Genomic DNA, 60,948 nt, shown 5'->3' with positions numbered 1-60,948 from the left:
TTTAAAAGCTATTAATATTAGCTTTTCCTTAAAGGTATTACTCTATATAGTATTAAATAACTAGTAGAAATCCCTTTTAGTAATGCTTGTAAGCCCTTAGGAGCTATCTAGAAAACTAGATAGTTAAGCTTTGTATAAAGCTACAAAGGGAGTAAATACTATAATATTAATTAGCTAAAGGGTATAAGTGCTATAAGGGGGATATATTATAAGTAGGATCTTATATTTATTATAGTACTTAATAAACTTTATTATTACGTAATGTTATAGACTAGCCTTAAGGGAGAATACAATAAGCGTTAATAATAGTATTTAGTATCTTAAAGGAGAGGTAAGCCCTCCACGCCTTTTTATAGGTGTCTAGTGTGTTCGCTTAGTAGTAGTGTTAGACTTAGTCTATCTTGTGTTAGACCTAGGCTTAGGCATAAGCCTAAGCCCTTTACATACCCCTAACCTTCCCCTATAAGCTATCGTGAAATCGTCTTTCTAGGGGTCTAGGGTTATATCTTTGTCCTCTATAATCTATATTAGGCTTTATTACTATATTTTTTAGTTTTATTATTATATCTTTATATTCCTTCCTAATTTATAACAGGCCTGTATATTAAGTAGTACACGTGCGTAGCGTCTATACGCTTATTTTAGCACCCTACTATAAAAGTTCTAATATAGCTATCCTACCCTACTATAAATTTCCTAAACTTACTTTGTTATATAGTAGATTTTCCTAGCTAATTAGTCTTATCTCTACTCTTTTTCTATTAATCTAGCCTATATAGCCTCTATTATATCTCTATCTACTACTACTAGTACTAGTAGTAGGGAACTACTATAAGGTAGTTAGACCCTACGCTAGGCCTACTAAGATAACGTGCGTACTTTTAATATTCTCCCTATATTTCCTGCACTAACTTCTACTTAGCACACATCTCCCTAAACATAGTTGCTTAGTAGCTTTATTATTTCTAGTAACTTAGATAATAAGGAGTATAATAGTAGCTTTGTAAAGCTACTTCCCTATAATTAGTATATTAACTAGCTTTATCTCTTTAGCAAGTATAACTATTAGGAAGGTAGTAGTAAGTTCCCCTTAATTTTTGTTTTCTTTATAGCAAGTTCTAACTATATCTAGGGCGCTTATACAAGTCCTACTATTATAGCCACAAGACCTATACTTAATTAGAAGCTATCCTTACTAATAATCCTAACGTTTGCTAAGCCCTCTGTAACTAGCTTTAGTTTTATTATAGTTACTAGGAGGATTACCTCTATATTGCGAAGAAAGGGACCCTTAGCACTTTTATAGGGAAACCTACTAAAGGCACCTATTACTAGTTTATACTATAGTTCTACTAGCTCTACTATTATTTTAAGGATCTTATATTAAGGGCTTAAACTAATAACACTATTACTCTACTTACCCCTACTACCTACTTGCGCGCCTATAATTAGTATTAGCTTAGTGCTATTATTCTATCTACTACTAGTGCTCTAGTGTTTCTACTTTAGTCTACTATTACGCCTTTATATAGTAGTTATAGTAATAATAATATTATATAGCTTGCTACTACTACTAGTATTACCTTCTAGCGTATTAACTAGCGTATAAACAAGACCTAGGCCTAAACTAACCTTTATATTAATTAGCTTAAGAGCACTACTAAGCGCACTACCTAAGGTATTAAGACTCTTATTATTAGTGTTAATTTTCCCTTGTTTCCTTTATATCTATTCTAACATTTATTTTCTTTAGGCCTAGGGTGCTACGCGTTAGCTAGCTATTAAAGCACCACCCTTCTCCTACTACTACTACTACTGCTATTTATACTTATTAACTAAGTCGTCCCCTACCTACACCACGCGCAAGCGCTACTACTATTACTAAGAGATATAGAGGCGTTAGAATAACATAAATAATAGTTTAGGGGGGGCTAGGGGGGGGTTAGTTATAGATAGTAACGTTATAGATACTACTACTTAATTATTAGCTACACTATAAAACTTTAGTAGTAAGGCACTTGCTTAGAGTATTATAAGGAGAAATAAAAGATATCTCTAATACCTTCCTACTTCTTAATTATAACAAAGGTCTAAGTTATTATTCTAGTTTCCTTTTACCCTTACTTCCTAGCTTTTATATATATTAGGCTATTATTATACGCAGCATCCCTATACTATTCCTTAAACCTATCTAGAGCCTTAGTATCCTGCACTACCTCTAATAGGTGCTATATTAGATTAATATACCCCCTCTATTTTACTAGGACTTAACACTTCCCTTTTCCTCTTATATTCTTTGTATAAAGGATCTCTTCTACTTCCTATTTATCTAGTGTTATATCTTTATTTTCTAGAGTAACTATTAGACCTAGTTATAAGTCCTTAAGCTTCTAGCTTAGCAGCGGGTTATTAGTCGCTCTCTCTAGCAGATCTATATGCATAGTCTTATACAAGCTCCCTAGTAAGTCTAATACTACTATAAGTAGAGTAGGAACTTATATTACTTTATACTTTACCTATAGCTAGTTAAACTTTTTACTTAGTTAGTTTATCTTTATATTATATATTATAAACTAAACTATATTACCTTTTAGGAACTTTTTAGCTAGGTATTAGGACTAGTTTATTACTTCTTATTATTATTGCTATTAGAACGTAATAGCAGCTTGCGCTAGTTCTATACCCCTCTATAGGTGCAATAAGAACGCTACCACCTCTCTATAAGGATTCTTAGGCTTTACTAGTAGTAATATTGTCTTTTAGAGCGTGTCTATAGTATACCTATTTAAAAGTAGATTTAGGCTAATACTAGTTATGCTAGAGTCCCTGTTATTAAGTGCAAGTTAGTAGGCTAGCAGGTAGTTAGGCTAGTTAGTCTGCTTAAAGCATACTATTATACGTAGCACCGCCTGTACCTCTTAGTTTACCCGCTCTATCCCCCTGTCTATCTAGGGGTGGTATGCAGTAGATAGTAACTAGTTTATCTTTATTATCTAGCACAACGTTATCTAGAAAGATCCTAACTAGTTAGAGCCTTAGTTAGTAATAATAGAGGATAGGAAGCCCTAGAACTACTACTAGTTATCCTAGAAGATCCTTATATAATAATTAGCTACTATAGAGACTGTTACTTTAAGCTAAACATATTTAGACAATCTATTAGTAATAACTAATAGGAACTAAGGTTTACTATTATCTTTTGTAGGTAGGTTAACTATAAAATCTATAGATATTTAGGACTAGTATTGTAACGTAACTAGTATAGGTTATAACAGACCCTATTAGCGCTTCTAGGAGATATAAGCACTATAACAATAGCAGTTCTAAATATACTGCGTAACGTCTCCTAATATTCTATCCTAATAATAGTTGCAGCGTAGTATTTAAAATATTATATTCTTCCCTAGATATCCTACTAAACCTAATTTATGTGCTTACTATATAATAGTAGTTATAAGGGGTTCCTATATTAGCAACTAAATAACGCCCCTCTAAAGCAAAGTGCTATGTACGCTAATTATATAGTCCCTAATCTATTGCTTTATATTAGCTAAAACTAGGAAAGACCTAGCGCCTTTCTAAACTGTATTAAGACGCACTTAGTATATCTTATCTTCTAGTACTACTTTGTCCTATAGTGTCTATATATATAGGTTAGCAAAGAGGCTAGCGCCCTTTAGTAACTTAGACGCCTCCTCTACTTCTAATACTATAACCTAAATTAATTTAGGGCGTATTACTAACTATAGTGTTACTTTAGAGGAGTTTAAATCTTATAGTTACCTACTTAAGGTATTAGGTTATCCTATAAGATAGCTAGGTCTATACTATAGGATATACTAATATTTTAAAAGTTCCTCTACCTAGTAGCACTATTACTTGCTTAAGCTTTAAAGGCTAGTAAAGTACTCTAGGTTTTTATAGTCTATAAATATTGTGAATAGCTTATAAACACTCTATAGCTCTACTAACTAACTTTTAAGATACTTAATAATAGCTAGTAGTTCCTTATTATATATAGTGTAGTTTTGTCTCTCTAGTATTAGTGCTATAGAGTAGTAAGTAACTAGGCGCTAGACGCCCCTAACTTTTTATAATAAGTAACCCCTAAGAGCGTATCCTAAATAGTCTACTTCTAATAACATTTCTTTAGCTAGGTCCTATTATATTAGTACTAGTCTAGATATAAATGCCTTTTTTAGTGTATTAAATATACTCTATTCTTCCTCTCCCTATTAGAATAGGGTGTCCTTCCTAGTTAGTTAGTTTAAAGGCGCTACTACTTTAGAAAACTTTGCGATAAAATCGCAGTAGAAGTTAGCAAAACCTAGAAAACTCCTTACCTCTCTTATATTCCTAGGGGATTCCTATTCCTATACTACCCTAAGCTTTTTAGGGTTAGGTCTAAGTAATTTGCCCGCCTTAATAATATAGCCTAGGTAGCGTACCTCCTTAATACTAAAAGCACATTTCTCTAAGTCTAGGTATAGTCCTACTCCTTTTAATAGCGTAAGTATATACTTTACTTTTTCTATATAGTTAAACTAGTCTCCTCCTAAATAAATTAGGATATTATTAAGGTAGGCTATTATATATAATCTAAGTAACTCTATAAGCGCGGTATTAATATATTATTAGAAAGTAGATAGCGCACTACTAAGACTAAATAGATATACTAACTATTTATATAACCTAAACTAGGTATAGAAAGCTATTAAGGGCTTATAACCTTCTACTATTCTAACTTTATAAAAGGTAGCGTAAATATCTACTTTTATAAACTAATTTACGCTAGATAGTATGCGCAAAGTTTCCTTAATAAGTAGTAGTAGATATTAGTCTAATATTATTATGCTATTAAGCATCTAGTAATCTATATAAAGGCGCTAACTACCTAACAGCTTCTTTACTAGTAATACTAGAGCTCTAGCTGCAGAAGAGCTTACTTAGATCTAGCCCTTGTCTATTAATCTAGTAAGTTATGTTCTTAGTTCTAGCAATTAATCACGCGATATAGGGTACAGGGGACCCTATAGGGGGTTAGGCTAGGTTCTATCTAGGAGAGTTATTAACTAAATATAGTAATCTATACTACCTTAATAAGGTAGTAAACTGCTTGCTAACTCTTTGTTAAACAGGTCCTTAAACTCTTATAGTTCTAGTAGTAACTTTATCTTTCTAGTTTTATACTTAGGTTTATAGGGAACTGTGTTATTAGTAATATAAATAGTGTGTATATTAATAGGACTTCCCTTACTAATACTTCCTAGATATTTTGTTAGGCGCAAGTTATATATTACCTATAAAATATCTAGTATATTTATTATAAAAATTTGTACCTATATATCTTCCTATTAGGATCCTTAATTTAGCAACCCTGCTATAACTAAACCTAAGATAATAGAGATATAGGTAGGATGCAGGCGTCTCCTGCTCTCTTATACTACTATATTTCCTGCCTTCCTAATTATTAATTCGCCTTATAGAATGTTAATAACAACGCCCTATCTGCACAGCTATAGTCTGCCTAGTATTAGTTAATAGGAGAGACTAGGTACTATATAAGCTAAAAGCTAAGACTACTAACTATCTAAATTATAGTCTAATACTACTAACTATAAAATTCTTGTACCCTTAGTAATTCCCTAGGTATATTATAAGGGTTGTAGGGGAATATTAATAAAGTTCCTACTAATCTATCTTGCTAACTTTTCCTTAACTATACTAAAACACTAGCACCCTAAATTAACTATCGCTTGCATATTCTCTACTCTGCCTAGGAGGAGGGGAATAAAGAAAGGAGGATTATTTAACCTAGCCTTAATATCTAGGGGATACTTAATAGCCTCTACTATTAATAATTCCTTTATTATAGTATCCTCCTTATACCCCTAACTTGGCCTAAGGTTAGGGGCGGCTAGTTTCCTAAATTAGGGCCGCTTGCTAATACTATAACTATCTTAATACCTACTAGTTACAGTAATAGGGTATTAGGGTATACACGCACAAAATAACTACCCTATCTACACTAGGTGTAGACCTTTGCTAGTTTCTATGTATTAAATAGGTCCTGTAGGATCTAGTTAGGATATAATATTAGTAGTTTAGTAGGTGCACTTAATAAGGCTACTACTTCTACTATATTTATATTGCCGTCCTAATCTAAGTTAGACTTCTACTAGGGTTCCTTAGACTTACTAGCCTAAAGAAAGCCTAGTTCTAGAGAGGCTATTTTAATATCTACTATAATTATCTTATATTCCTCTATAGCTACGTTATAGTTTATCCTAGAGACTCCCCTATTAAGGGAAACTAAGTGTATATAACTATTAAGAGATTACTAAAGTTATAAAAGCTTCTATTTATTATTCTAGTGTAAACCTCCTAACTATATAAGGAGCTATATAAAATTTACAAAGAACTCTATAAAAGGCTAATTTTAGCCTTAATATAAGTATTCTAATATAACTTAGGCGCGCTCCTACCTATAATAGTTGCTATAATAGAACGCTAGGTAGTTAAGAAACCTGCTTATATCCTAACGCTTGCGTGCCCTATCCTTAAAGTATAGTGCTATAGCGCGCTAGACTATAGGTAATAACTAGGACTAAATATATATAAACCTTGCCTCCTTATCCCTAATAAAGACCTTGTCTGCACGCAGTTTAAACTCTATAGTTATTTGCTAGGAGGAGAAGTTTGCCTTAGTGCTATTATATAGCAAGCTAACTAGGAAAGGTTTATAGTATAAGGCAGGAGAGGGTAGAGGTAGTATATTATTAAACCTAGTAGGCTTAGAGGAGGGTTAGGATAGAATCTAATTGCGTATTTCCTTGTTCTATTAACGTAGTATAGCTATTATAGCAGAGTCTTAAGCCTATTATTCTATTAATCTATAGACCTATTATATTAGCCTTTCTACTATATTAGGTTGCACCTGGTTATTCTAAACATCTAGCGCGTCTATCTCTTATTACTATTATAGTATATTTAGAAGAAGATACTAAAATATTATAGACTAGCCTTAAGGGAGAATACAATAAGCGTTAATAATAGTATTTAGTATCTTAAAGGAGAGGTAAGCCCTCTACGCCTTTTTATAGGTGTCTAGTGTGTTCGCTTAGTAGTAGTGTTAGACTTGGTCTGTCTTGTGTTAGACCTAGGCTTAGGCATAAGCCCAAGCCCTTCACACGTAAGATCTATAGCTATTAAGAATAAGGAGCTAGTATAAAGTATAAGCTTTAGCTTTTATCTTGCAATTAAACACCTCCTTAAGCTAGGATACCCCTAGGGTGTGGCTTATCTACCTACTTAGTAATCCTATAAAGAAAGCTTAGTATTATAATAGGTTAAAATCTTATAACTAGGTATCCTATAGAGCTCTAGATTAGGACTAATAAATAAGGGTAAAGGTAAGAGTAGTACTATTAGCGCATATGCAAGCTATAGTAGTAATCTACTCCCTATTACTATTCTAGAGTATAGCTCTAATCTTTCTCTACTTATAGGCGCTCTTATTAAATATATATTTAGTTTTTAATAGTACTCTAATAAGAAAACCCTTCTTATCTATATTATAGATATACTAACTCTTAATATTATATTACTCTATTTTTTAGTGTAAAAGCTTAAAATATAAGCTATACTTAAAGGTAGAATTAGCTTTAAAGTAGTTATAATTAAGCCTAGTAGCCTAATAGGAGATAAGATTAATATTATAGTAGTTAATAAAGCGCTATACCTAATTTTTACTTACTAGATTCCTTATTATTTTAGTTATAAAATTTTAAATAATAGTCTATATAAGGGGTAATCCTTACCTATAAAGCTCTTTAATATACTTTATAAGCTTACTTTCTTATATAGTGTTAAGTATTTAACTATTTAGTAGAGTAGTAGTACACGCCTGCTAAATTTTCTAGTAGCGTCTAGATAAGGTTAACTATAAGCAACTATACTTTTCTACTATTTCTAAGTATATAAAATCTTCTCTAAGAGTTAAGGATTTAATTGCTGCAAGCGTGTCGTTAATAGGTGCCATAGTTGTTGAGAAATTTGGTGTTGAAAATTTGGTGATTTTGGTGTTGGTGGGCGCTCGGTGGGGGTGGGCGCTCGGTGGTGGATCACGTTAACATGTTCCATGTGAGGCCTTGGGACAGTCGTGAGAGCATCCAGCCTCGGGACGACTCTGAACACATACTGCTCTCGGTGCGAGAGTAGCGACGACAGTAGACGTGACTGGAGTACCTTATGCGCAATCATGGTTACCATGGGGGTGGTTACCTATGTTTGCACCTCTGTCCAGAATGAAATGAACTGTGGGATCAAACAGGAGACGTAGGCGAAAGGGAGCCGTGGAACGCGCCGCGACCTTTCTTGCACCGAGGTCGGGTGAGCAAGTTTTGCCGAAGTCTCAGCGAGCACGGAACTCCGACAGGAGAAGTAGCGATGCTATGACCGTGAATGTACGTTAGCTGATCCCATATAAAAACCTCGAAGTTGCGATATGTGCTGACAATAGTTAACATACTTTCAAAGCATCAAAATGGCGTCAACAATCAACGCAGAATCCCTCTTACACCTGGCTCAAAATCCTCCTCAAGATTCTCGAGAACGATTTTCCCTGTATGAAGCAGCACGACGGCTTATGTTATCTGTGGAGGACCCAATGAGCATGGGGTCCCGAGTTCATTTCAATGCAAGACTTTCCTCGTACCAAGCTGATTTTATGGAAGCTAGGACTGACCACAATTTGTAGCTGACCGCAGCTGCAGTATCTCAAGTAGCAATCGACCTCAAGATATTCGAGCTGTTGATAAAAGAACCAAACGAGCACTGGTCAGTCGACGATTTAGAGAAGCACACAGGTGCGGAGGCCAGTCTCCTGGGTATGTTTTCAGTTTACACCCCGAGAGAAAGCTGTTTCAGTGAAGAAGTCTGATAGATTACAGATCGGCTCATGCGTAATCTTGCGGTGAACAATTTGGTGCTCGAGGTTGCCAGTTCTACGTATTCTGCTTCTCACCTCACCGCACGCTGTGCGTCTGCAGCATTCAGAGCCGGTTTGGCACACAGGTCAGTGCTTCACTTTGCGCAGTCACTCCTATCAGACTGACGGATCCTTGGCTTTCCAGCAAAAACCTGATATGGCCAGGTCTACAGGTACTACCCACGTTTCTGGCTGAGAACGGTTATCAAAATCCTCGTGATCATGTGCGATCGGCATGCATGAGAGGCGTGGACTTTGATGGCGATGCAATGGCTTATTTGAAAGAAAACCCTGAGAAGGCGGCCGCGAGCTATCTCTTCATGGCGGAGAACAAAAAGGAGGCTCCGAAGTGGGTAGATGGCAAAATTCCAACGACTGACCTCATACTCAGTGAGGAGGAACTTGCCGACAGTCGCGTCATGCTTGTAGATGTTGGTGGCGGGAGCGGACACCAGTGCGAGGCCATTCGCAAAGCTTTTCCCCATCTCAAAGGTCGCATCCTGGTAGAGGACCTCCCTTTCATGGTCAATAGGATCGATAAAGAGCATGCTCGCACAGTCGGTTTCGAAGTCGTTGCGCACGATTTCTTCAAACCTCAGCCAATACGCGGAGCCAAGGTCTATTACATGCGCAACGTCATCCACGATTGGGACGATGAGCGAGCGTCCGCTATCCTGCAACCAACTCACGAAGCCATGGCCAAGGACTCTGTCCTGTTCATTGATGAGATTATTTTACCGAAAGTTGGCGCTTCCAGTAGGCAAGTACACATGGACATGGCTGTCATGGTTTTCGCAGGAGCCATAGAGAGGACAGACAAGCAGTGGAAAGATTTGTTGGGCAACAATGGGTTCGAAATTCGAGACATATGGGTCTACGATGAGCAGCTAGGCGCTGCAATTCTTGCCGCTGTACCTAGATCGGAATAGATTGAAACTTAGCTATCTTAGCTAGAAATGCGTGGTTGGAAAGGCTGAATGCCCTACTCTCCTCAGAACCTTTTGCAATCACTCCATGGCAGATGGCATATGCGGTACGTGATACTGTAAAATCGTACGTTTGCGATGATAGTGTGACTTGACTTCGCAAATATGTCGTACATCTAGCAGAGAGATTACCAAAATAAGCCAGATGAGTGGTGTAGAGTTCGGCGTAGAGAAACCCACGTGGATCAGATGCACAGTTATCTCCAGAAGAAGTCCCAGCATGAAAGATAAAACTCCAACCAATTCAGATGTACATAATGAGTCTTCAGTGGCCTGGGCATGGTGAGAGCATACTACTCAAAATCTCGATTTGTCTGGCGCTCACCGTATGAAAGATGCAGCAGAAAGAAATTTCCCATAAAGCATGTCACAAAAGAGCATGTCACAAAAGTGCATGTCACAAGAGTGCATGTTTCAAGATTGGTATTTTCGGAGAAATTTCCAAATCTCTTGTGAGATCGTCCACACCGTAATGCCGCTCAATTGTGACCTTTCAAGCATTCTAGTCAAATATTATAAACTATGTGAGGTGCAGCTTCTGATTGACAGTACTTCATTCCCATAAGTAGACAACCTTACATACGATTCATCATGCAGTCTGTCCACAATGGGCCAGGATTGAAATTTTCATTTTTGCAAAAAGAGCTATTTTGAATGTACACTGTGTCAGGCTGCCATGATCCCATCAAAAGTTGGGACAGCGGTAACTTCTATCCTAAAATCTGCACAAGATGTAAAACGTTGATCACTTCTCCTGTCCCCCTTTCCCATAAGTTCCTCGGCATGCAGGCTCAGTTGCCCTGGTTCTAGGCTAAGTAGAGACCTGTGACACAGCTTTTGTTTCGACCTGATAGAGTGGCCTTTTTTGGGCAGATGATGGAATGGTACCGTCTCGAATAACATGATCCAGTGATGTTAGAGCAGGGCCATTTGATTGAGGCTTTATAGCATCTTCAGGACGCCCTGTGAAGAAGGCCAGCGGGATGCTCGGGCCCCAAACCTTGATCGAGTCGGGTTGAACTTGTTCGTATGTTGGAGGAGTGTCGCAGTTGACAAGATCACCATCCGTGTAGTGCTCAATAATGTTACCAGAAGCATCAAACCTGGATAGTGTTCATCAGAGGCGCGCCCAAGTTACCGCGCATGCGGAAATGCTCACCAGTAATCGAAGATATGGCTTCCATATTTGTGCCGGCCTATGCCGTAGCAACTAGTCCAACCTGTTTGCAGTAGCCAGTCGTGACCAAGCTGCTGAGTATCGAAGCTATCGGATTCGAAGCTACAGTGGTGCGGTGTTGCCTCAGGGAGTGGCTTCATCGCTCGAGATAGGAAGATAGTCTGAATTTGTTGGTCAGCAGACGTGATAAGAATGCTTGTTTGTGAATTAGTACGTACATGATGATCGACAAATTCTTTGCCTTTGTCGATGTGTAAAAACATGAAAGCGGGCTTCCCATCCGCTAGTTGGAGACAGCTCGACAGCTTAAGGTTGAAAATGTCCATGTACCAGCTCACTGCCTCATCGAACTTGGAAGAGTCAACTCGCAGTCCATAATGTCCACATTTGGCAAGCTGACAGGGGCCGCGCTCAAAGGCATGAAGTGTTTGCCGTGCCTTTACTGTGCCCGAATTGAGGATGATCGGCGCAGGCGCTTTCTCGTTGACTTCAGCGGCAGACCTCGTCTTCGCCCCATGAACCAAGGTCACTTTCATTCCCACTGGGTCTGTCAGCACAACCTGTTGCCCTCCACCGAGTGAATTAGAATCCTCGATGCTTGATGCTCCGGCAACTCGGGCGGCCCGATGAAGGTCGTCTACAGACTCCACTGCGAGAATACCTCCAACAAAGTGCTTCCTGTCATCTAGCGACTTCTCGGCAATGTAAACATAAGTCTCTGGCCCGAAGCCACGATAGTACGTCCTGGTCTCCTCGCGCTGAACAGCTACCAAGCCAAAGTCTACCAAAAACCGGTCGATCGCATTGAGATTAGGATGCTGATAGTGTACTGCGATAAGACGGTTGAGCTGCACCTTTGCGTTGGCCATATCGTCGTCAAGTCTGTGTAGTATCGTCCGTCCTCTATGACATGCAGTACGAATTGTGGCATCTTATGGCGCGCTCTTTTGCTGTCTCGACTGTTCGGTAATGTTCAGTAGGCAATCCCGAACACCGATCGGATAAGGACACCAAGCGATCGAAAGCACAACGTGCACAGGACTGACGATCAATCGTACACCGAGCTCGCGGATAGGAGCTGCCCACTGCCCAGCACGGACATGTCCGATGGTAGAATCGGGCCATACCATCGGTCTTGCTACGTCTCTGTTTGGTTGTCCTAATGTAAGTAACCCTGTAGATGGCTAGGGCGATAGGGCCAACTACGGCACTTTTATCCGGTGAGATTTGGCCTCGGTTCCACTACCATGGTACAGTGTGCACTGTATCAAGGTAATCTAGCAACCCTGGTACGGTGATATATCTCATCAGAAGCACCACCGGCGGCGGAACAACAACACTGCATGTGAAATAAAGCACTTTTCTCAACAAAAGTTCCTAGACAAGTTGTTCCTGTCCATTGTGCTTTCCGTAATGTAATACGCTTGGCAGTCTGTCATGTGCTATAGCCATGGTTGTACGGTAACGTGTTACCCCCTGATGGGCCAGTGTCTTAGCTAGGATTGTGCATTAGATAGCCAGTTACCTAGCTGCTAGACTAGACAAGTTACAATGCATACATACTACATTTAATTCTTTTTATTAACCGGATACTGCATCTTGCAGGTACGTTCCTCTCAATCGGTGAAAAGGTACACGTGATATATACGGAATAACTCTTGTACACTTCGTATAAGTAGTACTGTGCCCTGGCACAGAGTAATGACAGTAGAGGTGAACTGATTATACAATCATTGGGGTGGAGATAGGCACTAGCAGGAAGGATATGATCATACAACTATCACGAAATGAGAAAACAACAAGATTCAAAGCTTCACCTTCTTATATAACCATTTATCCTCTGAAAGCATTCCTGATTTAGACAAACCTACTATTTAACATTACCATGACCTTCAACCTAACAGACGAACGACCTGACCCACCACGATGGGGGAGTTTCAGTACTTTAACCAAATAATTGCATAAAGACATCAATTGGTACTCTCTGTTTTGCCACTGAAAGTTACTGCCCATAGCATAAGACACAGCGACATATATGCAGATGCTAGGAGTGCAAATTGGGTAGTAGTATAGCATATTCCGTAGAGTAGTAGTATAATATATTGCGTAGCGCCAATTTGTAGCATTTCTTCTATGTCAACCGTATCCATGTTGCCACAACACACCGAATCATGGCTTCTAACCCCAAGATTAAACGTTGAATCGAAAGGTCTCGGATGCTGAGTCATAGGATGCACGTGCAGACGGGTCAAGCAGAACTCTCTCAGTGTCATCTGCATCGTATGGTGCATGGTCGAGGATCTTGACAATCTTGTTCTCCATCACTGCTCGAGCATATTTCCTATCAGCGCGCTCCATGCGCAACAAAGCTCGTGCACGGTAAGCAGAATAGTCCTGCTCACTGAGCATTGCGTAGAGATACTTTGATGCAACACCAACCAACTCTCCGCTCTTCTGTCCAAATCCGAAGGACGTGAGTAGGAAAGCCTTGGGATCCGTCAGAGGTATCGATTCCTTTGGTACCACCAACATAGAAAATGTTCTCAGCGCTGGGTCTACATTATCTGCATTGCGCTGAGGGGGCAATGTGCCATCTCTCATGATCTGTAGGCAGCCATTTAGCATCCAACTGGCAGCTGGGGCTTTTGGATGGCCGGTTAAGGCCTTTTGAGCCACTGTCCAAAGAGGTCGGCGGGTGTTACGGCGTAGATGGTGCAGCTGCCTGGAAATGACTTTAAATTCATTCAAGTCACCGGACTTGGTGGACGTAGCATGTAGAGAAACAAAATCCACGTCATCTATCGTCAGCTGATGCTGAGCCAACGAAGCATGCATTGGAGACAACAGTGTTTCGACGTGACTGGTAACACTCCACGGAAAATCATCCAGGTCTTGATCTTCAAGGCTGGACATTGTGTCTACTGCTGTCAGACTCGTTTTATCAGATCCGCTTGAGTATTGCATTGGCTTCAAGCTTTCTCTGGCAAAGGTGAGAAGTCCTTGTCCGGGCGCCGGGACTGAGCGGCCAACAGTATCGGCCGCCATTGTAGAGCCTGCGATGATCCCATAAATGGGTAGTCCCATCTCGATCGCTACACTGGCGCTGCAGATTAACTGGACTCCACAGCCGTGTGCCTCCACAAACCCTCCCCGACTTTCAGTCAGTGGTCTCGACATCTCGTGTGGCAGACGACCTCTTGCCGCTTCCTCGGTCGTGTTGACTGTTGCCTTGAGCATTGAGAATCCATATGATTCGTCCTCCTGAAGATCATCGTAACCGCCAACGAGGCACATCTTTGTCTTACCGGATCGTATTGAGTCCACAGCGGAGTCAATTGACTCAATGCCAGTCGCGCAAGCACCAGAGGGCGTTTTAATGGGGCCCGAGGCTCCAAGAAGTAACATGTTCACCCACGCAGCTGGTGTATTAGCAAACGAGTCTGCGAGCGTATCACTTGCTATGGGACGATCGAGCAGCGTATCGCGGTATAAGCTTCTCCCTTTGGAGCTACCTCCCATTAACGTGCCAATGAAATTACCAAATTCAGCAACATGTATGTGGGTGAAGATCTCGCTGGGTTCGGGCAGTCCTGCGCTATAGAATGCCTCTGCCACACAGCATAGCGTGAATAAAGTACTGGGTTCCAGGGCTTGCGCAAGATCTGTCGGTACTCCATAGGTTTGGGCGTTCCATCCTTTGGGCATAAGTCCAGCTACGACACCAGCTTGAAACTCAATCTGCTTTGGGATCATAATGCTTGCGCCTCGCTTGATTCGAACGAGACAGGTTTCGCCGTTGGGGTGTGGTCTGATGAGAACTTTATCGCCGTGCTTGCTTTTGAAGGCGTCTGCCGAGGTCCGTGTAGCTTCGAACTCCGGCAAGTCCTCTGTAAGGACCGTTTCTTCTAGCACTTGTCTCTTAGCCGGGTCCCACTCAGGTATGTCATGTGTGGCCAGGCGTCGCACACCTGAGTGCTCTTTAATGTAGGCCCCGTACTTTTCTTCAATCTGTTGATCTGCTATCGGTGCACCTGTTTTGGAATCGCACCACCCCACATAGAAGCTACCGTCAGGGCGATGCCCATTGTGGTGACGAATGAGACCCATCAGCCACGCCATCTCAACGAAGCCAGAAAGACTCAGGCGACCTTGAGATTCAAGTTCCCACCTCGTACGTGCGCTGCCATGGGGTCCCAGCTCTGAGAAGCCGACGACTACAATTTGATCCGCAGGACCTGCTGCTTCGAGGCTGAACTGTGTAGAAAGGGCCTCTTGCTTGGACAAAGGTAGGCTTGGAAACCCAACTCGAAGTGTTGCTCTCCGATCGATGAAGGGTTGTTGTGCTTTGGGGGGCTTTCCATGGATTAATTCTTGCTCTCGGATTCTCTCCTTACAAATCGCTTGCCTTGTACTTGAGACGAATTGAATCTCGCGGCGAGCTCGGGATATGACTTCAGAACAGTCTGTCAAGCATTCGAGAGCACCTCCAAAATCTGCAAGTATTGGCTCCGTCTCGCAGAGCTCGACCATGGTTGGATCCATCATAGTAACGACGTTAAAGGCCATCTCTTCAGCGGAGAAAGTCAGTACGCCATGCGACTCGACTGATTCAGCGATGGTATCATTTGCACGCATAAGCCTGGTCGATCGAGTCCATCCGATTATGGCGCCACACACAGAAATATAGTCGCCTGCCCAGGATTCGGATTGGGCACGGTGTAACAGGGCCTCGAGGCCAAGTTTAGATTCAGCGTAGAGGCCGTCTCCACCGAAGGTTCCTCGGTTGGGCGAGAGAGGCACAATCACTTGAGTAGGGTGGCAATCTATACCACGCTCCTTCTGGCTTGTGATCAAGCGACCGAGAAGACGATAAATATTTACGAGCATCATCCTGTGTGCTAATTCGTTGTTGGCGCCTACTTGCTCAATCTCGGCACTATTCTCCACTGCGGCAGCGAACGGAATGACGGCGTCGAGCTCGCATTCCATTACAGTATGGATATAGTCAATCAGATGGTGACAGTCTTGAGCACTGGCTAGATTGGCTTGAATGACCCTCAGTTCGGAGCCAGCCGAGCCGTTGTCGTAATACAGCTGCTGATAGACGGCAGCTGCATCAGCCGGTGTTTGTCGCGTGGTGACAATGACCTTGGCTCCACTCTTGAGTAACAGACGCGCCACTGCCATGGCAATTGATCCGGGCCCGGCCCCTGTGATCAGCACAGCTCGTCCCACGTATGACCAGCCCGTCTCGAGGCATCGCTCCATGACTGAGAACAAGTTCGACGTCAGCTCTGCGTCCGGCGCCCATGAGGAGCCTCTTTTGGATCGCAAACTGACGAGACAGCCAAGTGCAGGGCGCGAGTTCACGTCTTCACTTCGAATCGTTTCTACATAGCCCTGGCTTCGTTCTAGCTCGACATATGTAATTTTTCCCTCCTCGTCGACTCTTGTTTGGGGCCTACATGATTTCAGCAAGTGAGCGAGGCCAACATCGTCATGAGACGAAGGGCCTTGTCGTTGGGCCTTGTCGCACGTGGCGAGACGTATACGGTCTGCATTCCACCAGTCGTTATACATCCTCACTCGCCTGGCATCAAAGACGGGAAGGGCGCCAGTCAAGTACTCGTCGGAGAATTCAGCGACCAATGCATCCAGCTTGGCCTGTAGGCCTTCGACCTGGGCGGAGGATGCGTTGATGTCAGTCACGTGACTGTCACAATTGCACATGCAATCGTGTGTTTGGCTCGCCGGCGCCGTTGCTGTTACTTGGACAGATGGCTGCTGATCTTGCTGCTGTTGCTGCCGTTGCTCGCGGATGGTTAACGAGAGCCCACACCATGCGGCATACTGCTCTGTTGCCCCGTCCATCAGCTCAACCGCTTCCTTGATGGATCCCAGCCGGACCGTCGGCTCCGACACAAGCGCCGTGATCAGCACGGAGGTCTGACGGCCCGGGCCGAGACCCCACTTGGCTGCCAAATGCGAGCGCACAAAGGCAGCGTTGCAACCAAGGGGCATTTTGTTGGACAGCAGCCTGCCGAGAAGAAGTCCAGATATCTTGCCCGGACCCGCAGTGGCCATGGAGTCGAAGCGACTGTCCAGCTCGCTCAGAGTCATGTCCTCGGCACCATCAGGCACTCGCTGCTCGCCAAACTCGGCTATCAAGTCGCCCACCATCTCGTTTTGCAGTATCGACTTGCCCCCGCTGAGCTCGCGCACCGAGGTCGAGGAGGGGATTTGGGCGAGAGATCGTTTCAAGCGCCTGGCAATCAGCATCCGAAGTACTAACGAACCGGGTAGCGGACAGTCTGGCACGGCTGCAGTTGAGTTGCCTGTTTCCGAATCAGGTGGTCGAGCAGTCTTCGTCACCATGCTGGATGTCTTGACCTGGAGGGCCCTCTTCTCTCTGGCCTCATCTGTTGCCTCTTCCTTTGCCTCCTGCTCTGCTAGTCCTCCCCCCTCATCCGCCTCCGACGTCCTGGCCTTGGACTCCTCATCCACGGCCTGTTCGTATTCATACCACAGCTTGGGATCATCACCAGCGCATGAGAGCAAGACTGGGGGCGCTGCTGCTGAACGACGACCGTCTGCAATCAATCCCATTGCTTGTTTCTGCGCCATACTGGTCAATGTGCCCGAAGGACCCAATTCGATTAGACGAGACACCGGAGAGCTGCCGGAGAGCAGGACGTTTTGACTATCCGTCCATTGTACTGGGAATGCAAACTGATGGCTGCTGCAGTGTTAGACGCTTTCCAATACAGATACTGCCATGAACTCACGCCAAGAGCTCCACCAGCAACCTGTGAGCGACGACTTGCTCATCGAGAGTGAAGGACTGGGCCATTGCGGTCTTACAACATCACTGTGGCACTGTAGAAAGAGTGGTTGGGTGGACGCCTCTACTAATGCGCCTGGCGGCATCCTCGGCCGAGTGTCGGCAATGTCCAACCTCCTGATCGTGACATAATCAATCCCGAGCTGAGTCAATCCCGAGCCTTCAGCCTCGCGGACCGAGATGGAGGTGTCAGGGCCGGAATCTGAACGCGCTCATAATCGTCCCTCAGGGTTCTAGTTGTCCAACAAAGACTATACGACAGAACGACGACATGACTCTCTCACGCTCGACGCCGGCAGAGAAGACACGAGTGGCTGCCGTGTTTGGAGGCCAAGGCGATGGCAACCTCACCCCCCTGGAGGAGATCAGGTCTCTCTACCGCCACAGTCCTACAGCAATCGACGCACTGATAGAACGAGCCACTGGGACGCTCCAAGGGCTTCTGCATCAGTCAAGCTCAGATAACTTTCACCACACAACCAACTTCGATCTTAAAGGATGGATCAACCGCAAGCAAGCGAGCCCGAAACCAGAAGTTCTTGCTGAAGCACCTGTCAGTCTGCCAATCAACACTGTTCTGTCTTTTGCACAAATCATCGTAGTGTGCAAGAGCTACGACTTAAATCCAGGAGAATTTGCGGCATCCCTATGCTCAGTGTCTGGTCGCGCCGAAGGCATGCTAACCGCCTTGGCGCTTGCCCAGACAAGCGACTGGGCATCCTTCTACTCCTTGGCAGATGCTTACCTTGAGCTTTCGTTTTGGATTGGCCTGAGTGTGCACGAGGCGACACCGCGCTCGGCTGTTACATTGGGGCAGGTCCAGGAGTGCCTGGATATGACTGGAAGCAAACCTTCTCATGCTCTGCGTGTTTGTGGACTACCGCGAGCCACGCTAGAGATGGCTATACGCCTTGAAAATAAGACGGCATTTCGCAACGAGCGCGATCGGATATATTTGGCATCCGTGGACTCTTATGATCAATTCATCATTGCTGGGCCAACCGAAGCTCTGATCAGCGTTTCCACGCGTCTTCACAAGGGGATACCATCAATGGAACAGAGCCAAGAAGGGCTTCGCCTGTATTTCTTGCCCGTTTCAGCTCCGCTCAATACGCCAATTATGGCTCCAGCCGTGAACAGTCTGCTGAGCCTGGCATTAACAATGCCGATACTCAACCAGGAGCTTCGTATACCCATAGTGTTTCCCCGGGACGGCGGTGTCATACAGAATGGTAGCATAACAGCTGCCAAAGTCTTCTACAACGTCGTTGAGTCGTTGCTGGTCAAATGTATGGATTGGCCTGCAACGTGTGAGTCCCTTAGGGCTCATCGTGTCCTGGCTTTTGGTCCTAATAAAACAGCTGCTTGGATACGGGAGGCAACTGCGGGCCTTGGCTTGGATGTGGTGAACATGGCTGATGACGCTGTGCTACGTCGTTTGAAGGATTATCCGCCCTCGCTCTACCTGATGCCATCAAATTTGTCCTGGCAGGAAGCCTATGGGCCACGCATTGTCCGTGACTCTACAGGCCGCTACTCTCTCCGCACGCGCATGACGGAGCGTTTCAACGTCCCACCTCTTATGGTTGCGGCCATGACTCCTACCACAGTCTCATGTGACGTAGTCGCTACTATAGCGAACGCCGGTTACCATGTCGAATTAGCCGGCGGCGGCTATCATCGAGCCGATGCTTTTGAGCTTGCTGTGCGAAGACTGGCTGTGGCTATACCCGCGTACCGCGGAGTCACCTGCAACCTAATCTACATCAATCCTAAAGCCCTTGGCTGGCAGATTGATGTGTTGAAAAAATTGAAACGAGAAGGCCTTCCGATTCGCGGACTTACAATAGGGGCCGGCGTCCCCTCTCCCGACGTCATTAAAGAATGGACGGCATCTTTAGAGTTGAATCATCTGTCATTCAAGCCTGGCAGCCTCTCAGCGATTGATCAAGTCATTGAGCTTGCTAAGATTTATCCAGACCTGACCATTGGTCTACAATGGACTGGTGGCAGGGCTGGAGGACATCATTCCATGGAAGAGTTTGAGCCGCCCATTCTTGAAAGTTACAGCCGAATAAGGGAGTGCGACAACATCGTTCTCATTGCAGGAAGCGGGTTTGGCGATGCAGAGAGCTCCATCGCATACCTGACTGGGCAGTGGTCTCGTTCATTTGGTCGCCCGCCGATGCCGTTTGATGGAATTCTTTTAGGCAGTCGTATCATGATTGCTAAAGAGGCACATACAGCATTGCAAGCAAAACATCTCATCAGCCAGACTCCTGGCGTTGATGCTTGCAACTGGCGCACTTCAGTCAAGAAAGGACAGGGCGGCGTCATTTCTATTCATTCCGAATTCGGGCAGCCAATACACGTCCTAGCAACCCGTGGAGCATTGCTCTGGAAGGCATTCGATGAGCGCATATTTTGCATTCGTGATGTGCACAAGAGGCTAATATATTTACGCAAGTACAGGGACTGGATCATTCAAGCCCTGAACTCTGATTACGTTCGGCCCTGGTTGGCCGTCGACGAGAGAGGCAACAATGTTCAGATGGAAGAAATGAAGTACTCAGAGATGGTAAGGCGTCTATGTCTACTCATGTCCACCACGTCGCGACGAAATTGGATCGATACGTCATATTGCCGCATCGTTATGGACTTTATTCATGAGGTTGGGTCCCGTTCATCGATATCTGTAGAATGCCTCAGTGACAACCCTGCGACTCTTCCACGAGACTTCGAGGCCTTATTCGGCTCCCTGGCTGCAACGAGTATGTATCCCGAGGACTGCATGATACTCATGGCACTTTTCCAGCGACAAGGAATCAAACCGGTACCTTTCATCCCATGTCTGGACGAGAATTTCGAGAAATGGTTCAAGAAAGACACTCTCTGGCAGTCGGAGAATATTGATTCGGTGTTCGATAGCGACATCCAGCGAGTCCTTGTTATCCACGGACCTGTCGCTGCCCGTTTCTCGACCATAGTAGACGAGCCTGTGAAAACGATTATGGATCGCATTTGTGATGACTATATCAGAATTCTCAAAAAGGACGAATATCAGCCAACTAGTGACAGCTCGACCCAGCCCTTGAAGCCCCTTCTCGATACGCAAATCTGCCAAGAGATGCATGCATTCTCAGACGGTAGAATTACAAGGCTTACCTATCTACCTGGTCACGTGGTCCCTGAGATTGATTATGTTATCGAAGCGGTTGCTAGATCAACACAGCTTGGTTTGATACTTCAATCTCAGTGGTGCATTTTCGGAGGGCATGCTCTTGAGAACCCAATCAAGACCGCAATTCAGCCTCGCAGCGGAGACATCCTAGAGGTTATCCTCAACAAAAAGAACGAGTTCCAAGCCTTCAAATTTACGCAGCATACGGCCGAGCGTGCAAATATGTGGAGTAGTCTTTCGCTGAGGCTCCAGGGTCCTTCGAGGTTTGTGATTCAGCTCCAAGTGCAAAAATGCGCGACAAATGAAATCCGTTCCACATATTTCCAGTTTGAGATGCGGGAAACAGCAGGTGCTGTAGAGATACTGGAAAATACCTTCAACCGTAAAGCATCAATCCGAAACCTGTATCGCTCTCTTTGGCTTGAGAAGTTAGAGTCACTTCGTCAGCGTGACACCGGCATCCGCGCGCGGTACTATAGCGCAGAAAAAACAATAACGAGGGCCAGCGTCGAAAGATTTGCCAGTCTAGAGCGCTCATCGCCTACCGAGCTACGCGATTGGAGCCCCCAGAGCTCGATAGTGCCACTGGACATGTGTGTGGTCATCGCATGGCAATCACTTCTGGAGCCCCTCATGCATCCGGATCTGGACTGTGACTTATTACAGCTTCTGCACCGATCCATAAGTTTCCGATATAAAGCGAAGACTTTGCCTCTTCGCGTGGGACAGACTGTCACAATTGAGTCGCAAATCACGCGTCGAAAATTGCACTCCACCGGCCAGAATATTGAGGTGACGGCAATCATCAGCAGAGCCCAGGAGCAAGTCGTTGTTATCAAGTCGGATTTCTTCATAAGAAGCTCAAACCAAAGATCTGGCGAATGCTTTGCTGTCATACATGAGCCCGATATGGTGGTCCGTGTCGATAACGAGACTCTAGAAGCGATCATCAAAGACAAGAGCTGGTTGCAACTAAAGAACCCACAACCAGAGCTCTTGCAAAAAAATCTCTTCTTTCGAATAACATCACATAGTGGGTACATGGGCAATAGTAGCTTGAAAAGCCTAAAGGTTGAAGGCCATGTATATGTCGAAGATTACTCTGCTACTCTAAAAGAGGTCGGACTGGTGTATTTCGAAGAACATCTGTGTAAGGAAAATCCAGTGACAGACTTCCTTCGTCGTTGGGGTACTCCAAAGCATACTAGAGAAGAACTCTCCCATCCAGGTTGGTCTAGTGGCGCTAGCATTGAGGTGGGCGTGCCTTTGGACAGCGCTACATACGCTCGAGTTTCTGGAGATGAGAACCCTATCCATGTAAGCGACCTCTTTGCCCGCTGGGCTGGCCTCCCAAGCAAGGTTGTTCATGGAATGCACACCTCTCTCATTGCCCGACGCTTCGTCGAATCGGCAATTGGCGACGAATTTCGCACACGATTTAGGCACTGGCAGGCGATTTTCCACGGCCTGGTTTTTCACGGGTCCCGACTGAAGATGCACATCCGGCACACGACGATGACCGATGGGGAGATGTTACTTCGCATGGAAGTATCCAGTGCGAACGATGGCACGCGCGTGATGTCTGCAGAGGCAATAGTGGCACAAGTCGGTACTGCATATACGTTTACAGGACAAGGTAGCCAGACCCCTAGTATGGGAATGAAGTTGTATACAGCCAACAGCGAAATCAAGGCTGTCTAGGACCGAGCAGAAGAGTACTTAAAACGGAAATTTGGTGAGTAACTTAGTCGTCGTCGTAAAGCCAGCTTACCTCTGATATGCGATAGGTTTCTCGTTGCTCCATATAGTGCGCCAAAATCCAAAGACCTTGACTATCCACTTTAAAGGAAAGCGAGGCAGAAGGATCAAGGAGAACTATCTTGCCATGGCTGACGAATTGAAAGATCTCAGTCTCTTGGGAAATACTTTAAGCCATAATTCAACATCATATACGTTTTACAAAGCCCAAGGACTACTCTACTCAACTCAATTCGCGCAGCCTGCCCTCGTGGTGATGGAGATGGCCCAGTTTCAGCACCTTCGAGCCCAGGAAATGGTACAACGCGATGCGCGTTATGCAGGACACTCTCTTGGAGAGTACTCCGCTCTTGGCTCTTTCACAACCCTTATGAGTTTCGAAGCACTTCTAGACCTCGTTTTTCATCGGGCGTTCACAATGCAGAACGCTTTGCCCAAGGACGCAAATGGTGACACGGGATACTCAATGATGGCGGTAGATCCGTCACGGATTAGCAAATGTAAGTAATTGAGTTTCTTATCGACCTGTCAAGTCGAAATAAGTCGCTGATGTGATGCCTGGAATATAGCTTTTGGAGAAGCCGATTTGCAGCAACTGGTTCAACTCATTCAAGAAAGAGCACAGAGTTTGGTTGAAATCGTGAATTACAACGTCAGTAACAGGCAATATGTTTGTGCAGGCCATGTAAGTATTCGCTATTTGTCAATCATTGTTTCCTCCCATGCAACCACTTACTTTCATACAGATCAAAGCACTGTCGATCTTGAGTAGCGTATCAAATGAGCTTGCATCGCTCGAAGCGCCTCAATGTCTTGATCCTGCTAGGTTAAGAGAGATCATTGCCACCCATACACGTCGCGTTGTTTGTACAGACTGCGTCATGTTAGCCAAGGCTGGGACAGCAACGATTCCTCTCCAAGGTATTGATATTCCTTTTCATTCTCGTTTGTTGCGCAGCCACATTGACGATTACCGCCGTTATTTGGAGCGGAAAATTCGGGTAGAGGATGTTATACCTGAGCAATTGGTCGGCCGCTGGCTACCCAACGTCATAGGCAAACCTTTCTCAATTGACCGCGCTTATATTGAAGAAGCACACAAGATGACTAAGAGTGCGCAGATGGCAGATCTTCTTGTATGTCACGATCAATCTTAGAGTAGAGACTTGGGGAAGAGGGCATCAATTGTATCCTAATCAAACAAGGTGCATTGCATCAATGGAGATTTATCTGGTCTCTTTTCACGTAGATTGAATAGGATACCATGGTTTGTGACCGACACGGAACGGCTTGTGTAAATGGCATAACCTGGGCTCTTGCGTCGCAGTAAACCCTGGAAATCTAGCTATAACGTTAGAGGGTGACTGCGAGATCCTAATCTTACACTAGAAATTTATGTTGTTGTATCTAAGATACACAGGAGTAATAGTACTGCTTTTAGAACACTAGATATATTCTGCCCACGGGTAATCGCAGTCTTGGGCCGTGTATGTGGGTGGTGGGTGGTGGATAAGCCAATTTCCAGGTTACACCACGATGCTCGAGTCCTGGTCCAGTATTGTATGCATGTGGTTTGGATCGAGACTTAAAACCCCTGTGCCTTGACATGGCTACAAAGCTAATATCCATGCATATGCGGATGCGTGGATTGTCTTGCATCCTGGACCCCGTTGATCTTGCGAACCCTGCCAGACTTGCACCGAATTGCCCCGGTGGGGCATCGGCTGCGTCGGCGTCGGGACGTTGGGACCGTAAGGTAATGCCCGTTCGACACTTGTTGGGGCAATGTCGGGACATTAGATGGCAATGCCTAGATACATGTTCGACACACCGAAATGGCAATGCATGTTCTACATACCGAGATGACAAATCCATGATCGACACACCGAGATGACAATCCATATCCGACACGCCAACGCTATATTCCTCCTCTGGGATGCAAAGTCAATGTTCGGTAACCGACTTGGTCCGGTAAGCCGTTGATTGAATGGACGATCATGAGACAGAGGACTCGTCGCTCATTGCCCTAAAACCACAGCAAGTTTGTTGAACGATCACATTAGCAATTGAGCCATCTGCTGTTTCGAAGTCTAACATGATGGCATCGCCAGAGAGAATGCTCATCCCCGTAGCTGCCTTTAGTTCCGCCTTTCTCGCAGGTATGAGGACATGAATACTACCAAATTCGATATTATTCTCACGACCATGACAGGCGGAATGAATCTGGTGTCTATGATAGCAGTCCCAATGATCCTGAAAACAACCCCTCCGGATTCGTCTCTCCTTCTTCGACAGTGGCATTTCATCTACAGCTCGGGGCACAAGGTTGGACCTAAGCTGGCTGTGGCCAGCGGATTACTCTACTGGACGGCTGCTTGGACAACCCAAGAACGCGGAAAAACGATCGCTCTCTACGCATACTCTGGTGCGCTCACCATGTCCATGGTTCCGTTCACCTGGTTGTTCATTGTCCGCATCAACAATGCCATTTTCGCGGAAATTGAGAAGAATCGGGCTGGAACACCGACGAATCTCGCGGACGCTCAGTATCTCGTTGGCAGGTGGCGAAAATTGAACATTGCTCGCACCGTCTTTCCCATTCTGGGAGCAGCTCTTGGCTTAATCACTCTATCTGGTTTGGTGCGGTAGACAATGCCTGAATTGAATGAGGATAGAATGTATGACTCTCGCGAATGTTTCACTTGCAATCGCAACGCGCAGCAGTGGTCTCAAGGCTTCTTAGATGATTTGTAATATGTATTTAGTGCTGAAATTGTTGATGAATATGTTTCCCTAAGCATCTTGTATTCATTTTTATACGTATTCTTATATGAAGGCCTGTCAAGCGTACATATTAAGTATTATAGGTTACCTGAATTACTCCAAAGTTCACGACGTTCCATAAAGCGGGTGTCTCTGGATAGTTTCCTTTGATGGACACCCTGTCTCCAACATCGAGTTGTGTCGATCATGAAATATCAGTAGCTGGTGTGCAATTGGTTTGTATACTGTTCATCAAGTGTGTTGTACGTGCTACATGGACAGTTTAAGATATCATGAGCCATTTGCTTCCTTTTTCGGTTGAGCATTTGCCTCGTAAGCACCGGCTCGAGATTCTAGTACCTTCACCATTGCTCGGGGTCGCATCTCTTCTTCATAAAGCTTCAACACGTCTGATAAACTCTGATTCTCTCCCCTTTCATGAATCGATCGCGCTAGACTGATAGCATCTGCCATGGCAACATTGCCTCCTTGTCCACGAACTGCGAGCCTGCGCGTTAGATAATATCATGCAAACCTTCACGCGGTTGTGTTCAAGAATACTTACAAGGCGTCATAGAGTGAGCAGCGTCTCCGACCAAGGTAATACGACCGGCTGGTAACACCGGGGGCAGCATATCACATAGGCGGAGGGGCGGTAGTACCATGCCTTCAACAGGGGTCGCTTGGAAGGGCTCCGCAATCTGTGGATGCAGCTTATGCAACCGTGAAAGCACAAATTGGTGCATTTCTTCACGAGATGCCATAGATGTCCAGAAATCGTCTTTGAGAGCATCCTCGTCTTGCCATCCGAAGAGCCAATACAACTTGGCTATGTTTCGGTCTTCCGACACACTGCTCACGAGATAAGTCACTCGCAAGTCATCTGAAAAGGCAGAGACCCATGACGTTCCCAATTGCATCCACCGCTCGTACTGCTCTTTAGGTGCTTCTATTTCCCCGCAGATGGCACCCATGGGCAGAAAGCCAGGATGGACCACGGGAAGTATTTGTGCTCGCACTCGACTGTGTATTCCATCTGCACCAACGAGTATGTCACCATGAAATTGAGACCCGTCTTTGAAATAAGCAGTGACTCCATTGGCATCTTCTTCATACCTCTCAAACTGCTTTCCCCATTGGACGGATATGTTGGTCATCAACCAGCTCCTGAGTCTACCACGGTTGGCACGGATTTGTCTGTCCCCGAGCTTGGAACCGAATCGGATGAGTTCTTTAAGGACATTCTTCGAGGCGTGGTAAACGGCACTGCTGGTCTCAATGCCTGTACCACAGAGGTGATCCACCTGGGCTAAATCCGGCATATCGCTGGGGAAGTATTGAGCGAAGCTGTCGAGCATGCTGGGAAACTATCGTCAGATCTAAACCTTGGAATCCGTAAAGAATAATTTCGCAGGTGGGGCATTCATACTCGCCATTCAGTGTTATGCACCATCCCTAAGTTCGGCCCACTTCGGAAATATCTCTCTCAAACATTTGGAAAGTGTAGTTTTGGGCTCTCAATGCCTGCGCTAGAGCGAGACCAGCTAAGCCTCCTCCGATGATGAGAACATGGGGATTGTTAGAATTCTCTGCCATGGTTGACTTTGGTGAGGAGTATCGAAGCAGAGGCTATCTTATATTCAACAGAGCCCAAGGCTTCATGCGATAGAGTTGGCTCTTCTACCTGCAAAACGATAATGCAATGTCCCGACTTGGTCGCTAGGACACATCGGGGCTGACAGATATGGTGTTGGTTCCCGAGACTAGGAAGGTCACTTAGGCGATTACTCAGACTCATCCGGCTCACTGAACACCAAGAGCACAATTAAGTTTAGAAGACAAGTTACATGTTTTTGTGGTTTTTGTAGAACGATCTGTATGTTGAAGAGTCGTCATTAACAAGTGCAATCTTCTTTCTAGAACAGAGGAGGTTAATTCGCATGAAAGTAGGCGAAATAACGAGAGGATTTAGTAAAATAGCAGCAGAAGTTATCCGCGAAATGTCCAACTCCGTTCTTAAAAAGAGATGACTGTCTTGTCTGTTACTCTGTTGCAGCCAATACTGCATCATGCACGCTAAGCCACGCGCGACATGCATGTAAACACGTAGCGAAGATGAGCTCGCAAGCTGTAATCAAGCTGCTCAAGCATTAAACGAGTAAATGGAGTTTCTAATTCGTTTCTCGATGAATCTCCTAAATCAGCAGAACCATTAAGCAGATCACTTCTTGGCTCTGTCTGTTTTAGGCGATCAGATAGACAGGCCAAGAGTCGCTGGATGCGATAAAGCTCGCCAAGAACCATGCGGGCTGACATTATCTTGGCTTTAACGTCGTTATCTTCCTCTTCTGGTTAAGTATGTTCATCCTCATTAGTGTTGAATAAGTCGCCAGGCTTTTGGGTACTCTTAAGATACTCAAGTCGCGTAGCTTCGAGATAGTACGACATGACTTTCAAGGTGCATAGGCCAACAAGGAACAACATGTGGACGTCTTGGCCGCATGTGCATTCTACCATAGCATCCATAGCCTCTGATATTCTTTTATTCCTAGCAATGATATCAACCAAAGATTGGCTTTGATGCTCTGCGCTTTGCGTCTGGTTGCGTTCGCATGTTGTGCCACAGGATACGAACAACTCTGATAATAACCAAGAAATGACTGCGGGACAGCCATCGCTACAAGTTGAGATGGACGAAGTTATTTCTCCAAAGCGGTAAGCAGCCACTAGGCTATTTTCTGCAGCTTCAGGCCTTAGGGATGGCAAGCCGAGAAACGCTAGCGTTGGATCATCGAAGATCGTCCCGTCACTTGCATTACCTAGAGCCCAAAATTAATCGTCCAAAGTAACGTGATCCACCACCGAGCGCCCACCCCCCCCACCGAGCGCCCACCAACACCAAAATCACCAAATTTTCAACACTAAATTTCTTAACAACTATAGCACCTATTAACGACGCGCTTGCAGCAATTAAATCCTTAACTCTTAGAGAAGATTTTACATACTTAGAAATAGTAGAAAAGTATAGTTACTTGTAGTTAACCTTATCTAGACGCTACTAGAAAATTTAGTAGGTATACACTACTACTCTACTAAATAGTTAAATACTTAATACTACGTAAGAAAGCAAGCTTATAAAGTATATTAAAGAGCTTTATAGGTAAGGATTACCCCCTATATAGACTATTATTTAAAATTTTGTAACTAAAATAATAAGGAATCTAGTAAGTAAAAATTAGGTGTAGCACTTTATTAACTGCTATAATATTAATCTTATCTCCTATTAGGCTACTAGGCTTAATTATAACTACTTTAAAGCTAATTCTACCTTTAAGTATAGCTTATACTTTAAGCTTTTACACTAAAAAATAGAGTAATATAATATTAAGAGTTAGTATATCTATAATATAGATAAGAAGGGTTTTCTTATTAGAGTACTATTAAAAACTAAATATATATTTAATAAGAGTACCTATAAGTAGAGAAAGATTAGAGCTATACTCTAGGATAGTAATAGGGAGTAGATTACTACTATAGCTTGCATATGCGCTAATAGTACTGCTCTTACCTCTACCCTTATTTATTAGTCCTAATCTAGAGCTCTATAGGATACCTAGTTATAAGATTTTAACCTATTATAATACTAAGCTTTCTTTATAGGATTACTAAGTAGGTAGACAAGCTACACCCTAGGGGTATCCTAGCTTAAGGAGGTGTTTAATTACAAGACAAAAGCTAAAGCTTATACTTTATACTAGCTCCTTATCCTTAATAGCTATAGATCTTATATAATAATAGAGTTTATTAAGTACTATAATAAATATAAGATCCTACTTATAATATATCCCCCTTATAGCACTTACACCCTTTAGCTACTTAATATTATAGTATTTGCTCCCTTTGCAGCTTTATATAAAGCTTAACTATCTAGTTTTCTAGATAGCTCCTAAGGGCTTATAAGCATTACTAAGAGGGATTTCTACTAGTTATTTAATACTATATAGAGTAATACCTTTAAGGAAAAGCTAATATTAATAGCTTTTAAAGTAACAGGCATCTTACTACTTAACCCTAATATTATCCTTTTAAGGTTTAAAGCACCTATAAATAATAGTAACTAGCCTTCTTTAAGTAATAGTATAACCTTAATATTAAGTGTAAGTAATTAGAGAAAGATAGAGTAGTTACTCTATAATACTATAATTAATATCTATAATAAATAGTTAAAGAAGCTTAGCTAGATAATCTATACTATATTAGTAAGAAATACTCTACTTAACTATAAAAATAAACACCTAAGGGCTACCTTAGCTAATAAGAAGAAGCATAGGAAGCGTGGTAAACCTCTATTATTACCCCCTAATAATAATTATAGTAGTAGTGCCTAATTTATTTTACTATTAAAGGTAGAGCAAGTATTTAAGCTCTAGGAGTAAAAGAACCTTAAAGAATAAGAGCTATAATACTAAAAAAGTAAGGTAATTAAGCTTTATAAGTAATAGAAGCTTACTAAAGCTTAACTTATAGAGGAGCGTTACTTAAATTAAGTAATTACTAAGAAGGAGTAGAAGGAGAAAGCTACCTAAAAAGCTACTACACGTAATAAGTAGAAAACTACTAAGTAACTAGAAAAGTAACTCTAAAATAATATTAAAATATCCTAAATAGGTAAGAGGCAAATCCTTAAGCCTCCTACTATTATACTAGCTAAGGTAGTTAATAAGGAGCTAGTAGAAGAGGATATAGTAGTAGAGGCAACTTTACAGTGTAGGCGCCTAATTAGACCCCCTAAAAAGCTGCTTACATAATCTAAAATATTTAATCTACTCTAATAGATCTAATAATCGCGACTCTAAGAAATCTTATAATAATAGCTATTGTGGGTGGCGCAATATCCTTATTTAGTGGGTGGTGGATTTTGGTGTTAGTGGGCGCTCGGTGGGGGTGGGCGCTCGGTGGTGGATCACGTTAAACGAGTCTTGTGCGATGTGTGGAACAGAACCAAGATTATCTCCACATAAGAGCGGGGCCGACTTAGTGCAAAGGGCTTTGAAGAGCTCATTGGAAGACCACTCTGTTAGGCCAGAACGATCAGGAACAGAGCCCAAGGCTGATGAGCTCTCCGAAAGTGCTTGGCTGTCAGTGGAGGCTCCTTGGGAAATGACAACAGTTAAGATGGTCTCGGATCCTGGCGAAGATCGCAGTGAACTATTATTGTCGACATTGCCCGCCCATGTGTCCGCGGGGGGGTTCTCATTGAGGGTTTCGGTAGCAGCACGACGAGTTTGTTTGGCGTGTACGTTAGACGTGACCTTTCTTCTAGCACGCCTAGATTGTTAATAGACACACGGCGTTCCTCGACGGGCACAACGTGCACAAGTAGGTTTGTTTTTACTGCATCGAACCTTAGAGTCTGCACAATTTTGACAAGACTCTCAGAAAGGTCGTTGTTGCTGTTGTAGCTGCGGAAGAGGTGACGGCTAAGGGTCAAGGAATTCTTCAACCATGGTCAACAGTGCTAGAAGGAGAATCAGCAGTTCACAAATGGGCCAGGCAAGTCGTGCTAATGATCTATCTTTTCGAAGACCTCAATAGCATCAAAGGGTGTTGCCACTCCAGACCGAGAACGAAAAGCAATACTAGTATAGGATAAAGTCAGGTCAGGTTGCATGTCAACCACTTTCCGTATTATACCGAAGTTGGCCGAGCCAATCCTATATAGTCATTCCTTTGAATCTTGAAACACGAATGGTTCGGCTTTTCTTCGATACAATACGGAAGCAGTAGGCATGCGAGCCGACGTGCCTATGTATACCCTGTACTGCCTACTTGAACTCGAAACTTCGCAGGGACGCGCACGCCACATGTAGCTCGCGGCCACACTCCATAAACCCCTGTAATCATGTATCACGCCCACTATTGTTCCTTCCTAGTCTGATATGAACAACTCTAGGTTCAACTCTACGTAGGAGATCGTTTGCACAAAAACAAAGTATTCTATGTACCGGCCCTAACTGCTACCAGTAACCGATCATGCGGAATCCGGACCGACTCCGCTTGGTAGCTGTGAAATGAATGGTACAGCAAACCAATAGGGTTGTGTCAACAACGCAATCGTATTGTTCTATTCTAGTGTTCCTAGCCTATTCTGCAAGTATCTTGAAGTGTAAAGTAATGTTCTCATCATTTTATTTTCGTTTGTCGGTGCTTGATTGGTGTCTAGAAGTTGGAATATTGTTGTGGGTTATAGTTCACACACATAGTGTCTTTTCCCATTGGTGAGTCATAGTGGTGTTGCAAGGGGTAAAGGTGACAGCCGTCGTACACTAGCGTAAGGATGGCTCTACAATATAACTGTATCTGCTCTGTATACCTACGGGGGTAACGATCAGTGGACACTACATGAGTAGTGCGTGGACGTGTACAGGTTCGGCCGAAGACTGGACCGGGTCACCTTATTATGGGCGTCTGTCAACCAACGGAAGCAACACTCGTGTTCCCGAAGAACTACCCACAGCAGTGTCTTATGAAGAGCCAACCTAACAACAAATCAGTCGTAGGCACTAGTAAGAGATACTTAGTACGGGAACCTAGTTCCTCTTCTATTAAATAGATTGCGTAAATTAACCTATGTTCTAGTTAGATAGAATTTCATCATTCTTAAGCAGAGCCCTATTTAGGAAATTAAAGTCTTTTACTCATATTTGAAACTAAAAGATAGGTCCTCTAGCAAACCCTCACATGTCCTAGTAATACGCAATAGATTAACACAGCTAGAGATACTGTATGTGCAGATTGTGGAACACTCATCCTATTACAGCCCCTAATCTGCGTACGAGCCACCTTATTCCTGTGTTAGAAGCGCTAATAGGGAATAATTTCATTTTCGAGATCAGAAACAGCATTATATAGGCCCTATTCATTTTGAACATGGGTAGCTATGCCTAAGGTTCGATTCGCCAAATGGACGGGACCTTTCTCAACAGGTGCACAACTGGGAACCCAGAAGGAGTCTGGAACGGGTCGTTGCTTATCTCTCCCGGATCACCGAACGGGCCCCGAACTGTCATGGGTTTCGAGTGCCGGCACCATGCCTACCACAGCTTTTACATACCTGGCTGCCTAGAAGTAGTCAAGAATTAGTCATTGCTTGTTTTCCCCGCATCACCGAACGGCCCGCGGTGCAGGGACCATCCCTTTACAGTTGTCCCTAAAAATCTCACCGTGGGATGGGTCGGGCCGTTCGTGGTGCTTCCCCTTGTATGATAGCGATCGACGGCATCAGCCAACATATTCTGACTCGGCATGCTTCCGCCAACTACCCGTGTCCATGCTACACGGGAGCTTCCTCATCCTGAATGAGTCCGTGAAGAGCTAGGGGGCCCACCACCGGTTAGTATATTAAAACCTGTCCAAGGGTCATTAAAAGTCTCCAAAACGTCAAGGACGTTGTAGATCATAGAACATGCTACAACATTCGACAGCAGACCTAAGAATATCTAACTAATGGCACAGGTTTAATCACATTTGTGGGGCAAAATCGAATGCTTATCCGCTTATGTACGTACTACTTACAACATTGTGTGTTTCATGGTCTCCATATGTATTGCATTGTCATCCTGCTATGAGAGTCTAGAACAAGCCATTATCTGGGTGATATCATTTCCGGTTATCGATTATGCAAGACTGTGAGAAACTATCTCATATTTGGAAAAGTCGCCATTCGCTGACATGGTCCTGCCTGCCAAAGACAATTCTGGGACACTTCGCAACGCTTCGTCTAGTACACTACACAGCTCAAGGCTGTCCAGCGGTGCGCCATGCGACAATTGAAAACGACACATGTGGGCCACATGCTTATGCCAGTCCACCTCAGCCGTGGGAGTCGTGGCTGCTATGATCACCAGCTTCGCATCGCAGTTGCAACGCAGAATGTCGGCATGCGCTTGAAGGCAGTTGATTACTTGACGCCCAACGGCAGCTTCATTTGTGTCCATGGATTGCAGAAACAAAACGTAGATGGATGCGTTACGGATAGGCTGTATTTCCGGATTGGATCGGCGGCAGCATTGGATGCGTGAAGGCACTGATTCTGGCATTTCTTTGCCGTCTGTCAACGGAAGTTCTTTGACGAATTGAGCTACGAAGGACAGTCGCGGATGCAGAGCAGCAAGAGTTTGAACGATAGTGAGGGAGGTACACTCGACCTGCATGAACGGTTAGCATGAACACAACTATAACGTATTGGGTGTGGTTGCCGCTCACGTCCACAACCAAAGCTTCTTTGCCCCCGTTTATACTCATCTGACTCAGAATATCAAGCAGCTCATCACCTGTGTCGCTTGCGATACATCTTATGAAGTGATCGAATTGGCGCGATAGTCGACTGTGTTGCAAAGCCTGATCGGTGAACGACGTTGACACACCAAATGCAGCACTGTACGGAGACTGGTACGTCTTCTGAAATGGTTTGCTAGCTTCCACCATCTTTAACGAGGCAGGTAGGATGGTTTCAGTCAAAAATGCGAGGCCGTCGGATAGTGCGAAATTGTTGACGAATGCATACGACAGGGCGGTATGGCCAACGTGAGTGGATGCAACCTCTTCTAGGAATTCTGCTGCAATGAGCATGCGGCATATTCTGCGTAGATGCCCTTCTGGCACCAGAGCAAGTTGCGATAGATCTTCGTAAGAAACAGACTGATGTTTGGGGATGCACGGAAGGATATTGAACTCGCACAACCAACGGAGACATGCTACTACTTGAACCTGCGGAGTAAAGCTTCACGGTTAGCTAGTAGAAATGAGGCTGGAGATTAGCGGGCTATACTTGCCTTTCGGACGAGGTGCCTGATCCAAATATCTGGCTCAGCGTTTCTAGGGCTAGGCTCTTCCATGTCGACAGGTAGAAGATGAAACCCAGGCGATCGTTCATAGCGCAAGCTAAGATACTTATTGAGCGATTCACAAGTTAATACCCGAGACGCGTGGCAACAACATTCGTTATCGGCTAAGCTTACATAACGCGTTGCTTGAGGAATTGCCGGTAAGGCAAAAGCCCGCTTTCCTGGTTATGGGCTGATATTTTAGGATTACCAATATAGCTACGGTGGCCCCCTACACAGTGCTACAACCCCCAGCCCCTCTACCCCTACTAGTGCAGTATAGCCATACATGCCTAGTAGGACCTAAAGGTAATAGTAGGTACCATACTACTGAAGAATAGTTAGTCTTAATTAGGCTTAAGGATAATAGTAACTTAAGCTAAATGTACATAAACTTGTTTTGATTAAAGGTTTAAGCTAGAGGCTTAATTAGGCTATTTATTTGCTAACTCTAATAAATGCTTATCTTAACCACTAAGAACGTGTAACTGTTAGATGTGTCCTAATTTATATGACTTTAGTAGACAACGTTACTTCTAACTAACAAGGTGCTATAGCTAGGGTGGTAAATAGGCATAGGTTAGGTTAGGGTTAGGTTAGCTTATATTATTCCCTAAACCTAACCTAAACCTAACAACAAATTTTTGCATAGGCTATAGGCTTAGGTTAGGTCTAGGGTCTTACGTATAATAACGCAGGTAGGTAGGGCATCTAAAACGTATCCTATACGACTTAAAGGCATATAGGAGTGCGTGTCTATATAGAAAAGGATAAGATTCCTACACCTATAGGTCTTATATAAAAGGATAAGAAGAACATGCCTATCCTAATATAGGCGAGCTGCTCTCTATATATATTAATAAGTTAGGCCTTTACTAGGGCTAACTTAGTATAGAATAATAGGCAAATGTTGCAGGAGGGATAACAACCGGATCACGGAGCATCTTGATCCAATCAATCCTAATTAATGCTAATTAATCCTAATCAATACCCCTGTATAACCCACTATCTAATCAACTGCTAGCTTACTACTAAGTGCCTAATAAAAAGCAGGAGCTCTAGTAAGGAAGGTTTACTAATTATACCCCTTCTAGTAAGGGTAGCTAAAGCTCTATATATATAAGTCTAATTATAGTAGAGACAATCTAATAATCTATCTCCTAAATTATTCCTAACCTTAGTGATCTAAATTGTTATAGACTGGCCTTAAGGGAGAATGCAATAAGCGTTAATAATAGTATTTAGTATCTTAAAGGAGAGATAAGCCCTCTACGCCTTTTTATAGGTGTCTAGTATGTTTACTTAGTAGTAGTGTTAGACTTAGTCTGTCTTATGTTAGACCTAGGCTTAGGTATAAGCCTAAGGCCTTTATATACCCCTAACCTTCCCTATAAACCCTCGTGAAATTGTCTTTCTAGGGGTCTAGGGTTATGTCTTTGTCCTCTATAATCTATATTAGGCTTTATTACTATATTTTTTAGTTTTATTATTATATCTTTATATTCCTTCCTAATTTGTAATAGGCCTATATATTAAGTAGTATACGCGCGTAGCGTCTATACGCTTATTTTAGCACCCTACTATAAAAGTTCTAATATAGCTATCCTACCCTACTATAAATTTCCTAAACTTACTTTATTATATAGCAGATTTTCCTAACTAATTAGTCTTATCTCTACTCTTTTTCTATTAATCTAGCCTATATAGCCTCTATTATATCTCTATCTACTACTACTAGTGCTAGTAGTAGGGAACTACTAAGAGATAGTTAGACCCTACGCTAGGTCTACTAAGATAAGGTGCGTACTTCCTATGTTCTCCTAATATTTCCTATACTAACTTTTGCTTAGTACACATCTCCCTAAACCTAGCTACTTAGTAGCTTTATTATTTCTAGTAACTTAGATAATAAGGAGTATAATAGTAGTTTTATAAAGCTGCTTCCCTATAATTAGTATATTAACTAACTCTATCTCTTTAGTAAGTATAACTATTAGAAGGGTAGTAGTAAGTTCTTCCTAATTTTTATATTCTTTATAGCAAGTTCTAACTATATCTAGGGCGTTTATGCAAGTCTTATTATTATAGTTATAAGACCTGCACTAGGTTAGAGGCTATCCTTGCTAATAATCCTAACGTCTGCCAAGCCCTCTATAACTAGCTTTAGTTTTATTATAGTTACTAGGAGGATTACCTCTATATTGCAAAGAAAGGGACCCTTAGGACCTTTATAGGAAAACCTACTAAAGGCACTTACTACTAGTTTGTGCTATAATTCTACTAGCTCTACTATTAGTTTAAGGATCTTATATTAAGGGCCTAAACTAATAACGCTATTACTCTACTTACCCCTTCTACCTACTTGCGCGCCTATAATTAGTACTAGCTTAGTGCTATTATTCCCTCTACTACTAGTGCTCTAGTATTTCTACTATAATCTACTATTACGCCCTTATATAGTAGTTATAGTAATAATAATATTATATAGCTTACTACTACTACTAGTATTGCCTTCTAGCGTATTAACTAGTATATAAATAAGACTTAGGCCTAAACTAACCTTTATATTAATAGGCTTAAGAGTACTACTAAGCGCACTACCTAAGGTATTAAGACTCTTATTATTAGTATTAGTTTTCCCTTATTCCCTTTATATCTATTCTAATATTTATTTTCTTTAGGCCTAGGGTGCTATACGTTAGTAAGCTATTAAAGCACTACCCTCCTCCTAATACTACTACTACTACTACTTATACTTATTAACTAAGTTATCCTTTACCTACGCCACGCGTAAGCATTACTACTATTACTAAGAGATATAGAGGCGTTAGAATAAGATAAATAATAGTTTAGGGGGGGCTAGAGAGGGGTTAGTTATAGATAGTAATAGTATAGACACTGCTACCTAATTATTAGCTATATTATAAAACTTTAGTAGTAGGGTACTTACTTAGAGTGTTATTAGGATAAATAAAAGATATCTCTAATACTTTTCTACTTCTTAATTATAATAAAGGTCTAAGTTATTATTTTAGTTTCCTTTTACCCTTGCCTCCTAGCTTTTATATATATTAGGCTATTATTATACATAGTATCCTTATACTATTCCTTAAACCTATCTAGAGCCTTAGTATCCTACACTACCTCTAGTAGGTGCTATATTAGATTAATATACCCCTTCTATTTTACTAGGACTTAATACTTTCCTTTTCCTCTTATATTCTTTATATAAAGGATCTCTTCTACTTCCTATTTATCTAGCGTTATATCTTTATTTTCTAGGGTAACTATTAGACCTAGTTATAAGTCCTAAAGCTTCTAGCTTAGTAGCAGGTTATTAGTAGCTCTCTCTAGCAGATCTATATACACGGTCTTATACAAGTTCCCTAGTAAATCTAATACTACTATAAGTAGAGTAGGGACTTTTATTACTCTATACTTTACTTATAGCTAGTTAAACTTTTTACTTAGTTAGTTTATCTTTATATTGCGTATTGCAAACTAAACTATATTACCTTTTAGGAACTTTTTAGCTAGGTATTAGGACTAGTTTATTACTTCCTATTATTATTACTATTAGAATATAATAATAGCTTGTGCTAGCTCTATACCCCTCTATAGGTGCGATAAGAACGCTATAGCCTCTCTATAAGGATTCTTAGGCTTTACTAGTAGTAATATTATCTTTTATAGCGTGTCTGCAGTATACCTATTTAAAAGTAGATTTAGGCTAATACTAGTTATACTAGAGTCCCTGTTATTAAGTGCAAGTTAGTAGGCTAGCAGGTAGTTAGGCTAGTTAGTCTGCTTAAAGCATACTATTATACGTAGCACCGCCTGTACCTCTTAGTTTACCCGCTCTATCCCCCTGTCTATCTAGGGGTGGTATGCAGTAGATAGTAACTAGTTTATCTTTATTATCTAGCACAACATTATCTAGAAAGATCCTAACTAGTTAGAGCCTTAGTTAGTAATAATAGAGGATAGGAAGCCCTAGAACTACTACTAGTTATCCTAGAAGATCCTTATATAATAATTAGCTACTATAGAGACTGTTACTTTAAGCTAAACATATTTAGACAATCTATTAGTAATAACTAATAGGAACTAAGGTTTACTATTATCTTTTATAGGTAGGTTAACTATAAAATCTATAGATATTTAGGACTAGTATTATAACGCTACTAGTATAAGTTATAATAGACCCTATTAGCGCTTCTAGGAGATATAAGCACTATAATAATAGCAGTTCTAAACATACTGCGCAATATCTCCTAATATTCTATCCTAATAATAGTTACGGCGTAGTATTTAAAATATTATATTCTTCCCTAGATATCCTACTAAACCTAATTTATATACTTGCTATATAATAGTAGTTATAAGGGGTTCCTATATTAGTAACTAAATAATACCTCTCTAAAGCAAAGTGCTATATAGGCTAATTATATAGTCCCCTATCTATTACTTTATATTAGCTAAAACTAAGAAAGACCTAGCGCCTTTCTAAACTATATTAAGACACACTTAGTATATCTTATCTTCTAATACTGCTTTGTCCTATAGTATCTATATATATAGGTTAGCAAAGAGGCTAGCGCCCTTTAGTAACTTAGACGCCTCCTCTACTTCTAATACTATAACCTAGATTAATTTAGGGCGCATTACTAACTATAGTGTTGCTTTAGAGGAGTTTAAATCTTGTAGTTACCTACTTAAGGCATTAGGTTATCCTATAAGATAGCTAGGTCTATACTATAGGATATACTAGTATTTTAAAAGTTCCTCTGCCTAGCAGCACTATTACTTGCTTAAGCTTTAGAGGCTAGTAAATTACTCTAGGTTTTTATAGTCTATAAATATTGTAAATAGCTTATAAATGCTCTATAGCTCTACTAACTAACTTTTAAGATACTTAATAATAGCTAGCAATTCCTTATTATATATAGTATAGTTTTGTCTCTCTAGCGTTAGTGCTATAGAGTAGTAAGTAACTAGGCGCTAGACGCCCCTAACCTTTTATAATAAGTAACCCCTAAGAGCGTATCCTAAATAGTCTACTTCTAATAATATTTCTTTAGCTAGGTCCTATTATATTAGTACTAGTCTAGATATAAATGCCTTTTTTAGTGTATTAAATGCACTCTATTCTTCCTCTCCCTATTAGAATAGGGTGTCCTTCCTAGTTAGTTAGTTTAGAGGTGCTACTATTTTAGAAAACTTTATAATAAAATTATAGTAGAAGTTAGTAAAACCTAGAAAACTCCTTACCTCTCTTATATTCTTAGGGGATTCCTATTCCTATACTACCCTAAGCTTTTTAGGGTTAGGTCTAAGTAATTTGCCTACCTTAATAATATAGCCTAGGTAGCGTACCTCCTTAATACTAAATACACACTTCTCTAAGTCTAGGTGTAGTCCTACTTCTTTTAATAGTATAAATACACACTTTACTTTTTCTATATAGTTAAACTAGTCTCCTCCTAAATAAATTAGGATATTATTAAGGTAGGCTATTATATATAATCTAAGTAACTCTATAAGCGTAGTATTAATATATTATTAGAAAGTAGATAGCATACTACTAAGACTAAATAGATATACTAACTATTTATATAACCTAAACTAGGTATAGAAAGCTATTAAGGACTTATAACCTTCTACTATTCTAACTTTATAAAAGGTAGCGTAAATATCTACTTTTATAAACTAATTTACACTAGATAGTGTACGCAAAGTTTCCTTAATAAGTAGTAGTAGGTATTAGTCTAATATTATTATACTATTAAGCATCTAGTAATCTATACAAAGGCGCTAACTACCTAATAGCTTCTTTACTAGTAATACTAGAGCTCTAGCTATAGAAGAGCTTACTTAGATCTAGCCCTTATCTATTAATCTAGTAAGTTATGTTCTTAGTTCTAGTAATTAATAACAAGATATAAGGTATAGGGGACCCTATAGGGGGTTAGGCTAGGTTCTATCTAGGAGAGTTATTAACTAAACATAGTAATCTATACTACCTTAATAGGGTAGTAAACTGCTTGCTAACTCTTTATTAAATAGGTCCTTAAACTCTTATAGTTCTAGTAGTAACTTTATCTTTCTAGTTTTATACTTAGGCTTATAGGGAACTATACTATTAGTAATATAGATAGTGTGTATATTAATAGGACTTCCCTTATTAATACTTCCTAGATATTTTATTAGGCGTAAGTTATATATTACCTATAAAATATCTAGTATATTTATTATAAAAATTTATACCTATATATCTTCCTATTAGGGTCCTTAATTTAGTAACCTTACTATAACTAAACCTAAGATAATAAAGATACAGGTAGGATATAGGCGTCTCCCGCTCTCTTATACTACTATATTTCCTACCTTCCTAATTATTAATTTGCCTTATAGAATATCTATAATAACGCCTTCTCTATATAGCTATAGTCTGCCTAGTATTAGTTAATAGGAGAGACTAGGTACTATATAGGCTAAAAGCTAAGACTACTAACTATCTAAATTATAGTCTAATACTACTAACTATAAAATTCTTGTACCCTTAGTAATTCCCTAGGTATATTATAAGGGTTATAGGGGAATATCTATAAAGTTCCTACTAATCTATCTTACTAACTTTTCCTTAACTATACTAAAACACTAGCACCCTAAATTAACTATTGCTTGCACGTTCTCTACTCTACCTAGAAGGAGGGGAATAAAGAAAGGAGGATTATTTAACCTAGCCTTAATATCTAGGGGATACTTAATAGCCTCTACTATTAATAATTCCTCTATTATAGTGTCCTCCTTATACCCCTAACTTAGCCTAAAGTTAGGGGTAGCTAGTTTCCTAAATTAGGGCCGCTTGCTAATACTATAACTATCTTAACACCTACTAGTTGTAGTAATAGGGTATTAGGGCATGCACGTATAAAATAACCGCCCTATCTATACTAGGTGTAGACCTTTGCTAGTTTCTATATATTAAACAGGTCCTATAAGATCTAGTTAGGACGTAATATTAGTAGTTTAGTAGGTGCACTTAATAAGGCTACTACTTCTACTATATTTATATTGCTATCCTAATCTAAGTTAGACTTCTACTAGGGTTCCTTAGACTTACTAGCCTAAAGAAAACCTAGTTCTAGAGAGGCTATTTTAATATCTACTATAATTATCTTATATTCCTCTATAGCTACGTTATAGTTTATCCTAGAGACTCCCCTATTAAGGGAAACTAAGTATATATAACTATTAAGAGATTACTAAAGTTATAAAAGCTTTTATTTATTATTCTAGTATAAACCTCCTAACTATATAAGAAGCTATATAAAATTTATAAAGAACTCTATAAAAGGCTAATTTTAGCCTTAATATAAGTATTCTAATATAACTTAGGCGCGCTCCTGCCTATAATAGTTACTATAATAGAACGCTAGGTAGTTAAGAAACATACTTATATCCTAACGCTTACGTGTACTATCCTTAAAGTATAGTGCTATAGCGCGCTAGACTATAGGTAATAACTAGGACTAAATATATATAAACCTTGCCTCCTTATCCCTAATAAAGACCTTATCTGCACATAGTTTAAACTCTATAGTTATTTACTAGAAGGAGAAGTTTGCCTTAGTGCTATTATATAGCAAGCTAACTAGGAAGGGTTTGTAATATAAGGTAGGAGAGGGCAGAGGTAGTATATTATTAAACCTAGCAGGCTTAGAGGAGGGTTAGGATAGAATCTAATTGCGTATTTCCTTATTCTATTAACGTAGTATAGCTATTATAGTAGAGTCTTAAGGCTATTATTCTATTAATCTATAGACCTATTATATTAGCCTTTCTACTATATTAGGTTGCACCTAGTTATTCTAAATATCTAGCGCGTCTATCTCTTATTACTATTATAGTATATTTAGAAGAAGATACTAAAATATTATAGACTAGCCTTAAGGGAGAATGCAATAAGCGTTAATAATAGTATTTAGTATCTTAAAGGAGAGGTAAGCCCTTAGCGCCTTTTTATAGGTGTGCAATGTGTTCGCTTAGTAGTAGTGTTAGACTTAGTCTATCTTGTGTTAGACCCAGGCTTAGGCATAAGCCTAAGCCCTTCACACTAAGACTATCTTATAAATACTATTCTAAAGCTAATATAAATTAGATATAGTAGCATAATATATAGCTATAAGGATCTTAGTAGCTTCTATACCCTTAGTCTAAGTATTAGTAATAGTAACACACTTAGCTAGGTTTTAGGTAGCTTCTTAAATAGTAGCCTTAAACTACTTAATATCCTTCTAATAAGTAACTATAGCATCCTTATCCTTATCCCCTTTAGCAGGGTTTGCTACTAGGCTATAGTACTTATCTAGAGCACCCCTAAGGGTAGAGTACTCTAGGCTAATAAAAGAAGGAATCTACTAGAATTAGTAAAGGAACCCTATTAGACTTAGATACTTACTAGATTATAATACTTATTCTAGGAGATATAGTACTAGCACTTCTTAGAATTCTTTAACTTAAAATTAAAATTATTAAACTTACCCCTAGCTAGAGCCTTAACTGCCCTTATATAGAGAGCGCGATAAGCAATAGGGAGGACTCCTAGTAGTACTAGTACTAGTATAGCTAAAGGTTCTGTGGAAATCTGGATCACTAAGGTTAGGAATGATTTGGGAGATGGATTATTAGATTGTATCTACTACGATCGGACTTATATATATAGAGCTTCAGCTACCCTTACTAGAAGGTGAATAATTAGTAAACCTTCCTTACTAGAGCTCCTGCTTTTTGTTAGGCACTTAGCAATAAGCTAGCAGTCGATTAGATAGTGGGTCATACAGGGGTATTAATCAGGATTAATTGGATCAAGATGCTCCGTGATCTGGTTGATATCCCTCCTGCAACAGGTTCTAATTTAGATTAGTAACTACTTAATTATATAGATTAAATACTTACTAGATTTTAGATAGATTAGGTTAAATAATTAAAAAATTTAGGATATAGGAATAAGAAAGTTAGTAGGTAGAGGGCTAGTTATAGGCAGGCTAAGGATAGGGGTCTGTGCCCTAAGAATAAGAAGTAAAGGTAAAGGTAGAGGTGAAGGTGGATTTATTTTGTAAGAGCTTTTCTTTAATAAGGAATCTAAACCTAAACCTAAGGATAGGGACTATCCTTTCTCTATAGGAGGGGGTAGTATAATAATAAGGTAGAATTGCCTGCCTATTATTCTATACTAAGTTAGGCCTAATAAAGGCCTAACTTACTAATATATATAGAGAACAGCTCGCCTATAGTTAGGATAGGTATATTCTTCTTATCCTTTTATACAAGACCTATAGGTGTAGGAATCTTATCCTTTTCTATATAGACGCGTACTCCTATATGCCTTTAAGTTGTATAGGATACCTTTTAGATGCCCTACCTACCTAAGTTGTTACAAGTACTAGGGCCGTGCGAAAATCTTAGGTTAGGTTATAGTAGTGCTTAGGGTCTAATATAAGCAGACCTATTCCTAACCTAACCTATACCTATTTACTACCCTATACCTAACCTAAGCACTAGATCCCTACAACCTAAACCTTACCTAATACCACAGCTATTGTACACTAACCATAATTTACTAGCCTAGGTATATTAATAGCTTACCTACTTAAATAAATAATATCCATATAAAGTTTTCTAAAGGTATAGAGATAATAGGATACCTAATAGTGTTAACATAGTAATATAATACTAAGCTTTAGGTAGCTATTAAAACTACTATCTAATATTAATTATATATTAGGAACTAGTTATAGAAGGAGGGGACCCTTACTATTAAAGAAGAAGTATAGATAACTAATCTTTAGCAGTTTAGGGATCCTAGTAATAGGGAGAAGGTATTAAAGAGGATGCGCGCTAAGGGAGGCAAGTCTACTTAATAACGCTATAAAAACTATGGTAAGGTAGTGTATAACTTGCGTATATATAAAATATAGCTTTAGTATCCTAAGTTTCTAAAAAAATCCTTTTCTATAGATTATAGTTTATAAAGGTTGCGTCTATACTATTTGATAAGCACGTTATAGTAGGGGCTTAGTATAAGTTAGCTACTTACCCCTTGAGTACGTTATACTAAGCGCAGAGACTACTCAAAATAGTTTTAGCGTAGACTAGCTGCCCTTAGGAAGTGTCTATAGTTGTGTGTCTAATCTACGTATACTAAACCTAGGATTTGCTAAACCTACAAGCAGGCAAAATGCGGCTAGGGAAGGTTTACGTGCTTAAGGCCTCTGCAATTGGTGCAGCACGGGGAGCGGCACAGAATTGCATATCGGCCCCCACTACGAAGTGCAACAATACGCCAAGCTGGAATTTAGCTTCCTGCGCAAGAACGCACTCTCATATAGCGTGGAATTAGGACGCGAGGCATACGAAGACAATGCCTAGGTACTGTGACCTTCTAAGGCCGCTTTCCTGCAGTCACTTTATACAGCCGAATTCCTCTTATGTGAAGTTATTTATAGGCACAATAATAATGCAGGCATTAGCCGCCGCGAAAGACACTAAGGTACTAGCTATTATTTCTATATCCATAGTGCTTACCTTGTATTAGCCATGGTGCTTACCCTAATAAGGTGGTGACTGCCTACCACCATTAGCGACTCCCCTGTCCCGGGTTGTCTGGGAGACACCTATTTAGGACTAGTAGGGATATCTATATCTAGCTACCTTAGCTTCTTGTCTATAGATTCTTTAATTAATACTTTTATTATATTAGGTTATAAGCCTAGCTTATCCGCTAGCATACTTAGCTTTATTTACTAGTACCTACTTGCATTAATTACTCTTTATTAGCTTCTACTACTTTAGCTACTATATTACTACAACACTACACCGCTAACGTGGCTTCTTACCTAAACCTATTTAGCTTGTTACCTACACACTCTAGCTCTTTAGGATTAGCTTTACTAGAGGTTATAGCTGCCCTATACCTAGAGCTTCCTCTAACAACCCCTCTCCCACAGTCTATACCTGTATTACCCCCTAGGCACACTATAGCTGCTAAACCTGCATTTAACTTTCGCCTAGACCCTTCCTTATTACCTAAGCTAGGTTCCTAGGGTAAGAACTACCTAGAATAGAGGTTAGCCTAGACTATAGCGTTTAGATACGCAGGTATCTAGCCTATCCTATTAGGGAAGAAGTTAAGACTACTACTTCCTTTAGAAGCTAAGGAATAGGATAAGGCTAATAATAAAGTATTAGTAATGCTCCTATCCTCTATTTATAATAATTTAATAATAAGTGTTGCTAGCTATAACACCTCTCTATAAGTATAGAAACATCTCGCAAATAGGTTTAATAGAGACACAGGTAATGCATCTATCTTACTCTTTTAGTTATTAACAAACCTTTACTACTATAATAGAGATAACCTTAGAATTTATCTTAATAAGTTTTATTAATAATAGATATGTATAGCAAAGTAATACACTATATCTACTTAACTAGTAGCTGTAGCTATACAGGCTATATTTAAATCTAATTAAGTTAAAGGTTCCTTCTTTCTTGCTACCTTACCTAAGATAATAGATAATATTATAGACAACCTCTCTACTAGGAATGTTACTATATTCTAGGATATTAAACCTAAGATCCTAGATATCTTAGAAAAGCACTCCCTAGATATTAACTCTTTAGCTATATACGCAGCTAGATAATTAGTATACAAAAGGCTATTATACTTATTAAGTAAGCTACTAGACGCTAATACTACTAAGTTAATATATACTTAGTGCTAGAAACATAACTTGCCCTATATAGGTCACCTCTACCCTATATATGCTACTCTTAAGAAGCATAAGGAGAAGGCCTAGACTAAGGATAAGATATCCTAGCCTACTAAACAACAGAAGGCACACAATGCTATTACTAATAATGCTAATAATTTAGACAATAATAGCTTAACTATAGTTGTTAGCTACACTATTTATTATGTTAATCTTATAGAATCCTAACTATTATCCCTACTATTAATAATAAACGCAAATAGCAAACGCCTAAGAAAATTAGTAAGTGCTTATACTACTATTAAAAAACTAACTATTACTAACCTACCTATATAGCTATTTAACACTAGTGCCTTAAAGTATATGTTAGGTAGTGCAGATAACTTTATATTCCTTATTCCTAGAATAGGTATAATTACTATCGCTAGCGGCATTAAATTACCTATATAAGGTAGCGGGATAGTTAGATTATAATGCAGACTCCCTAATAGATCTACTAAGGTAGCTAAACTAACAAACACGCTTTATAGCACTAAACTTTTTAGTACTTAGCTATTCTTATAGACGCATATTTGCTACCTAGATTTTAAGCTCTACGCTAAAAAGGATAACCTCTACCTATTATAATATAGCACATACACACTATAGGCTAGACACGTTAATAGTCTTATTTAAATATAGATAGAAGCTCTACTATATCTACCTATAAATGCGCTACTTACAAGCATATCCTCCTATATTAAGCCTCTAATAGTAACTTCCTATATAGCACTAAGCCCTTTGCTAACGTCTACCTCCTAATCTCTAATACACAGTCACACATTCACAACATAGATAATAGGGATAGTAGTAGCAATAAAGGTAAAGGATACACAATTTAGGTTATATTAGGAATTCTATAAGGCTATAGGACACCTAAATATACTAAACCTATTATAGGTGTTTACTAATAGTAAATTAGTGCTACCTTAACTAGAAAACTTTTTATACACTATATACTAACAATCTAAATCTATACATTAAGTGCTATCTTCTAGGGAATCCCTAATTACTAAGCTACTTAAACTTATTTATTCTAACTTGTCTAGGAAGATACCTACTAAAAGTATTAGTAGTTCCTAGTACTATATCTCTTTTGTGGACAACTACACAAGACATTTATAGATTCGCTTCCTAAAGCTTAAAGCAGACGCCCTACAAGCTATTAAGGACTTTATTGCCTATGCTAATACCTAATTCCACCCTAAAAGCTCTAATTTACAATTATTAGTGGTTAAGAGGTTTAAATTAGATAATAGAGGAGAGTATATTAGCTAGGACCTATAGAAGTTTTTTAAATATCTTAGAATTGTTTATTAGCTAGTGCTATTATATTACTATAAGATAAATAGGATCCCTAAGTAATTTAATTGCTCTATTTTCTAAATTGCTAGAACTATAATCCCTTTAGACGACCTTTTATTCCTATAGGCCAAAGCTATAGTCCTAGCAAACTTTATTAAGAATATTACGCCATATTCTATAGATAAGCTACTTTGCTCCCTATATAAACAGCTCTTTAGGAAGAGGCCCTCTATTTAATACCTACATCTATTTAGCATCTAAGCTTACGTACATATTCCTATAGAGGCCTAAAAACCTAGTATAAAGCTCCTACACCGCGCTAAGCAATATATCTTTATTAGGTATAGCTAGAGCACTTAGATAAGCTATCTCTATATACTAGAGCGCGCTATTATTATGGAGTTATAGGACGTGTTATTTGCCCTGTTTATCCTAAAGCCTTAGAACTTCTATCCTGTCCTAGAGGACAGGATTTATAGTGCTAGGGAATATTCCTCCTAGAATAAAAATATTATAGTGCTATAGCTAAAGGAATTGCTATCTATATTGCCTCCTATTAAAGTCCTTAATAAGATAATAGGGGGATAGAATAATATTTTAACTACTCCCTAAACTCTAAGTCTAAGATTAAGAGCAACTAATATATTTAATAACCTTCTTAGCACTCTAGAACGCATCTCTACACTACCGTAATATAAGACACAGATAGGCAGCCCTACTATGCCTCGCCCTAGGAAGAATGTTAACCACAAGAGTTAGAAGAACCTACAGCCTTAGGATACATTACTATAGACCCTAATAGCAATCACACGTATTAGCTACTAGACTAAAAAGCTATTACAATACTAAGGCTATAATATAATAGTAGGCGCATTCTTAACTACCCTAAATAAGGATGCTATAGCTAATATATCTATCTTCTCTATAGTATTTACTATATTATAGTATATAGTTAACACCCCACGAATATATATAGAGGTAGTTAGCCTATTATTTACTCTCCTATAGTAGCTAGCTATAGACAAGGAAATTGCTAACTATAAAGATAATAGCATATAGGAGATTGCGCCACCCTACTAGATACCTTAAGGCACAAAGCTTGTGGGCACTAGGTAGGTATTTAATACAAAGCAAAATAAGTTAGGTGAAATTATTAAGAGAAAAGCTAGACTAGTAGCACAAGGATTTTTATAAAGGCTAGGATTTAACTATAATAATATATATTCACTAGTAGTTAGATATAACAGCCTTCGCATCCTACTGCTACTCTCTATTGTCCATAGCTAGAAACTTCGCTAGGTTAATTTTAACGCCGCCTACCTTAATAGGTATCTTAAATATAAGATCTATTGCTAACCACTACTAGGACTCTAAGTCCTAGACAAAGCTACACTTTATCTCTACAAAACTCTATACGGTCTTAAGCAATCTAGCAGAGAATAGTATGCAGTACTATTAGAATAGCTAAAGAGTTAGGGCTTTGTGCAATCTAACTTCGACCCTTGTATGTTTATTTTAGAGCACCTAGTATTAGGGATCTATATAGATAATGTCCTTATAGCTAGAACAAATATATAGATTTAGTCTATGCTTACCCTTACTACTACTAGATTTTAATTTCGCAATATAGGCAAACCTAAGATGCTTATAGGTTTAGAAATAGATATTTATCTAAATAGTTAAAGTATCTAGCTCTATTAGAGGATATACATTAAAGTAGTGCTTTAGCAATATAATATAGCAGACTGCAATAGTTAACATACGCCTATTAACCTAAGTTTATTCCTACCACGAACTCTGTTAAATATCCTAGTTAATAAGGATAGGTAGAAGAAGTTCTAATCTATTATTAGTTCTATTAACTTTATAGCAGTCGTGAGTTAACTAGATCTAGTATACACTATTAGGCTTCTTAGCTCCTATAACGCAAATCCTTTAGAGTTGCACTTAAAATTAGCGTTTTAGGTATTGCAATATATCTAGGCAATATCTAACTATTGCCTTAATATTACTATCTACCTAATATACTAAAACCTAGCTATAATAATAATATATTTAGATGCCTTATATGCATCTAACCTAGATATAGGCAAATCCTTCTCTAGCTACATCCTAAAGATTAATAGCTCTGTTATCTCCTAGTCCTCTAAGAGACAGAGCTGTATAGCTAAAAGCACCTATAAGGTAGAATATATAGCCGCGTTATATACTACTTCCTACCTTATCTAGGCTTACTATGCTATTTCTAAACTCCTAGATGCCCTAATATGCTATCTATTAGTTAACAATAAGCTAGCTATATTACTTATTTAAGATTAGAAACTTACATTGCAATCTAAACACATCTACGTTTATTACTATTTTGTCTAAGAGTAATACCTAGCTAATAATTACACTATCTAACATGTTATATTAGCGGAGAACCTAGCTAATATATACACGAAAGCTCTGCCACGCCTAATATTAGAGAAACTTGATTAGCTTATCTTAGAGCTTACTATCTAATGTGGACATTTTCTTTGTATATTTATAATTACTATAGATTTAGGGGACTATTATTTCTATATCTATAGTGCTTACCTTGTATTAGCCATAGTGCTTACCCTAATAAGGTGGTGACTGCCTACCACCATTGGCGACTCCCCTGTCCCGGGTTGTCTGGGAGACACCCATTTGGGACTAGTGGGGATATCTATATCTAGCCACCTTGGCTTCTCGTCCATAGATTCTTCAATCAATACTTTCATCACATCACTAGCGAAATGGTTTCTAACCACAACCCTAAAAGCAAACCTTAAACTCTTTTCGTCACCGGCCATCCGCTCCGGACCGGGCGCTTAGAGGCGATCATCAAGCTCTTCTTGCAGCTTATTTTGCATGGAACATAGCCTCACACCGTTGGTATTATCAACTCGTTCAATAATTTTATCGTTGTTGTACGAATGGTGTTGCGCGTGATTACGATTAGGGTTACTTGGAGGTGCCTAGGCCAAGCTTAGAGGACTTCTAGAGTACCTTGGTAGAAGAACATAAACGGCATTATCATCTCCCTTCCTAGACATCAATGTCTGAAACGACATCCTCTCGTCGTGCCACTGCTTTGATCAACGAAATGTAGGGTTGGTAAATACTTCCAGCGTCACATTAGCTGTCCGCTTGCAGTGGCTATATTAAGTACTTAGGAACTATAGTTATACGATGTGAAAATGTGGAAGAAGTATTGATTAAAGCTATTTTCTAGAGGGGAGAAATGACTACAGGGACGCGTCACAGGATAAGCGCTACCTAGTCCTGATTTAGATGTAAACAAACTCTTCAGCTCTCCATCATCACCGACATGAGACAGTACCCTGCCCATCTCTGATATCGTCGTTTCCTTGCAAGAGGAACTAACAGATCTTCAGCGCCGATGACTGTGCCTCAGTCGCGCCTTGCCGCCGGTGACGAACAGTGCAGTGATCTTGGTAATGGGTGCTTTCTGGGTCACTTGTGGTCAGAAATCATGCAAGCGATAGAGCTCAATGCATAAGGCGGATGATAAATCAGCCGCGCTGGTCAAATATAAAAGAGATGTCAACGAACCTATGTTAGATCAAGGCACAGAATCGAAAGACACAACAAAGACTAGCAATTGGAATCCACATTCGTAAATCAAGACGACCTCTTCCAAGACCATCTGTCCATCTACATTACAAGTATTCTCTTCGCAATATGTCCTACAACAAAGTCATTTCTAGCAATGTGATCAGGACTGTTAACGCCGGCGGTAAAGCAATCCAAGTCAAGTATGCCACCAAGACCTCTACTTGGGAGCGTAGCTTCTTGGCGCAGGGCGTGCAAAACGAGTTTTGCGAGGCTTTAGAGAAGGACCGTGACGTCCCTGCTGGTGCCGCTATTGGGATCTTAGCGTGACAGACATTCCTCCCATCATTATGCTTGACAGGGCTAATAACGGACCTTAGCGAAAAAGAGCATCCAAGCGAAAGCGACAGCAAGTCTCACTTCACCACTGTCTTCGAAGATTCCAAGGGCAACCATTTCATGACCAAGCATGTTTATCCTTAAAGTTAAAGGATCTAGTCACAGTTTGAGCTTTTTGCTTGATGCCATGATGGAAAGCTGTTACATAGAAGCGAAACAAGGAAACACCCGGGGGTTATCATGACCAGATAAGCTTGTTAAGAAGCCACCGCAATGCTATGCTTCAATTTTGGCACGCTGAACCTTGTACGCCAACCTGCACTTAAGACTTCTCATCTTCGACCCAATAACTATCCTTGACAATCTCTGACATCGTTGCTCTCTTAGCTGGATCGAGATTAGTCATCCTTAAGATTAACCTCTTTACTTCGTCCGTGAGGTTAGGAAACACATCCTCTGTCCAATCCGCGAAATGTCCATTTACGTCATTCTCCTTCACTGTTTGCCATAAATTGGTGAGAAGCTCACCAGCCTTCGCATCATCGACATGCTTTATAAGTGCATCTGGTAGCGGGCCAAAGGTCGAAAGTAGTTTTAACAAAACTACTACCTCAGGCTCAGTGTCAAGCTCTGCGAAGTTGAAGTGCAATGACTGCACCCCCGTAATGACGTAGAGACACTATATTGGGCAGTTAATAAGCTTGTGCAGGTCTAATTAAGCACAATACTTACTAAGAGAGCAAAGGAGAAGACTTCAGAAGGCTTTCCTACGCCTCTTCCTAGTTGTCCTTCCGGACTACGCCACATGACGTTTCCAATCTTGTAGTTCAGTAGTTTCTCGCCCTTTAATTTTAACGCGCAGTCCATGTCGCCCAAGACTACCTTTTCTAGATGAAATTCGTCGTTCGAGTCCACGTACGAATTCAGGAAGATATTGTCCGGTTTCAGGTCTATAGTTAAATTAGCAAAGCTTTTGTCAAAGCCAGGGCATGCAGGTAGTATTGTACCTAGGTGGATCCAATTCTTCTCATGCATTTCAGCAAGTGTGTTTCCAATCCCCTTCAATATCTTCTTCCTCGCTGTCAACGGAAGAGGAGGGTAATTCTCTACCAATGCGAGCAAATCAGTTTTGAAGTATTCGTAAACAAGAATGCTCTCTTTTTCGATCTTGTCAACATGAATGCGAAGACGGGGATGACTTTCAAACTCGGCTCGAAACTCTTGCAGATGCTCCAAGATGGACTCTGAGACAGGCTTCACGACGTAGGGCGTCTTGTCACAGCTGGAAAAAGCGGTCAGTTTCACCCAGTTTGATAGATACGCACGGAGATTCGGAACTCACAGAGCAAGGCAGACGCTAAGTTCAGGCTTCTTAGGGTGCCGTTGGAGCACTTTTTGGAGGTTGTACTCGCGACCACTCTGCCCAACAAGCGTGGAGATCATCCTCGCAGCTTGGAGAACACGGACCGGACGAACGATCATGTGAAATTCAGCACGTATCAAGCGACCTTAGTGATTTCATGATAGGTGGGGCGTTGCGGTTAACAGACATTGCTAAGGATGAAATTAATTTACCCAAATAATCTGCGCGAAAGAAGATTGATGACTAAGCGAGCACAGACGCTTGGCACGCCTTGAGCATCTTCGATAATTGCATCGCGGGCTGTAAAGGACCTGCGCATGCTTCCAGTTAGTGATCTTTGTCTACTCTCTAAATGACTCCAGCTGCATGCGTACTTACTCCGGATCAGATGCTGTGGATGTTTTGTTCTAACCAGCCATTATTAAAGTAAATTGAACGGAAAGTATTGATGTGGAAAGTTGGATCACTAAGCTTAGGAATGATTTGGGAGATTGATTATTAGATTATATCTACTACGATAGGACTCATATAAATACAGCTTTAATTACCCTTACTAGAAGGTATATAATTAGTAAACTTCCTTACTAGAGTTCCTATTTCTATTAGGCACTTGGCAGTAAAGCAGTTAATTAGATAGTAGGTAATACAGGGGTATTGTAACGATAAGGAAGAATTGCTCGCCTATTATTCTATGCCAAGTTAGCCCTAACAAAGGCCTAACTTACTAATATATATAGAGAGCAGCTCGCCTATATTAGGATAGGCATGTTCTTCTTATCACTATAGTAAAAAATTGTTTACTGTAGAATAGTACGCTAGGGGTTTACTATATAGGTGTAAACTAACCTTATGTATACCTATAAATAGGTTTAAAGTAGTGGTTTACTTTTAATAGTAGGGGTTTAAATTAAGTATAAAAAGTAGTTTTATTTCTATTATACACTATAATACCTAACTAAGACTAAAAGGGGTAGAAAAGATTAGCTTTACGCTATACGCACATATAACATAATAATAAGTCATGATATTTTTACTAATAGGAGGTGGTGATAGAGGTGGTGGAGGTGGTGATAATAGAGGTGGTGGAGGTGGTGGAGGTGGTGGTAGAGGTGGTGGTGGTAGAAGTGGTGATAGAGGTGGTGGAGGTGGTGGTGGTGATAGAGGTGGTGATAGAGGTGGTGGAGGTGGTGGTGGTGATAGAGGTGGTGATAGAGGTGGTGGTTAAGGTGGTGATAGAGGTAGTGATAGAGGTAGTAAAGAAGATTAAAGAAAGTAGGGGTAAAATACTTAAATAGTAGGAAACTAGGTATTACTACGTAATACTAGTAGATTAATAGAAGTAGAAATAAAAGTAGTTTACTTTTGTAGAATACATAGTATAATAAACCCTATTTAGGTTTACTTCTTCTACCTAAACTACTTCTTAGTCTACTTTAGATAAATATGGCTACTATAAACTGGTTTTGTACTGTAGTGAACCCTGATTTACTAGCCTATTTTTATGTAAATAGGAGTCATAACCTGTAGGTAGTTTTACGACTTTAGATAGTTAAGCAGGTGCTTTATACTAATTCCTCTTACTTGTAGGTGCTTTAAGGTAAACCTATAGTTGTATAAAAGAGGGATCTAACTAAGTATATTTTTATGCTAATAGTTAGAAAATGTAACAGCAACAAATCACTCCTAACGCAGACCCCGCCTTATTAAGCATAATCCTCGCACCCTTAAACCTAACGACTGCCCTGGTCATTCGTGATGGCTTGTGTAGCCTTAGCAAATGCCGCGAGCAGCTGCAGGGTGCGCATGTTGTGCCTCAATCTAAGCTTAATTGGTGGAAGGCGAACGACATGTCGCGATACGACCCGCTTGACGACACAGCCAACGCTCTTCTTTTGCGCGCTAATCTACACATCGCTTTTAACAAGCCTTATATTACTTCGTACCCAAACTAGCCACGATCTGCTTTGCGGTAAATAGATCAAGCACGGACGAGCCAAGTGTGGTTAGTATTGCGGGCACCAGGACAGCAATAAGGGGCGATACTAGCTGGTGAGAGCGCAAAGTAAAAGTGTGTGGGTGTGCTGCAGACGGGTGTGTTAGTCTGGACTAACCCGCTTAGTCGTAATAGCCATCGCGGAGCCTCTTAATAAGCCCTTAAAGACCTTGTGGTGATCAGTTTAAAAATGTTAATGTTAGCGCTTCTGTGCCCTTACTAGTGTCACTAAGAATCTTTACAAGATAATTAGTTTGCAAATAATCTTGTCCTTGATCCTTGTAAGACTTTCGCCATGGAGGGTATTCAAAGTCCGCCGTGTAGTATCCCGCAAATTCCTAGTCGATGATTGCAGTAATCTCAAAAGTATAGGGATCAACAAAGATATTGTGTTGACTAAGGTTATTATGAGAGAACACATAGTCTGCATTGCGTGAGGTCTTCTAAGACTAATTTGACTATTCGTCGTTACCTATGTGTTATACGACTTGGCGGGACGAGTGGTAGAGTGGGGTTAACACTGCCTATAGTGTCATGTCGTAGCGCGCGAAGCTGGGGTATGATAGACAACTCCAAACAATCTGCGACATGTTTGGTAGCTGTCTCAGAAGCCAATTCGTCTAGAGGTCTGCCTAAGGCGCGTTCAGTCTTGAGGTGTAGCAGGCCATTCTCTTCGTACAGGCTTAGGAACTTGGGTACGGGTATAGATGTTTTGGATGCGATGAACTGGAGCGTGGCTGCTTCGTTCTGGAGACGCGCGCGGGACCAACGAGGGAAAACCCTCTGTCCTGTAGCTTGGGCGATAGGCAATGCCTCTACAGGGAGCTCACTCTTGACAAAGGTTGAATCCGTCAGAGTGTACTGCCGCTCGTGGCTTTGCCAAAGCTCAACCTGTTCCATCTTCAAGCGAGTTTGTGTGCGGCTGGTCCGGTTCGATCTGCTTTGTTGTGACTGAAGTTCAGTCGTGCTTGGTTTCAGCCGCGATATCTCCAGACTTCCCGTCTGCGTGATCAAGAGGCTTGGCGCTGGCGTCGTAGGTAACGTGATCCACCACCGAGCGCCCACCCCCACCGAGCGCCCACTAACACCAAAATCCACCACCTACTAAATGAGGATATTGCGCCACCCACAATAGCTATTATCACGAGATTTCTTAGAGTCGCGATTATTAGATCTATTAGAGTAGATTGAATATTTTAGATTATGTAAGCAGCTTTTTAGGGGGTCTGATTAGGTGCCCACGCTGTGAAGTTGCCTCTACCACTATATCCTCTTCTACTGGCTCCTTATTAACCACCTTAGCTAGTATAATAGTAGGAGGCTTAAGGATTTGCCTCTTACCTATTTAGGACGTTTTAATATTATTTTAGAGTTGCTTTTCTAGTTGCTTAGTGGTTTTCTGCTTGTTACGTGTAGCAGCTTTTTAGGCAGCTTTCTTCTCCTGCTCCTTCTTAGTAATTGCTTAATTTAGGCGACGCTCCTCTATAAGTTAAGCTTTAGCAAGCTTCTATTACTTATAAAGCTTAATTACCTTGCTTTTTTAGTGTTATAGCTCCTATTCTTTAAGGTTCTTTTGCTCCTAGAGCTTAAATACTTACTCTACCTTTAATAGTAAAATAAATTAGGCACTACTACTATAATTATTATTAGGGGGTAATAATAGAGGTTTACTACGCTTCCTACGCTTCTTCTTATTAGCTAGGGCAGCCCTTAGGTGTTTATTTTTGTAGTTAAGTAGAGTATTTCTTACTAATATAGTATAGATTATCTAGCTAAGCTTCTTTAACTATTTATTATAGATATTAATTATAGTATTATAGAGTAACTACTCTATCTTTCTCTAATTGCTTACACTTAATATTAAGGTTATACTATTGCTTAAAGAAGGCTAGTTGCTATTATTTATAGGTGCTTTAAACCTTAAAAGGATAATATTAGGGTTAAGTAGTAAGATGCCTATTGCTTTAAAAGCTATTAATATTAGCTTTTCCTTAAAGGTATTACTCTATACAGCATTAAATAACTAGTAGAAATCCCTCTTAGTAATACTTGTAAGCCCTTAGGAGCTATCTAGAAAACTAGATAGTTAAGCTTTGTATAAAGCTATAAAGCGAGCAAATACTATAATGTTAAGCGGCTAAAGGGTGTGAGTGCTATAAGGGGGATATATTATAAGTAGGATCTTGTGTTTATTATAGTACTTAATAAACTCTATTATTATATAAGATCTATAGCTATTAAGGATAAGGAGCTAGTATAAAGTACAAGCTTTAGCTTTTGTCTTGCGATTAAACACCTCCTTAAGCTAGGATACCCCTAGGGTGTGGCTTGTCCACCTACTTAGTGATCCTGCAAAGAAAGCTTAGTGTTATAATAGGTTAAAATCTTGTAACTAGGTATCCTATAGAGCTCTAGATTAGGACTAATAAATAAGGGTAGAGGTAAGAGCAGTACTATTAGCGCATATGCAAGCTATAGTAGTAATCCACTCCCTATTACTATCCTAGAGTATAGCTCTAATCTTTCTCTGCTTATAGGCGCTCTTATTAAACACACGTTTAGTTTTTAATAGTACTCTAATAAGAAAACCCTTCTTATCTATATTATAGATATACTAACTCTTAATATTATATTACTCTATTTTTTAGTGTAAAAGCTTAAAGTATAAGCTATACTTAAAGGTAGAATTAGCTTTAAAGCAGTTGCAATTAAGCCTAGTAGCCTAATAGGAGATAAGATTAATATTATAGCAGTTAATAAAGCGCTACACCTAATTTTTGCCTACTAGATTCCCTATTATTTTAGTCGCAAAATTTTAAATAATAGTCTGTGTAGGGGGTAATCCTTGCCTACAAAGCTCTTTAATATACTCTATAAGCTTGCTTTCTTACGTGGTGTTAAGTATTTAACTATTTAGTAGAGTAGTAGTACGTGCCTACTAAATTTTCTAGTAGCATCTAGATAAGGTTAACTACAAGTAACTATACTTTTCTACTATTTCTAAGTATATAAAATCTTCTCTAAGAGTTAAGGATTTAATTGCTGCAAGCGCGTTATTAATAGGTGCTATAGTTGTTAAGAAATTTGGTGTTGAAAATTTAGTGATTTTGGTGTTAGTGGGCGCTTAGTGGGGGTGGGCGCTCGGTGGTGGATCACGTTACTAGTACAGGCATTGCTCCGTTCCGCTTGCCTGTGTTCTAAGAAAGCATTACACACTACGGTACAAAACTAGTTTACAGTAGCCATATTTATCTAAAGTAGACTAAGAAGTAGTTTAGGTAGAAGAAGTAAACCTAAATAGGGTTTACTATACTATATATTCTACTTTTACTTCTACTTCTATTAATCTACTAGTATTACGTAGTAATAACTAGTTTCCTACTAACTATCTAAGTATTTTACCCCTCCTTTCTTTAATCTTCTTCACTACCTCCACCACCTCTACCACCTCTACCACCACCTCTACCACCTCTACCACCACCTCTATCACCACCTCTACTACCACCTCTATCACCACCTCTATTACTACCTCCTATTAGTAAAAATATTATAACTTATTATTATGTTATATATGCGTATAGCGTAAAGCTAATCTTCTTTACGCTTTTAGTCTTAGTTAGGTATTATAGTATATAATAGAAATACAACTACTTTTTATACTTAATTTAAACCCCTACTATAAAAGTAAACTACTACTTTAATAAAAGTAAACTACTACTTTAAACCTATTTATAGGTATACATAAGGTTAGTTTACACCTATATAGTAAACCCCTAGCGTACTATTCTATAGTAAACAATTTTTTACTATAGTGTACTACCTCTACTACTACCTCTACTACCACCTCTACTACCACCACCACCACCACCTCTATTATCACCACCTCCACCACCTCTACTACCTCTACCACCTCTACTACCTCTACCACCTCTACTACCTCTACCACCACTACCACCTCCACCACCTCTATTATCACCACCTCCACCACCTCTATTACTACCACCACCTCTATTATCACCACCTCTACCACCTCTACTACCTCTACTACCTCTACTACCTCTACTACCTCTACTACCTCTACTACCTCTACCACCTCTACTACCTCTACTACCTCTACTACTACCTCTATCACTACCACCTCTATTATTACTACCTCTACTACCTCTACTACTACCTCTATCACTACCACCTCTATTATTACTACCTCTACCACCTCTATTATTACTACCTCTACCACCTCTATTATTACTACCTCTACCACCTCTATTATTACCACCTCCTATTAGTAAAAATATTATAACTTATTATTATATTATATATATATATAGCATAAAGCTAATCTTTTCTACCCCTTTTAGTCTTAGTTAGGTATTATAGCGTATAATAGAAATAAAACTACTTTTTATACTTAATTTAAACCCCTACTATAAAACTAAACTACTACTTTAAACCTATTTATAGGTATATATAAGGTTAGTTTACACTTATATAGTAAACCCCTAGCGTACTATTCTATAGTAAATAATCTTTTACTATAGTATTTAAGATAAAGTAGAAGTAGCTATTAAAGAGTAATTAACATAGTTATCTATTAGATAGAGCTAGAGTGTGTTATAATAGGCTCTTATAGCGTATAGTTGTATTTAAGTCTTAGTATAGAGGTAGCTTTTAAAAGTTCTTGCTAGCGTATTTGTTAGCGGCTAATCTATTAGCCTAACTTTCTTAGCCTATATATACTTAATTTTAAAGCTATAGATAGTAGTAGTAATAGTCTATCTACTTAATCCTTTAGTATTTTTTGTAACAACCCTATCGTGAAGACACCTTGTGGTGTCTAGTTAATTAGGTGCATCCCTAGCTAGGTTTAGTGTCTTGGCGCCTAAGCTGCGTAAAACCTGCGCTTCGCGCGGGGCTTAGGCAAGACAAGTATTATTCTCGTGTCAATACTATACCAATAGCCATCTCTACACTATTCTATCTAGTGTGAAGCAAATACTATTGCCTACAACTAGAACCTTACATTTTTACTCTACTATAGCTTTTAATACTAATCCCTATACCTATACGCTTATTATAACTCTAAAGTTACCTTTTAGTAGTAAATCTACTACCTAAATTAGTGCTATTATAGGTATTTTACCACGCACTATTAGGAAGGGCGCTCTTAAGAGTAGAGTAGAGGGTATAAAAGCATAGTTAAAGGCTTAGGATAAGCTACCTTAACACTAAATCTAGGCTTAGATAGAGCGTATATAGTATTATATTTAGTAGATTATTAGACTAGAAGGTAGTAATAAGTATAAGGAGGGGCGGCGCGATAGAGTAGTCTAAGCTTTAGTAGTATCACGGCGGTAATATAGACACCCCTATTAGCAAGAACTTTTAAAAGCTACCTCTGTAAGGTAGACTACTTACCTATGTAGACACTTATCTTAGATCTGTGTGGACTACTTACCTATAAGGTACTTTATCTAATTTCCATAATTTAAGGAATAGAATCCCCTTATAAAGCCTAGCTAGCAAGTTAGTAGTATTAAGTTAATTTAGGTACGCTATTAAGAGCTATAACATATTATCTTATAAGACTTGCATCTTTTCTAAGAGTCTAAAGCGCAAGGAGTTTCTAAACCTTATTAGAAGTGTAGGTTTATTATAATTATTATAAGTTACTTACCTATAGAGTACGTTATACCTAACTAAACTGTATAAAACGTATATCTAAATCCTAACTATAGTATATTAGACTCTAGACCTAGCCTAACCCTATAGCGTGTGCGAGAATCTTTAGTTAGGTTAGGGTCTAACATAAGTCAGACCTAAACTATACCCAAGTTCTAGCTTGGCGCTATTGACATCAACAACATCAACATCGCACCAGCACTCAACACTCGCGGAGCATCCCGCCCGTTGCCGCAGCCTATGGCAATCGCCCGGTATTCCTCCAAGCGCACACATGACGAAGCTGTGTTC

General features: G+C 40.4%; 13 protein-coding genes across 13 annotated transcripts in view; 6 read left to right on the top strand and 7 right to left on the bottom strand.

The window, feature by feature from the left end:
- Positions 1-8,545: 8,545 nt before the first annotated feature.
- IAQ61_007429 (uncharacterized protein) lies at positions 8,546-9,918 on the top strand (the record flags this gene model as incomplete). The annotated part of the gene is made up of 4 exons (XM_003842394.2): positions 8,546-8,686; positions 8,759-8,888; positions 8,952-9,075; positions 9,135-9,918. 4 exons carry the CDS (start codon positions 8,546-8,548, stop codon positions 9,916-9,918), a joined length of 1,179 nt encoding a protein of 392 aa, XP_003842442.2.
- A 1,212-nt stretch (positions 9,919-11,130) lies between these two features.
- Positions 11,131-12,021, bottom strand: IAQ61_007428 (uncharacterized protein; the record flags this gene model as incomplete). The annotated part of the gene is made up of 1 exon (XM_066097580.1): positions 11,131-12,021. The coding sequence occupies one exon, from the start codon at positions 12,019-12,021 to the stop codon at positions 11,131-11,133; it is 891 nt and encodes a 296-aa protein (XP_065952077.1).
- A 1,321-nt stretch (positions 12,022-13,342) lies between these two features.
- IAQ61_007427 (uncharacterized protein) lies at positions 13,343-18,002 on the bottom strand (the record flags this gene model as incomplete). Its single annotated transcript, XM_066097579.1, has 2 exons — positions 13,343-17,891; positions 17,959-18,002. 2 exons carry the CDS (start codon positions 18,000-18,002, stop codon positions 13,343-13,345), a joined length of 4,593 nt encoding a protein of 1,530 aa, XP_065952076.1.
- A 262-nt stretch (positions 18,003-18,264) lies between these two features.
- IAQ61_007426 (uncharacterized protein) lies at positions 18,265-22,875 on the top strand (the record flags this gene model as incomplete). Its single annotated transcript, XM_003842401.2, has 1 exon — positions 18,265-22,875. The coding sequence occupies one exon, from the start codon at positions 18,265-18,267 to the stop codon at positions 22,873-22,875; it is 4,611 nt and encodes a 1,536-aa protein (XP_003842449.2).
- Positions 22,876-23,654: 779 nt separating this feature from the next.
- IAQ61_007425 (uncharacterized protein) lies at positions 23,655-24,089 on the top strand (the record flags this gene model as incomplete). The annotated part of the gene is made up of 1 exon (XM_066097578.1): positions 23,655-24,089. One exon carries the CDS (start codon positions 23,655-23,657, stop codon positions 24,087-24,089), a length of 435 nt encoding a protein of 144 aa, XP_065952075.1.
- Positions 24,090-25,027: 938 nt separating this feature from the next.
- Positions 25,028-25,581, top strand: IAQ61_007424 (uncharacterized protein; the record flags this gene model as incomplete). Its single annotated transcript, XM_003842400.2, has 2 exons — positions 25,028-25,091; positions 25,145-25,581. The coding sequence occupies 2 exons, from the start codon at positions 25,028-25,030 to the stop codon at positions 25,579-25,581; spliced, it is 501 nt and encodes a 166-aa protein (XP_003842448.2).
- A 665-nt stretch (positions 25,582-26,246) lies between these two features.
- IAQ61_007423 (uncharacterized protein) lies at positions 26,247-27,053 on the bottom strand (the record flags this gene model as incomplete). The annotated part of the gene is made up of 1 exon (XM_003842399.2): positions 26,247-27,053. The coding sequence occupies one exon, from the start codon at positions 27,051-27,053 to the stop codon at positions 26,247-26,249; it is 807 nt and encodes a 268-aa protein (XP_003842447.2).
- A 994-nt stretch (positions 27,054-28,047) lies between these two features.
- Positions 28,048-31,192, bottom strand: IAQ61_007422 (uncharacterized protein; the record flags this gene model as incomplete). The annotated part of the gene is given in 3 exon segments (XM_066097577.1): positions 28,048-28,447; positions 30,730-31,023; positions 31,041-31,192. Coding segments are annotated over 3 exon segments (846 nt in total), but the record flags the coding sequence as incomplete, so codon positions are not given.
- A 2,179-nt stretch (positions 31,193-33,371) lies between these two features.
- On the bottom strand, positions 33,372-34,630 carry IAQ61_007421 (uncharacterized protein; the record flags this gene model as incomplete). Its single annotated transcript, XM_003842403.2, has 3 exons — positions 33,372-33,902; positions 33,961-34,464; positions 34,526-34,630. The coding sequence occupies 3 exons, from the start codon at positions 34,628-34,630 to the stop codon at positions 33,372-33,374; spliced, it is 1,140 nt and encodes a 379-aa protein (XP_003842451.2).
- Positions 34,631-51,412: 16,782 nt separating this feature from the next.
- On the top strand, positions 51,413-51,766 carry IAQ61_007420 (uncharacterized protein; the record flags this gene model as incomplete). The annotated part of the gene is made up of 2 exons (XM_003842404.2): positions 51,413-51,609; positions 51,664-51,766. The coding sequence occupies 2 exons, from the start codon at positions 51,413-51,415 to the stop codon at positions 51,764-51,766; spliced, it is 300 nt and encodes a 99-aa protein (XP_003842452.2).
- A 178-nt stretch (positions 51,767-51,944) lies between these two features.
- IAQ61_007419 (uncharacterized protein) lies at positions 51,945-53,104 on the bottom strand (the record flags this gene model as incomplete). Its single annotated transcript, XM_066097576.1, has 4 exons — positions 51,945-52,301; positions 52,355-52,572; positions 52,630-52,904; positions 52,965-53,104. 4 exons carry the CDS (start codon positions 53,102-53,104, stop codon positions 51,945-51,947), a joined length of 990 nt encoding a protein of 329 aa, XP_065952073.1.
- Positions 53,105-55,446: 2,342 nt separating this feature from the next.
- Positions 55,447-55,878, bottom strand: IAQ61_007418 (uncharacterized protein; the record flags this gene model as incomplete). Its single annotated transcript, XM_066097575.1, has 1 exon — positions 55,447-55,878. The coding sequence occupies one exon, from the start codon at positions 55,876-55,878 to the stop codon at positions 55,447-55,449; it is 432 nt and encodes a 143-aa protein (XP_065952072.1).
- Positions 55,879-60,749: 4,871 nt separating this feature from the next.
- Positions 60,750-60,948, top strand: part of IAQ61_007417 (uncharacterized protein) — a 1,918-nt gene continuing 1,719 nt past the window's right edge. The window contains exon 1 of the mRNA XM_003842406.2: positions 60,750-60,948. This exon is cut by the window's right edge and continues 516 nt beyond it. Within this exon, the coding sequence (XP_003842454.1) occupies positions 60,898-60,948 (51 nt within the window). The 5' untranslated portion in view covers positions 60,750-60,897.

This window comes from Plenodomus lingam, assembly GCF_022343315.1.
Source record: "Plenodomus lingam strain CAN1 chromosome Unknown contig_3, whole genome shotgun sequence".
Lineage (NCBI taxonomy): Eukaryota > Fungi > Ascomycota > Dothideomycetes > Pleosporales > Leptosphaeriaceae > Plenodomus > Plenodomus lingam.
The sequence above is the reverse complement of the archived record's forward strand: the minus strand, read 5'-3'. Positions and strand labels throughout refer to the sequence as shown.